General features: G+C 45.4%; 1 protein-coding gene across 1 annotated transcript; it reads left to right on the top strand.

Moving 5' to 3' along the window:
• The first annotated feature begins 5432 nt into the window (after window positions 1-5432).
• LOC119964677 (leptin receptor gene-related protein) lies at window positions 5433-47752 on the top strand. Its single transcript, XM_038794466.1, has 4 exons — window positions 5433-5560; window positions 36115-36190; window positions 37565-37751; window positions 45137-47752. Exons 1-4 carry the CDS (start codon window positions 5545-5547, stop codon window positions 45251-45253), a joined length of 396 nt encoding a protein of 131 aa, XP_038650394.1. The 5' UTR covers window positions 5433-5544; the 3' UTR covers window positions 45254-47752.
• Window positions 47753-60948: the final 13196 nt, after the last annotated feature.

The following is a 60948-nucleotide window of genomic DNA, read 5'->3' as shown; positions in this document are numbered from 1 at the left end:
TGCTTACTCCCTTCGATGTTCCTTCCTCCACCTGATGTGCATCCGATATTCTGTGGTGCTCACCAGATTGTGCCCCAGAACCCTGTTCACTAATGTCACTCACCAAGGTGTGTGGCTCTGCGCTGGTGGAAGGTGAGGGTGATAGCTCTCTGATGTTGTTCAGTTTATGCCAAAGTCTGACTCCTGTCTTTCTACTGCCAGTGTGCTCACACCCATCCTCTGAACAGGGTCTGCAGTGCATTGCTGGTGGTCTCCTCTGAATTATCCTCCGAGGTGGTCCTTCAGGTGGCTGGGAGGTTGACGCTGGATGGCGCGGCGCCTTCAGAATGCGAGTCTGGACATATGGTCAGTGAGAGAGAAGGATCGTTTTGTTGGACAGGAACAACTTAATTGATACAGGTGATCTGGGTGAAGGAGCAATGGATCCTAACCTCCTGTGGTGCAGGCCAACCTTACTGTCACTGTAGGTCAACAGCGCGATGCTCAGCTTATAAGAGAAGCTGCCTTTAAGCCCTCCCTCACCACTAACTCCAGTCAAAACGCAAGCATATGCTCACTTTGGCAAAGTGAACCTTGCTGCTTGCCCTCTGACCCACTCGGGAGAATCGGATAACCCATCGCGCATAAACTGAAAGCGTAGTGCATGCGCGATGGGTTATCCCATTCCCCCTGAGGCCAGCAGCAAGGTCACCAATACACCCTGGGAGGCAGTGGCAGCAACTGTCGGTTTGGGCAGTGTGACCGGGAGGACTGCCACTGAATGTCGGACCGGTAGCAGTTAACTGTTGATCAGCTGTAGGTGCCTGAATAGATACCAATTACTGTGTGCAGGAATCCGAATGAGCGCTTGTGACTTGGGTGTGGCTCAAGAATATGTATAAACAATATCTGCTGACGCATATGGTGGTTGCATATAGAGAGCAAAAGTAGAGAATACTGTATTATACATAATCTCGACCTTAGATACGACAAAGCCATTTGTGTGGATGTAGTGCTATATGAATACATAGAATCATAGAATTTACAGTGCAGAAGGAGACCATTCAGAAGGAGCACCCTACTTAAGCTCATGCCTCCACCCTATTCCAGTAACCGCACCTCACGTTTTTTGGACACGAAGGACAATTTAGCATGGCCAATCCACCTAACCTGCACATCTTTGGACTGCGGGAGGAAACCACCGGAGCACCCGGAGGAAACCCACGCAGACACAGGGAGAACGTGCAGACTCCACACAGTGACCCAAGCTGGGAATCGAACCTGGGACCCTGGTGCTGTGATGCAACTGTGTGAACCACTATGCTACCGTACTGCCTCTACGTCTGCAGTCCATGTATCTATCTGCTTCGGATCTGCAAAATCTGATGCATTCCAACAAAAAACGTATACTTACTACTTGTGAGGGTAAAAGATGAGTGGGAGGACAGCTGGAATATGGACCGGAGCACCTTGGGCGAGGGGGGATGGGGATGGGGGGGGGGGGGTGGGGGGGGGGGGGGGGGGGGTTTGCATTAGATCCATTGCATCAGAACTGAGACAGGAAGGAACAATGTCATATTAACCAGTGTCCTACCAGAGAAAGAGTGGTCCCAATACTGTAAGGGAGGGTTTGGGCAAACAGGTCATGCAAATACTATGTTGTAAAGAAAGGGAAGACAGTAGAGAAGTTGGATATTATGTTCAGGCAAAATAGATGAAGGGAAAACTAAATGATGTGAAGTGATTAAACCAGGAGATAAAACAACAGAAAATCAGTAAGAAATATTGAAAATTAATATTGAGTTGCACCAATCAATTTATTGAGCCGAGGAACATGCCAGATAAAAACAGCAATGGATGATAAAGCAGGCAAGATACAACATGAAAGGAAAAGCATTCAAAAGTAGCACAGATCCTGGCGATGGGAAAGAGCCAAAGAGCAGTACATGGTAATAAATGATATATGGAAAGAAAGTGAGAAGAAATTTGCAAGGAATATCAATATCGACACATTTCTCACAATGATCTTAGCAAAAGGAGGTGGCCAGGAGTGGTGTGGTAGCAGCGACATTTTCAGTGGAAATAAGGAAATGGTGGACATGCTGCATAATTACTTTGTCAGTGTTAACGGAGGAAGAGGTCAGCATTCCAGACAACAAGCATTCCAAGATAGTGAATATCGAATCAGGAACACACCAAAATTAAAAGCAGCAAAGCAACAATAATAATGATCAGATGGTTTCCAACAGGACTGTTAAAGGAAGTGGGTCAGTATATTGCAACACCCTAATTATAATCTTCCTAAATTCTCCTGATTTAGGAATCGTTCCTATAATTTGGAAAATCGTACCTGGCACTCCACTATTTACAAAAAGTGACAATGAGAAACAAGGGAATTACACAACTGTTAACAGACTATCTTTTGTTGGAAAATTGCTAAAATCTATACTGAAGGATGAACACCGTTAAAATTTAGTTGATAACAATCCAGCATGGATTCTTTAAAAGTAGGTTATGTCTGACATAACTGATTTAATGTTTTGAAGATGTTACTAAAGTAGCAGACAAGGGAATGTCAATGGATAACATTTGATAAAGTCCCTTGTGAGAATGTCAATGGATAGCATTTGTTTAAAAGTCTCATTAGCTAGAAATTGCAGCCGAAGGAATTGAAGGTAAATTATTGATCTGATTACGAAATTGTCTAATATAAAGAGACTGTTATAATCTCTATACAGACTGAACATTTAAAAAGAAATTTTAACATCCGTTGATGAACTGAAAGAAATACACCATAAGAACTCACAAATTATTGTCAATTAAATTAAACAAAGCAAGCACTACCAGCTCAATACTTGAACCATAGAATTCCTATGGTGCCGAAGGGGGTCATTCGGCCCATCGAGTCTGCACCGACAGACTATTCGTTTCTTCTTTTTTAAATTCCACCCAAGAGTTCACTTTACAAGAATCTTGAGGGCTGATGCACTCCTGTCTCTGGGATGAAGGCAAGTATACCATAGCTCTCAAATTCACTTTGATTTCTCCTCCGTGTTCCAGATATTCTCTGTGGTATTAGATTTCAAAGGGTATAGCTAGGGCTAATGTAGAGATCAACATCAAATTCCTACAGTTCAGAAGGAGGCCATTCATCCCATCAGGTTCAGACTGACCTTCTGAAAGAATACCCTACCTAGTCCCACTCCCCCGCCCTACCCCCATAACCCCACCTTCCCTATATACCTTTGGACATCTTTGGACTGTTGGAGGAAACCGGAGCACCTGAGGAAATCCACATTGGAAAACGTGCAAACTCCACACACAGTCACCCAAAATCGGAGTTGAACCTGGGTCCCCTGGCACTGTGAGGCAGCAGTGCTAACCACTGCTACCGTGCCACCCATGGCTAAGTGGCTCACTAACTTTCCAACTGGGGACTTCTCAGCTCAAGCTTGGACTTCACAGCATTTGTGTTCAGTGATCTAAAAGTCAGGACTACCTCTGGCTCCTAGTATCTTCTATGGCTTTGGACAGACACAGACTGCTTTTCCCCTGTTTGCTGTCTGCTCCCATAGCAAATTGCCATTTATCATTGGGGTTATTGCAGATTTATTCCTTTAGTTCCAAACTAAGCACAACTTCCATCCTCTTTTCCCCTCTCAAAATCTGTCTTCATGCTGAGCGAAAGCTCCCACCCACATTCTGTGTGATGAACGATAAAGTTAATTCTTTCTCTGCTAAAGGTACAGACCTGGCTAATGCCCATCTCTTTGCATCCCTTGATCTTTGTAAACTGGAACTAAGACCAAAAGCCAGAACTGCATCTGTGATATTCCTGGATTTATAGGAAAGCCTGTAATGTAATCCCAAAAATGGCTTCACTGACTCCATCGCTATGTTAATAAGAAACAGTTTATTGCTGTTTCCAAAAAGAAATGTTAATTTGTTATTCCTGACCATAACAACCTTTATCTTAGAAACAAAGAGACATATTTCAGCACAATTGTTTACAATCGTGATACTGATAGCATCCCCATGAGTTTCAAAAGACTTCAAGTCTTTTGGTTACAGACATAGCAACAGCAGTGATTGTCTTCAAATGTGATGATTGGTCATCTCATATTCAGGAACATATTTTGAGTCTCCTTTCCTTAATAATTACCACACAGCTTTAGTCAGGTACACTCCAACACAAATCACAGGATCCCTCTTAATTAGCCTAAATATAAAAATACCACCCCAAACTAGAACTCTCTTACAAATTCAAAGATACAGGACGTGAACTGCTGGCCATGCTGTGCCCGAAAAGCAGCACGCTGCGGCACAACGTGGCTGGTAAATGCTGGGACACCCGATTTCTAGGATCTAACGTGATCTCGCAAGACGTCGCAGTGTGAAGCCTGCTCATTGTAGGCAGGATCACCTGTTGGCAAATCTTCATATTAGAGCAAGACATCCAGTAACACTCTAATATGCTGTTCCCTGAGGTAACAAAGGTGTTGGGATCTATCCCCTTCGCCTTGGAATCCTTGGGCGAGCACTGTTCAGTGCTGATCTCCACAAACGGGTGCCAGACAGTTTCTTCGCGGTGCGTCATTCACTTGGGGTGGGATTCTCTTCTCCCGCTGCTTGTCAATGGGATTTCCCATTGAAGTATCCCCACAGTGGTGGGAAACCTGCAGGCGGGGGTGTGTTGCTGGCAGGATCAGAGAATCCTAACGACCAAAAGAGTACAAAAATAAATGAGTTATGTTAAATCTTTATAAAATACTGGTTAGGATTAAGCTATTGCAAAACCAGCCAAATCTGGATATCCTGTAATGGGAAAGCTCTGGTAAGGGAAAAGAAGATATGGTATCCGGGAGACTGAAATAGTTCAGACTGTTATCCTGAGAGCAGAGAAGATGTGTTGATAGATGTGTTCAAAATCATTGATGGTTTTGAATGAGTAAATTAAACTTTCCATAGTAAGAAGTCTTACACCATCAGGTTAAAGTCCAACAGGTTTGTTTGGAATCACTAGCTTTCAGAGTGCAACTCCCTCATCAGGTGAAACCTTCCATGGTGGCAGAACTAAGAATGGGTAAATTTATTTTTGTTTCGAAACTCTTTTCCCTATTCTTTTATTAAGAGAAGGAAACTGGTTGCTCATTTTTCAAGTATGGAAAACATTTTTAAAAATGTGCTTACAAATAATTTGCTTTGCATCCACCTCCTTTACTGTGGGAATGAAGGGCAGTGGATGGAGACTCTGATCCTCTGTTAGTCGGGCCGCCAATTGGTCAGAGGAAACAATGGAGAGGCTCTCCAGTCCTGGTGATTGGTCCAGCCGGCAGTCTGATCTTACAGATGATTGGTTGTCTGGCCGGAATGAAGTCATGGCAGAGCTGATTAGCTGCAGACCCAGCAGGATGTCTCTGTCTATTGGCTGAGGGATCCGCGGAGCGCCTGCACTGATTGGCTGGAAGCCAGGACAGTCGCTGCGCTTGGGAGAACGGCGCCGCTGATTGGCTGATGTGCGGTCGGTGCCGGAAGGGTTGAGAACAGAGTCGGAGCAGCGAGAAGATGGCGGGGGTTAAAGGTAAGATCGGGCTTCGCAGTTTGAGGATAGCGTAGGGCGCTGTCAACAGTAGAGTCACCGCGGCTCCATGGCTGAGTGCCGAGCTCGAGGCTTGGAAGAGGGCGATCTTTCTCCCTGTGTCAGGGCCAGTGGGGAACGGCGTAACTTCGGTGGAGCTAATCTTGGGGCAGGTGGCGGTAACTTGTTGGGGGGGGGGGGGGAGGAGAGGAACACTTGGGTAGTAACTAAGGTGTGGGCAACTTGGGTGAGGGGGGTGACTAGGGGGTGGAGGTGAGGGGGAAGGGAGTGGTGTTTGCGGTAACTTGGTGGAAAGGGGGTGTGGTTACTCGGGGGGGGGGTAACTTGCTGGTGGTAGCTTGGCAGGTAGGGGGCGTGTTAACTTTAGGGGGGGTGCAGACGTGGGTGTAGGGGGTTGGGGGGTTGGGGGGGTAGGGGGTTGGGGGGGTGCTGACGTGGGGGTTGGGGGGGGTGCTGATGTGGGGGTTGGGGGGGGGTGCTGACGTGGGGGTTGGGGGGGTGCTGACGTGGGGGTAGGGGGTTGGGGGGTGCTGATGTGGGGGTAGGGTTGGGGGGTGCTGATGTGGGGGTTGGGGGTTGCTGACATGGGGTAGGGTGTTGGGGTAAGGGGGATGTGGGGGGAGGGTGTTAGGGGATGCTGATGTGGGGGTAGAGGGCTGGGGGGTGCTGATGTGGGGGTAGGGGGCTGGGGGGTGCTGATGTGGGGGAAGGGTGTTAGGGGATGCTGATGTGGGGGTAGGGAGTGGGGGGTGCTGAAGTGTGGGAAGGGGGTGGGGCAGGTACTGATTTGGCTGGAATGGTGGTATTAATGTGAGGTGGGGGGCGTACATGAGTGTGGTAACTTGGGGTGATGGGGGTGGCGGGAACTTGGAGTGGAATGGGGGCCACTGGGGTGTAGGGTTGGTGTGGGATAGGGGTCTCTTGGGCATGTGGGAGAGTGTTGGGGGGTGGCTATCATGGGAGTGTGAACTATCTGGTGTGGGGCGAAGGCCATGCAGGGAGGGTACATTTTGGGTGGGGTCACGCAGGGTGGGAGAGACTTTGGAAAGGTGCGTGTAACATTGACGTGGAGGGTACCGTGTCCAGGGGGTCGGGGTGTGACATGTTTGGAGGTTGTGGGGCTGGGGGTTACTTGGGGAAGGTGGCTAACTTAATTGGGTGTGGGAGTAACTTGGCCAGGTAGCTTAGGAGCTGGAGCAGCCTGGGTTGGAACCTGACAATGGACAGGGTGGCTAGGTGGGACCTTGGCAATACATAGGTTAACTTAGGGGAGTAACCTACTGGGGTATTGAAAGTAACTTGGGTGTATCTTGGTGGAGGTAATTTGGGGAGAATAACTTGACAGGCAGTGGTGGTAACCTGGGGAGTGTGTGATTTGGGGTGAAGGCTGGGTTTTGTGGGGGGTTGAGGTGGCATTAGGAGCTTCTGAGAAAGTGCTCTCGGAGAGCCTGGGTTTGCCTGGTGGGTCGGGGCGGTTGTTGTCTCTGGAGTGGGGGATTTGTGGGTTGCTGTGGAAAGGCAGGAGAGAAGTAGGGCCTAAGAGGAAGGTGGAAGGAAGTAGTGGAGAGAAGCGGGGAGGGAAAAGAAAAGAGAGGAGAGAAATGTTTTAGTGTGTTAAAGGAGAGGTTTGGAGAGGGCGCTCCAGGACATAAGGTCTAGGCAGCTGAGGCATGACTGTCATTGGATTAATTAAAATTGGGAATGTGCAAGAGGTTTGATTTGGAGGTGTGGGGGAATGGTGGTTGACGGGCTGGAGGAGGTTATGGAGAAGGCAAGGACCAAAGCATACTGGGATTTGGAAACTAGGATGAGAATTTTAAAATGGAGTGATTGTGGGGCTGGGAGACAATGCATAGGGATGATGTGTGAATGGGGATACAGGCAGCCACTTGGGTGAGCACAAGCTTATGGAAGACTGGCCAGGAAACATTAGAGTTGTCCAGCATTGAGTTCCCAAGGCATGGATGAGGTTTTCAGCAGCAGTTCATTGAATCATTGTTACAGTGCAGAAGGTGGCCACTTAGTCTATCATGTCTGCAATGGATAAGCTGGGGCATAAGTGATGTTACAATGCTGGAAATGGGCAGTCATGATGGTGGAGGCTCATCACAAGTAGGGAGCTATGGTTGTGAACCGTCTGATTCAACCTCGGAGACAGTGATGAGGGAGAGGGTCAGAGTTGGTGGTAACAGAATTTATGGTGGGGCATGATGATTGGTCTTCCAGTGGAACAAAATGCTGAGCAGCTCTTACTAAATGTTGGATAAAGCCGCTTGATAAATTAGGCAGTGGAGTCTTGAGAAAGGTGATAATGAGGTAGAGCTGGATATCATCAGTGCATTGTGGAAGCTAGTGTTGGTGTTTTCTGGTGATTTCACCACGGAGACATCATTGCAGATGATAAATCTTGGGGAGCAAGGAAAAATCGTCGGGCCGCTTCAAAGGTGACCGTGTGGGAGCAGGAAGAAAAGCCATTGAAGTTGACACTCTAGTGATGACTGGATAGATCGGAATGGAACAGGTTAGGGCAGTCTCATCCGGCAGTCAATCTTAGAATCTTACAGCACAAAGGAAGCCATTCACCCTCATTCCTGTACAAGTTCCTTAAGTGAAGTATCCAATGATTCTCGCTCTCTTTCCCTATAGCCTACAAATGTTTTGTTTTAAGTATATATCCAATTTCCTTTTGAAAGTCACTTTTCAATTTGCTCCCCTTTCAGGCAGTGCATTCAGCATCATAACATCTATCAGTAAGATATTAGGTCAGACAACCAAAACTTGATCAAAGAGATACATTTTAAGGAGTCTTAAAGGAGGAAAGTGAGGTAGGTGTGAGGAGGATATTTATTATCTTCAGGCAACTGAAGGCACGGCTGTGAATGATGGAGCAACTACAGTTTGGTATTCACAAGCAACCAGAATTAACCAAACCATGCTGACTGTTGTTGATTAATCCCTGCTTCTCCAAATACAGGTCAATTACGTGTCTCAATTACTTTCAATAGTTTCCCCACCACTCGGGTTAAACTGACTGACCTGCAGTTTCCTGGTTTATCCCTTTCTCTCCTTAAATAATAGTACCACATTGGCTATTCTCCAGGCACTTCTACTGTGGCCAGAGAGGAATTGAAAATTATGGCCAGTGTCCCTGCTTTTTCCTTCATTGCCTCACTCAACAGCCTGGATACATTTCATCCTGCCCTGGAGATTGATCGGCATGCCAGCCGACTCAGAAGCTCCTTCCTGTCTGCATTAATTTATTTAATTTCATCACAGTCCTTCTCCCTGATTTCTATACCACATTGTCCCTCTTGCTAATGAAAACCAACAAAGTATTCATTTCGAACCCTACCTTCATCCTCTGGCTCCACACAAATTACTACAGTGGTCCCTAGTTATCCTTTTACCCTTAATGTACTTGTAACACTGTTATATTTCTTGGCTGCAAAGAGTAAAGGTATGGAGGTGCCCACATTCTGGATTCTTTCCAACACAACGCAAGATTTATTAAGAGGCGTTGCTCAGACAATCTAAAGTGGAGAACTACAAAGCCCAAGCAAACACTCTGCTGACGTCACTACCAATCACGTGACACTTTACCAGCAGGGATGTATTCTCTGATACATAACAGAAACAATTTGAGATTTTCCTTTATTTACCTGTCGGTAACTTTTCATATCCCTTTTTATTTTCATGTCCATTTTAAGTTCCCTTTTGCATATTCTATACTCTAAGGCTTCTGCAAGTTTGAGCCCTCGATATCTACATAAGCCTCCCTTTTTCTTTTTATCCAATTCTGTCTATCCATCTATCCAGGGTTCCCATGCTTTTTCTTTATTGGAACATGTTGACCTTGTACTCTCGATTTTTTTCTTGAACGTGTCGCCCTGTTTTGTCACAGATTTACCTAAAAGTGTCTGCTCCCAGTCCACTCTGACCAAATCCTATCTTATCTTATTAAAATTGGCCCCACAGTTTACAACTTTGATTACAGACCCATCCTTGTCCTTTTCCATAACAATCTTGAATTTAATGGAGTTATGATCGCTGCCGGCAAAATGCTCCCCCACTGATTCTTCAACCATTTGCCTCGTTTCGTTGCCAAGTCCAGGACCGTTTCCTCTTGTAGAAATTTCTGTGTACTGGCTTATGAGGTTCTCCTGTAAGCATTTGAAGAATTCCGCTCCTTCTAAATATTTCACACTATGACTGACTACTCCAGTAATGTTGGGGAAGTTGAAATCCCCACTATCACTACCCTATTACTTTTACAATTCTCTGAAATTTGCCTACATAATCTGCATAGATATAGTGAGGCTTGTAAAACTGGAGGAGCTGAGAGAAATAGGGAGGGGAAAGGGTATGGAGGGATTTGAAAACAGGTGGGAGAATTTTAAAATCAAGGCATTGCATGATGGGAGTCAATGTAAGTTAGTGATCATGCGTGTGATAGGGAATCGGGGCTTGCTGTGAATTAAGACACATGTGGCAGAGATTTGGATGACTTCAAGTTTGAAAAAGGTAGAATGTGAGAAACCAGCCAGGAGTGTTTTGGACGAGGTTAATTTAGAGGTAATGAAGGCATTGATCGAATTTCATAGAATTTACAGTGCAGAAGGAGGCCATTCGGCCCATCGAGTCTGCACAGGCCCTTACAAAGTGCACCCTACTGAAGCCCACGTATCTACTCTATCCCAGTAACCCCCACTTAACATGTTTTGGATACGAAGGGCAATTTAGCACGGCCAATCCACCTAACCCGCACATCTTTGGACTGTGGGAGGAAACCAAAGCACCCGGAGGAAACCCACGCAGACACGGGGGGAATGTGCAGAGTCCGCACAGACAGTGACCCAGCTGGGAATCAAACCTGGGACCCTGGAGCTGTGAAGCAACTGTGCTAACCACTATGATACCGTGCTGCCCACATGATGGTTTCAGCAGCAGATAAACTGTGAGAGTGATAGAGATTAAGTTGTGGCACTGGAAATGGGCACTCTTAGTAATGGCAGGGATTTGAAGTTAGAAGCTCATCTGTGGATCAGGTGTGACACCGAAATTATGAACAGATTGCCTTAATCTCAGACTGGTGCTTGGACGAGTCATGAAGTCTGGAGCTAGGGAATGAGGTTTCGAGTGAGGACCAAAAGCAATGGCTTCAATCTTCCCAATATTTAATTTGAAGAAATTTCTGCTCATCCAGTACTGGAGAAGTTGAGTGAGGTGGCGGTGAGGTTGAGCTGGGTGTCGTCGGCGTACATCTGAAAACTAATGCTGGGCTTTCAGATGATGGCACCAAGTGACAGGCAGCATGTAGATGATAAATAGGAGGGAGTCGTGAACAGATTCTTGAGGTCAGCAGAGGTAATAGAACATAGAACAGTACAGCACAGAACAGGCCCTTCGGCCCTCGATGTTGTGCCGAGCAATGATCACCCTACTCAAACCCACGTATCCACCCTATACCCGTAACCCAACAATTCCCCCCATTCACCTTACACTACGGGCAATTTAGCATGGCCAATCCACCTAACCCGCACATCTTTGGACTGTGGGAGGAAACCGGAGCACCCGGAGGAAACCCACGCACACACTGGGAGGACGTGCAGACTCCACACAGACAGTGACCCAGCCAGGAATCGAACCTGGGACCCTGGAGCTGTGAAGCATTTATGCTAACCACCATGCTACCGTGCTACCCCATGGTAATGGTGTGGGAGCAGGAAGTTCAGCCATTGCAAGTGATTCTCTGACCGATATTAGCAGGGCAACATGATAAGATGGTTAGACAATAATGAGTTACTTGCTTATAAACGTTGGCCTTGAATATAAAAGCAAAGAGATTGTGCTGGAATTTATCACTGGTTAGGCCTTGGCTGAAGTATTTGCACGTTTATGGACACCACACTTCAGGAAGGGTGTATAGGTGTAACAAAGGGGCTTACCAGATAATGTTACAACCTGTTCACAGCCCATAAATTGCCCATTTGGTTCAACATTTCCATGCAATATTTATGCTCCACACAAGCGTCACCCTCCTTTATCTAACCACATTAATTTGTCCTTCCTTTCCTTTCTCTCTCATGGGCTTATCTAGGTTTCCCTTAAGTACATCCATGCCTTTAGTCTCGGCTACTGCTGGTGATAAATGCTAACAGGATGAGTGACATCAGTTATTAAAGGGAGGTTGGAAAAGTTAGCACTTATTTTTGAAATCGGGCAAATTAGGAGTGAATGCGTACAGGTTTTCAAGATAAGAGGTTTGAAAAGCCTGGATGAAGCAAAATTATTTTTCTGGTTGAGTAGGTCAATAACTAGAGAACATCAAAGAAAAAGGAGCAGGAGTGGACCAGACGGTCCATCAAGCCCGCTCAGCCATTTAATACGATCATGGCTGATCTCAGACTTCAGCTTCCATAAGACATAGGAGCAGAATTAGGCCACTCGGCCCATCGAGCAAAATTAGGCCACTTGGCCCATCGTGTCTGCTCCGCCATTCAATTATGGCTGATATTTTCTCATCCCCATTCTCCTGCCTTCTCCCCATAACCCCTGATCCCCTTATTAATCAAGAACCTATCTATCTTGGTTTTAAAGACATTCAGTGATTTGGCCTCCACAGCCTTCTGTGGCAAAGAGTTCCACAGATTCACCATCCTCTGGCTGAAGAGATTCCTCCTCATCTCTGTTTTAAAGGATCGTCCCTTTAGTCTGAGATGGTGTCCCCATGTTCTAGTTTTTCCTACAAGTGAAAACATCCTCTCCACATCCACTCTATCCAGGCCTCGCAGTATCCTGTAAGTTTCAATAAGATTCCCCCCTCATCCTTCTAAACTCCGAGTACAGACCCAGAGCCCTCAACTGTTCCTCATACGATAAGTTCTTCATTCCAGGGATAATTCTTGTGAACCTCTTCTGGACCCTTTCCAAGGCCAGCACATCCTTCCTTAGATACGGGGCCCAAAACCGTTCACAATACTCCAAATGGGGTATTATACAGATCAGAGGTACATCCCTGGTCTTGTATTTAAGCGCTCTTGACATGAATGCTAACATTGCATTTGCCGCCTTAACTGCCGACTGAACCTGCACATTTAACCTTAAGAGAATCGTGAACAAGGATTCCCAAGTTCCTTTGTGCTTCTGATTTCCTGAGCATTTCCCCATTTAGAAAATAGTCTATGCCTAAATTCCTCCTTCAAAAGTGCATAACCTCACACTTTTCCACATTGTATTTCATTTGCCACTTCATTGCCCACTCTCCTAGCTTGTCCAAATCCTTCTGCAGCCCCCTTGCTTCCTCAATATTACCTGTCCCTCTATAGATCTTTGTATCATCTGCAAACTTAGCAACAGTGCCTCCAGTTCCTTCTTCCAGATCATTAATGTATATTGTGAAAAGTTGTGACCCCAGCACAGTCCCCTGAGGCACACCACTAGTCACCGGCTGCCATCCTGAAAAAGACTCCTTTATCCCTACTCTCTGCTTTCTGCCAGTCAGCCAATCCTCTATCCGTGCCAGGATCTTGCCCTTAACACCATGAGCTCTTGACTTATTGAATAGTCTCCTGTGTGGCACCTTGTGAAAGACCTTCTGGAAATGTCAATAAATCATGTCCACTAGTTTTCCTTTGTCTAACTTCCTTGTTACCTCCTCAAAGAACTCTTAACAGATTTGTTAGACACGACCTCCCTTTGATAAAGCCGTGCTGACTCAGTCCTATTTTATCATGCACTTCGAAGTACTCCACAATCTCATTTTTAATAACGGATTCTAAAATCTTACCAATGACCGAAGTCAGACTAATGGGCCTATAATTTCCCGTCTTCTGCCTTCCTCCCTTCTTAAACAGTATGTTACATTAGCCACTTTCCAGTCCTCTGGGACCCTTCCTGCCTCCAGTGATTCCTGAATGATCATCACTAATGCCTCCACTATTTCCTCAGCTATCTCTTTTAGAACCCTGGGGTGTAGTCCATCCGGTCCAGGTGAATTATCCACCTTCAGACCTTTCAGTTTCATTTTCCCTATCCATACGCTTGGTTTCCTGAAAGACCAAAAATATGTCCATACCAGCCTTTAAATATAATCATTGATAGAACGTCCACAACCCTCTGGGTAGATAATTCTGAAGATTCACAACATTTTGGAGTCTGCACATCGCTCTCTGAACTGATCGATCCCTTATGCTGAGACTTGTGTTCCCAGGTTCTAGATTTTCCAGCCAGCAAACAACTTTACACTGACCCCCGTCATGTCCCTTCACATTTCTGTATGTTTCATTGAGATACACCTCATTCTTCCATACTCCAGAGAATAATAAGTCAAATTTACTGCCTCTCGCATCATAGGACAGCCCTCTCCATCCCAGGGCCCAAACTAGTGACCCGTTGACGTACTTCCTCTGATGCAAATATATTCCTTCTTAAATATGGTGACCACATTTTCACATAGTATTCAAAGCTCTACAACAGTAGCAATAATACTTTATTCCTGTATTGCCTTGCAATGAAGGCCAACATGCCACTTGCCTTCCTAATTGCTTGCTGTATCTACATTCTCATTTCCTGTGTTCCTTGTACGAGCACACCCAAGTTTCTTTGAACATCAGCATTTACAAATGTCAGACTTTTTAGAAAATATTCTGTTTTTACATTTTTCTGACCAAAGTGAATAAGCTCACACTTACCCATATTATAGTCCATCTGCCCACTCTTATAATCAATCTATATCTCTTTGCAGCCTCCTGTCCTCCTAATAACTTGTATTTCCCCCGAGTGTTGTAGTGTCTGCAAACTTGGATGCATTACTGTATTTTTGTCAAAGCCATTAATATAGATTGTAAACAGATGAGGACCCCAACACTGGTCTTTGTGGCGCTCCACTCGGCACAGCCTGTCAGCTTGACAATACCCCATTTATGCCTAATGTTTGCTTCCTGTCTGCGAACCAATCCTCTATCCATGCTAATATATCACTCCGAACTCCCATGAGCCCTTATCTTGCCTGTTAAACTTTTGTGTCATCTTATTGAATGCCTTTGGAAATATAGATATACCACATCTCCTGGTTCCACTTTATCTACCTTCCAGTTACACCTTCAAAACATTATAATTTGCTGAACAAGATAACCGTTTCGTAAAACCATGTTGACTCTGCCTAATCATTCCTGGACTTTCTAAGTGCATTGTTAAGGCCCCGTTAATAGATTCCAGTACTCTCCAGATGACTGGTGTCGGCTAACTGGCCTTCAGTTCCTTGTTTTCTCTCCTACTGCTGTCAACTGCCCCACCAGCCCCGGACACACACCTACCCACTGTCACAGCTTCTGGAGTCAAATCTGCCTCCTTGAAAGTGAACCCTTGGAAGCCGGCGGGTCCTGACAGGGTCCCTGGTCATGCACTCAGATCCTGCATGGACCAGTTGGCATATGTGGCCGTGGTCATCTTCAACCTCTCCCTACTTTGTTCCGAGGTCCCCACCTGCTTCAAGAAAATTACCATCATATCGGTGCCAAAGAAAAACATACCTCATTGATTATCGTCCGATGGCCTTGGCATCGATCATACTGAAGTACTTCTAGCGGTTGGTCATGAGGCACATCAACTCCATATTCCCAGAATGCCTAGATCCACTGCAATTCACATACCGCCACAACCGGCCCACAGCAGATGCCATCTCCCTGGCCCTACACTCATCCCTGAAGCATATCGACAACAAGGACTCCTACATCAGACTTCTATTTATTGACTACAGCTCCGCCTTCAACACCATAATCCCTGCCAAGCTCGTATCAAAGCTTCAAAATCTAGGACTTGGTCCACTCTGCAACTAGATCCTCGACTTTCTGACCCACAGACCACAATCAGTAAGGATAAACAACACCTCCTTCACAATAGTCCTCAATACCGGGGCCCTGCAAGGCTTTATACATAGCCTCCCTATACACACATGGCTGCATGGCACAATTTGGCTCCAACTCCATCTATAAGTTTGCTGACGACATGACCGTAGTGGGTCAGATCTTGAACAACGATGAGTCAGAATAGAAGAGGGAGATAGAGAACCTAGGGGAGTGGTGTAACGCTAACAATCTCTCCCTCAATGTCAGCAAAACCAAAAAGCTGGTTATTTGACTTCAGGAAGCAAAGTATCGTGTGCACCTATGTCTGCATCAATGGGGCCGAGGTGGAGATGGTTGACAGCTTCAAATTAAGCGATCTTAATATATTCCGTCATTGGCAAATGGCTAAACGGGCAATGATTATCAGGGTTTGAAATGCTGTTAAGGTGTTGGAAACTAATTACATAAATAATTTAAAAACCAGGTTGGACAAGTTCTTGAGGATAAGTAATTTAAAGGGTTATGGACAAAAAGATATAAGACTGCTCTTCCAAAGAGCATGAGTCAAAAGGGCACTTCCTGTGCTTGTAGTTTCTGTTGTTTTTATGTGTGCCACCACACCCCCTCCAGGTGTTTTTTGTAATTAGCAGAAATCTGCGTCCTCTGGTCACTCCCTCCTTACTCAAGATTCTTCATAATTTCAAACATATCTATTAAATCCTCTTGCTCATTTATTCTCTTGCTCATGAATTTGCTTTGTTTGGCCCCTTGTTCCACACTGTAACCAATCACTCTTTGTCGATGTACCATTTGTCAATGTTCTCTGTTGATTATTCTCTTTGTCATCTATGTACGTACTGTGAATGTTACCTCAGCCGCAGAAAAATACTTTTAACTGTACTTCGGTACATGTGACAAAAAATCAAATCAAATCCCTCTATCTTCTCTGTCCTGAAGAGAATAATAGTCCCAATTTCCACACGTATAGTTCCCCCATTTTCTGTTATTTTAAGATTTCCAGTATTTGCAGATTTTTTCCCCCCCTTTGAGTTAAATTTCTACAATTTTGATACGAGCTGCTGAAATCACTCTGCCTTTTAGTTTGAAGAACACAATCTAATGCTTTAACATAAGACTCAAAAACTCATTTTATCTTTAGATGGGTGCACTGACCAACTTGTTTTTTTCGTTAATGGCACTGGAAGAGCGATGGGTGTAACATATCTGACTGAAAATTAAAAACCGTTGTGACATCAAAAATAATTTCTTTGTATCTTCATGATATTGCTTTCAATGCTTGGTGCCTTTCTAATATTTTTACCAGTTGATATTGACTTGTAACTTTTTGATGTCACCACTTTTGTAATGGAAAGATATATTGTGCTAAATGGGATAGACTGAGAACAAAGTTGAAGTTCAGGACTGGGCACCTATGAGGCATGTATGCCATCAGCAACAGCAGAGTTGTGTTCAACTATAATCTAAACTTCATGGCCTGGTATACCTGTTACTCTACCTTTACCATCAAACCATGGGATCGTCTCTGGAGGGCATGCCAGGAGCAGCACCAAGCATACCTAAAAATGAATTGTTAACCTGGTGAAGCTACAGCAAGGGATTGCACTTGCGCTGAACAGTGGAAGTAGCATGTAATAGACAGTGCTAACCAATCCCGCAACCAATGGATCAGATTGAAGGTCTGCGGTCCTGATGTATGCAGTCATAAATTATGGTATACAGATGAGCAACTAACATGGAGAGCCCAATAGATCAGTGCAAATGATGAGACTAAAGCACAAGTTCAGCCAGAAGCTCCTGGTGGATGATCCACCTCCACATCCTTCTAAGGATCCCAAGTATAAAGATGCTTGTCTTCGGACAATTCAGCTCACCTCTTGATATCAAGAAACAGTTGAATGTACTTGATTCAGCAAGGCTACGGTCCCTAGCAACATATTAGTTGTAGCAATGAAGTTAGATGTGACCCTAGGCAACCTGTTCCAGTACAGCTACAACACCAGCTTCTACCCGAAAATGTGGAAAGTTGACCAGGTATGTCCAGTCCATTAAATGCAGGACAAATTCAATCCAGCCAGTTGCCACGCCATCTCACTCATTAGTGAAGTATTGGAAGGAGTTATTAACAGTGCACCTACTCCAAAATAACTTGCTCACCAATGCTCAGTTTGGGTTCTACCAGCACATTGACCCCTGACCTCATAACAACCTTGGTCCAATCATGGACAAGAGAGCTGAATTCCAGTGGGTTGGTGGGAGTGACTGCCCTTGACATCAGGGCAGAATTTGACCAAACGTAGCACCAAGGAGCACAAGTAAAATTGAAGTCCTCACAAAGCAGTGGAATAACGCTCCACTGGATGAAGTCATACCAAGCAGAAAGAAAGATAATAGTGGTTGTTTGTGGCCAATAACCCTGGCTTCAGGGCATTGTTGCGAGATTCTGTCCTTGTCCGAATAATCTTTGACTGATTTATCAATGATTTCCTCTCCACCATGAGATCAGACATGCTATGTTCACTGAAGATTGCAATGTTCATTCCAACTCAACTCTTCAGATAAGTCTTTTTTTTAAATTTAGAGTACCCAATTAATTTTTTCCAATTAAGGGACAATTTATCGTGGCCAATCCACCTACCTTGCACATCTTCATGCCACACAAGCCAAACAATACTATATCCAACAAGAGAATCTAACCATCTTCCATTGACAACTTTGAACAACATTTCCATCACTGAATCCCCCATTATTAACAGGCTTACCATTGTTGGCAATTTAATGGAATACTATCCCACGAGCGTCACCAATAATGTTGCTCTTTAGAGTCGCCAATATGATACTGAGGCTCTTTTTATGATACGATGTTATGTCCCAACAGCGTCGCCAATAATGTGTATGTTTCTGTTTCTCTTGCTGAACCACAAGGCTTCCCGTATAACGGTCAAATGACCACACAACCAGTTAGTCATTTCAAGTTCAAAGATGGTTTATTTACACACAAGGGTTTCTTCAACATGCAAGCACAATATAATGCAAGTTAAAGTACACCTATCAACTACAATAACCTATGCTTAACTTCAGGCGACTGGCACTGTGCAAATGGATAAGGCCTTTATCTTGATCTCACGTGGCTGGTTTGAAGAAGTGGCTATGTCTGCTGGGCTCATCCATCAGGTCTTGAATTTGGCTGTCTGGTCGTTATGCTGCAGTTGGGATGGCACAGTCTGGATTCGAAGGAGGCTGGCACAGGCCTGGTCCAAAAGATACTGAACACATGGCTGTGTCCCCTTTTATCCCTCTAGGGTTTTGTGCTCTTTGGGCTGGTCCTTAATCTTGGACCCAATAATTCGATAGGTCTTCAAACACTGCCTTCGATTTCGGCCAATAAAGGGGCAGGTGCCTTGGTGGCTGGGTGGGTCCTTAGCGGTCATTGACCTTGGCAGTTGGGCTCTGAGTAAAGGGAGTGGCGCCTATCAGTTTGTCTGTATGAGTTTCTTCATCGGAGTCCCATTGTTCTGGGGAACGGGCCATTAAAATACAAATGAGCGGGGATTTCGATCATGTCCAGCTACCTGCGTTTCAAATACACAGAAGCTCTGTATCTGTCTGAGTCCTGGGTTGGCCATAATTCCCATGGTCCTTTGCAGGTGGCCATCTCAGATGGCGACATCATTTACTGGAAACAACTGAACCGGCCATCGATATACAGTGACGACAAAAATATGTCAAGAGCCTGGGAATTCTGTGGCCTGTCCAACATCTCCAATACCCACGTCAGGAGTTTAATGTAATATTCTCCAGTTTCTGGATGAGTACAGCTCCAATAACACACACAAAGCTTAACACCATCAAGACAAAGCAACCTGCTTGATTGGCACCCCATCCACCACCTTCCGTAGTTACTGCCTTCATCACAAGCCTCTGCAAGGCGCACCGCAGCAACTTTCCATGATTCCATTGGCAGCACTTTTCAAATCCTGGCTTTCTACCACCTCAAAAGACAGACTGCAGGCCCATGGGAAAACCACCACCTGCAAGTTTGCTTCCAAGTCTGACATCATCCTGACTTGGGACTATGTTCCATGTTGCTGGGTTAAAGTTCTGGAACTCTGTCCCTGATTGCACTGTGGATATATATAGGCCATAAGGCCTGCAGTGATTCAATAAGGTGGATCACTACCTTCAAAGGCAGTGAGAAATGGACAACAAATACTGGTCTCCCCAGTGATACTCCCATCCAATGAAAATATTTAAGGAAGTAGAATGCAAGGACAGTATTTTGCCACCTCCAGTTACCTTGATCCCTGGCGAGGCTATCGTCAACCATTTGTGTCCCTCACCACCTATATTACCTTATGTTCCCACCTTGTAAAAAGATTTTCAGTCCCTTAAAACTGCATTTCCCAGCATCTGAAGTCGGTCTTCCATTCTCCATACATCGGTGCTGATTTGCCTGATGCATCCCTACGGTTGTGATCATCAGTGAAACTTACAACAGCCATTCTCCTGGTATGACCGTTATCTTGCTATGTCAGTGCAAATGGAACAGCCTTTAGCATACCTGGTGTCCGCTGACTTTACCATCCCTACCAGATTTGACTGGACAATGTAATGTTCTCATAGGCCTCGCTATTCTCCTCAAAGTTTGCACTACTGTTAAATCATTCTTGGGAGCAAAGATATTCCCTTCCCTGCCAGATTCTTTTCTACACCAGCTGTTTCCTACCAATCCTGCTACAGCAGTTGTGAGGGGTTTATGGATTACTTAATCGCTGCATCTTTACTCTTCCCTAACCACCTTCCTTTGTTCAGCAATATGAATCTCGCCCCAGATTACCATCATAGTCGAGATCCCTGTTTGTCTCTATTTCTCTCTGAAATCATCTTGCCCATAAGATCCACTTCCTGCTCCTTGGACCATATGGCCACCTAACTTAACTTCCTAACCCACATATTAGCTGGCATTCGATTATGATGGGGCATTATTTCTCCTTCCCACATGGATTTGAATGATGGATTATACCAGGGGTGGGCAAACTTTTCCGTGCAAGGGCCACATTCAGAAATTCACAAAGGGCCGCATAGTATATTAAGTAAAATAATTACTTCACCCGGTTATGATTCTGGGCGCCTCATATAGAACATAGAACAGTACAGCACAGAACAGGCCCTTCGGCCCTCGACGTTGTGCCGAGCAATGATCACCCTACTCAAGTCAACGTATCCACCCTATACCAGTAAGTAACCCAACAGCCCCCCGCCCCATTAACCTTAAAAAAAAAATTTGTTTTTTTTTTAAATGACTTGGTGGGCCGCAGAAATACCTTTGGCGGGCCGTAGTTTGCCCACCCCTGGATTATACCATCCTCCATCAGTGTTCCTCCATTGTGCACCGTGATGCTAAGTTGATCTATCCTTGTTTGATTTGCTCCTTCCCTGTCCAATTGTAGCCAATGCATCTCTAATAATAGCTCCGCTTCCCATCTTGCGCTATCACTGTAAGAATTCATCCTTGCTCCCTTCCTCTTCTACCTTTTTACATGCTGCCTGTTGTACACTGCATATGTACATAAAATAATTGACTCTTCTATCTCCCTTGACTGCTCCACTATGTTCTCAGGTTGACAGTATATCCTCTAGTTTTGGATAGCTCACAGTTTCATTCAGCTAAACCCTGGGATGATGGTTGTTGTTTTGTTTTTTTTGTACATTTTGTATTTTGTCACATTCTGTATCCTCACTATTGACTCCATCCCCATGCTCTCTTTCTGAATCTGTCGTAAGGTTTTAATCAGTCCTATTCAGCGATCACGTGTTAGTTGATACAGTTCTAACTGATCCTCTACATTCTGAAGCCGTATGTAACCAAGTGTCCCATTAGCTTTTTGTCTTGGTCTGTTTTTTTTCCTCTTTTACTCCTGTAAACATTCTGCCCATTCTGGATTGGATTGAATTTTTTTATTGTCACGTGCACCGAGGTACAGTGAAAAGTATTTTTCTGCGAACAGCTCAACAGATCATTAAGTACATGGAAAAAAAGGAAATAAAAGAAAATACATAATAGGGCAACACAAGGTATACAATGTAACTACATAAGCACCGGCATCAGGTGAAGCTGACAGGGGTGTAGTGTTAATGAGGTCAGTCCATAAGGGGGTCATTTAGGAGTCTGGTAACAGCGGGGAAGAAGCTGTTTTTGAGTCTGTTCGTGTGTGTTCCCAAACTTTTGTATCTCCTGCCTGATGGAAGAAGTTGGAAGAGTGAGTAAGCCGTCTGATGAGCAAGTTTGCAGATGATACTAAGATTGGTGGAGTTGCAGATAGCGAGGCGGACTGTCAGAGAATACAGCAAAATATAAATAAATTGGAGAGTTGGGCAGAGAAATGGCAGATGGAGTTCAATCCAGGCAAATGCGAGGTGATGCATTTTGGAAGATCTAACTTAAGAGCAGACTATATGGTCAATGGAAGAGTCCTGGGGAAAATTGATGTACAGAGAGATCTGGGAGTTCAGGTCCATTGTACCCTGAAGATGGCAACGCAGGTCGATAGAGTGGTCAAGAAGGCATACAGCATGCTTGCCTTCATCGGACGGGGTATTGAGTACAAGAGTCGGCAGGTCATGTTACAGTTGTATCGGACTTCGGTTAGGCCACATTTGGAATACTGCGTGCAGTTCTGGTCGCCGCATTACCAGAAGGATGTGGATGCTTTAGAGAGGGTGCAGAGGAGGTTCACCAGGATGTTGCCTGGTATGGAGGGTGCCAGCTATGAAGAAAGGTTGAGTAGATTAGGATTGTTTTCATTGGAAAGACGGAGGTTGAGGGGAGACCTGATTGAGGTCTACAAAATTATGAGAGGTATGGACAGGGTGGATAGCAACAAGCTTTTTCCAAGGGGGTCACAAGGGTTTACAAGGGGGTCACAATTTCAAGGTGAGAGGGGAAAAGTTTAAGGGAGATGTGCGTGGAAAGTTTTTTACGCAGAGGGTGGTGGGTGCCTGGAATGCTTTGCCAGCGGAGGTGGTAGAGGCGGGTACGATAGCATCATTTAAGATGCATCTGGACAGATATATGAATGGGTGGGGAACAGAGAGAAGTAGACCTTGGAAAATAGGCAACAGGTTTAGCTAAAGGATCTGGATCGGCGCAGGCTGGGAGGGCCGAAGGGCCTGTTCCTGTGCTGTAATTTTCTTTGTTCTTTGTGTGGGAGGGGTCTTTGATTATGCTGCCCGCTCTCCCCAGGCAGAGGGAGGTGTAGATGGAGTCAATGGATGGGAGGCAGGGTCGTGTGATGGACTGGGTGTTCACGACTCTCTGAAGTTTCTTGAGGTCTTGGGCCGAGCAGTTGCCGTACCAGACTGTGACGCAACCATTTTGGATGCTTTCTATGGTGCGGCTGTAAAAGTTGGTTAATGTGGACATGCCGAATTGCCTTAGTTTCCTGAGGAAATATAGACACTGTTGTGCTTTCTTGGTGGTAGCAGCGACATGGGTGGACCAGGACAGATTTTTGGAGATATGAACCCCGAGGAATTTGAAATTGCTAACCATCTCCACCTCGGCCCTGTTGATGCTGACAGGGATGTGTACAGTACTTTGCTTCCTGAAGTCAATGACCAGCTCTTTAGTTTTGCTGGCATTGACGGATAAATTGTTGTCTCAGTCCACTCCACTAGGTTCTCTATCTCCCTCTTGTATTCTGACTCGTCGTTATTCGACATCCGGCCCACTATCATCGTATTGTCAGCAAACTTGTAGCTGGAGTTGGAACCAAATTTGGCCACGCAGTTGTGTGTGTACAGAGAGTATAGTAGGGGGCTAAGTGCACAGCCTTGCGGGGCACCGGTATTGAGGACTATTGTGGAGGTGGTGTTGTTGTTTATTCTTAATTATTGTGGTCTGTGGGTCAGCAAGTCGAGGATCCAGTTACAGAGTGAGGAGCCAAGTCCTAGGTTTTGGACCTTTTGATATGAACTTGGCTGGGATTATGGTGTTGAAGGCGGAGCTGTAGTCAATAAATAGGAGTCTGATGTAGGAGTCCTTGTTGTCGAGATGCTCTAGGGATGAGTGTAGGGCCAGGGAGATGCTGTTTGCTAATTCTGTATTATCATTTTATGTGTGTTCATATGCAGTTGCATTTGCCAATTGTCTGCACACTCCTTGTTGTGGCTTGGTGCCATCCCAAACCATATTAAACACTCCTATTATTATGGTATGCTTTGAAAACTGTACATGAGGCTTTACTTACCTTTTTCCGTTCATTGATCACAGAATTGGTGAACTGTTACAACGTAGAAGGAAGCCATTCAGCCCATCATATTTACACCAGCTCTATTCCATGGCCTTCTCCCAGTAGCCCTACACATTCCTCCTTTTTTGGATAACTAATTCCCTTTTAAAAGCCTTAATTGAATCTGTCTCCACAACACACTCAGGCAGTGCATTCTTGACGCTAACCACTCGCTGTGTGAAAATGTTTTTTCTCATATCGCCATTGCTTCTTTGCCAGTTACCTTAAGCCTGTATACTCTCATTCTTTTTTTTATAAATTTAGATTACCCAATTATTTTTTCCAATTAAGGGGCAATTTAGCGTGGCCAATCCACCTAGTCTGCACATTTTTGGGTTGTGGGAGCGAAACCCACGCAGACACAGGGAGAATGTGCAAACTCCGTATCCTCTCATTCTTGATCCTTTCACGGGTGAGAAGAATCTTTCCAGTCTGCTCTGTCCAGACCCCTCATGATTTTGCAAACCTCTATCAAATCTCCTCTCAGCCATCTCTTCTCAAAGGAAAATGGTCCCAACTCTCAAATCTATCTTCGTAACATAATTTCCTCATCCCTGGAGCTATTCTCGTGAGTCCCTTCTGCGCATTCTCTAATGTCTTCACATCTTTCTTAAAGTACAGTGCCCAGAACTAGACATAGTTTAGGTCAAACTAGTGTTTTATACAAGTTCAACATAACCTCGTTGATCATGTACTCTATGCCGCTATTAATAAAGCCTGGGGTACTATTTGTTTTATTATCTGCTCTCTCAACCTGTCATTCCACCTCCATTATCTTATGCACACCATACACCCTGTGCCGTCTTCTACTGCACTCCCTGTTTAGAATTGTACCTTTCATTTTATACTGGTGCTCCATGTTTTTTTCTACCAAAATCAATCCATTCACACTTCTCAGCATTGGACTTCATCTGTCACTTGTCCACCCATTCCACCAACTTGTCTATATCCTTTTTGAAGTTTTACACTATCCTCGTCGCTGTTCACAATGCTTCCAACGTTTGTATCATAGCAAATTTAGAAATTGTGCCTTGTACACCAAGTGCTAGGTCATTCGTACACATCAGCAAGATGGAGATATATGCACTGGCCCCTGGGGACCTCCACTACAAAGCTTACTCCAGTTTGAAAAACATCCGTTAGCCACTGCTACTCAGCCAATTTCATATTCATATTGCTTCTTTCCCTTTTATTCCATGAGCTATAACTTTGCTGACACGCCTGTTGTGCAGCATTTATCAAATGCTCTTTGGAATGTACATCAATAGCATTACCCTCATCAACTCTGTTACTTTCTCGAAAAACTCCAAGTTAGTTAAACATGATTTTCTCTTAACATGCCTTTAACTGACCCGCATTTGTCCAAGTGACTATTAATTTTGTCTCAAATAATTATTTCTAGAAAACTTGCCACCACCAAAGATGTGCAGGTTAGGTGGATTGTCCGTGATCGATGAACGGGGTTACGGGATAGAGTGGGAAGTGGGCCTAGGTACTCGTTCGGAAGCTCGGTGCAGACTCAATGAGCTGAATGGCCTCCTGCACTATAGGAATTCTATGGATTTAAAGTTAACCTGGAGACCTGTCGTTGCTGGGCCTATCGTTACACCCCTTTTTGATAAAGGGTGTAACATAGGTAATTCTCCAGTACTCTGGCACTATCCCTGGGCCTAAGAAAACTTGAAAATTATGGCCAGTGCCTCTGCAATTTCCACCCACTTCTCTCAATATCCTTGGATGAATCTTATCCGGTCCTAATGGCTTATCCATTTTAAGTATGAATAACCTGTCTAATACCACCACTGTATCAATTTTAAATTCTTCTAGTGTATTAATTACCTTTTTCACCATGACCTGAGTAGCATCTTCCTTGGTAAAGACAGATGCAAAGTATTCATTTAATACCTCGGCAATGCTCCCGTTTTTGGTCTTCACTTCTCCGTGTACCACCAATTTGTTATTTATATGAAATAGAAGACTTTGGGATTCCCTTTTATGTCAGCTTCCGTACTCTCTTCATACTCTCTCTGCTTCTCTTGATTTTTCACTTCCCCTCTGAACCTATATTCAGCTTGGCTCTGTTTTATTATCCTTTTGATATCTGTTGTAAGTACACTTTTTCTTCTTCTTCTTAATCACCATCTCTTTTGTCAGCCCAGGGAGCTCTTGATTTGTTTGTTCTACCCTTCCCTTTCATGGGAATATACCTTGACTGCACCTGAACTGTCTCATCTTTGGAGGTAGCCCATTGTTCAGTTACTCCTGCCAACTGATTAAATGTTTCTAGCCCAGATAATCTTTTCCTTATTGAAGTTTACTTTCTACCAGTTTCTTTTTTTTTAGTGAAAATGCTGCCCTTCTGACCTTAACACTAAGACATGCAAGACTTCACTCGCCACACCCTTCATCCAGAATGCTTCAAATTTGCACCCGTCCTGTTTCCTACAGCTAAGTCACAATCCATCTATCTCAGTACCCTGCTACCAGTAACATGACGACTAGTTTTCAGAATTAGTTTTCTGAAATATTGTGATACAATCTTTACTAAAGTCACAAATGGATTTAATTATCTCCCTTATTTACACATTTAACTTCACTAAAGAATTCTATTTACTTATTCTCGCATGACTTCTCTTCTGAACATCCATGTTGATCCATCTTGCCAATTGGTTACACCTTTTGAAAGCTTCTAAAGTTTATCCTGTTCCTGACACCAAACTGACTGACTTGGTGTTAGCTGAATCTCAGTTTCCACTACTTCTCCACCCACCACTTTTTAAATGAAGGTTCCACATGTTTTATTTTCTGGTCTCCTCCCCCCACCCGCCACGCTTATTTTAATCAATCTCTATTTTTGTATTTACACATCTAATTCCAGGTGAGAGCTAACACAAACCAAATGGTCCTAATTGTTCCCTATTGCTTTAATTTCTATGATTCTCTGTTTTGGCCTATGCTTTGGTAAGTATTGGTAACAACCATATTGCCTACTAATGAAGTGTAATGGTAGACCTTTAAATATTTTCAGATATGTTCAATTTAACAACACAAAAACTTTAAAAGGTGCAGTTGCAGATTATAACCTTCCAAATTTTGGTTACATCATATGCCATTCTATATTAATGTTTGTGCTCATAATTCAGGAAATCAGACAGTTTCCACCATTTTCCACATAAGACCTGTAAAGAATAGGATCTTATTGTATTATGTGTCAGAGTGAAGTTTTGAAGAACAACAGCATTTACAATTGTACTTTTGGGTCTTGAAACCGCCGAAGTTATATGCACTTTCTTTCCACAAAATTTCCCTTCCTGTTCCACACTTTTAGGTCATGCCCTCGTCAGCATTTTCTATTATAAATTTATGTCTGCATATATCCTTCCAACGACTCCTAAAAACAGACTATCTGGTCAATTATTTAACCACTGTTTGTGGAACCTCGTATACAAATTAGCTGCTACATGTTCTACCTTTTAGAACAGTGAGTAAATGTCAAAAAATATTTTATTGGATCACTTTGGGATGTCTTAGAGTTGTGAAAGGCACTATATAAATGCAAGTTCATTCTTTTATTTCCTTTGCTATTTTTTCTGACTGAAGATCTAAAATGCAAAATAAGGTATAACCAAAAAAAAACAAGCACGTGGGTAAATTCATGCACTAAATTCCCCTTTTTGCCTTTTAATGTGAGGGAAGAAACACTACTGATTACAAGCTTGTAGGTTTTACTTTGTTCAGAAAGAGCATTCAAATGAAAATGCACTCGAAAAAAAATAGAATTTTGAAAGCAGTTAGAAAGTCTCTGTCACCCGTGTTTTGTTGACTGAAATGAAAATGTTAGCAAGCTAATTAATACAGTGTTACGCTACAAAAATACCAGGAACATTAAATATAACGCATGTGGACGTTCTAGACTGGTTATTCAAGTGCTGTTGTTTATTGCTGCCAGACCATAAAAATGTGTTTGGCATTTAGTTTGCTTGAGATCGCCATCTCTTCAGTGGTCCTGAGGTTTGGGCACAAATATGACATTCCATTGCCAAGACTTGGCTCAACCCTTTTTCTCCTCTCGCCACCACAATGCCATATGTTACCATGTTGCAATATTTATTTCATTAAAATAAATTGCTAATAAGGTACACTTTTTAAACAGTTCAAGGAATCTTTCCCCAGTATTTCTTTAAACTCAATAATGTAAAATTCTTAAGCACGAAAGGCGTTTGGAAAAACTTGGGCTTTTTCCCTGCGCATGGTTATGCTTCCACTTCACTTTCCCTACTGCTTGGCCGACTCTTGATTATGTTATAAAAGCACAAAACACCGGAAATACTCGGCGTGTCTGGCAGCACCTGCAGACAGGTAAATCAAGTTAACGTGACCAGTCCCTGATCTTTCATTGGAGCAGGGAAAAGTTAAAGATGTGATCAGTTTTAAACAAGTGAAAGATGGGGAAGGTGGGAAAAAGAACAAAAGAAATGGTCTGTGATAAGTCGGAGGACAGGAAAAATTAAATGGCAAAAGGTTTCATGGTACAGGGTGTGGAACAATATAGGAGCAAAAGATCTATCCAGAGAAGGTGTAAATGACAGGGTCGTGAATTGTTGCTGAATATCTTGATTCCTTACTTGGACACTAGATGGTACTGTAGTGCAATTTTATTTTCCTTTTTTTCTCAAACACATAGCTCTTAAAAAAAAAACAAATTTCTTCTTACTTAGTTCAGTAGATATTTGTTATTTTAAAAAAGCATTCCAGGAAATCTGACATTATCTTTGATGTTAAGTGCAATTGCTTTTCTGTTCCTTGTCTAGTTTGCATTTAATTCCAATCATTGCTTCTTTCCCTCTCTCTTACCACCAGTGATTATTTTGTTTGTATGTGAGCTACTGGCATGATAACATCTATACTTGTATTGTAGAATACAATAATTCTTGAAGGGAAATGTTTAACAGGTGCAGGCAGCGAAAGTGGCATTTTTTGATGTTTCTCCCTTATCCACTGATGCCTGGTAGTGGTGTAGTGGTATTATCACTGGACTTGTATTCCAGGGTCAAAGATAATGATCTCTGGGCGCACGGGTTCAAATTCCACCATTGCAGATGGTGGAATTTGAATTCAATAAAAATCTGAATATAAAAGTCTAATAATGGTCATGAAATTATTGGGTTTTTTAAAATAATTTTTATTGAAATTTTTTACAGAAAATATAACAACAAACAATAGCAAGCAACAATAAAACAACATAATAAGTATAACCCCCCCAAGACCGTAGCAACGCATGTATCACCCCCCCCCCCCCCACCCCAAACCCAGTAAACAACAAGATAACTTAAAAATAAATTAAAATTAAATAGACATAGTCAATCTCCCCCCCGGGTTGCTGCTGCTGCTGACCCAGTACCCTATCGCTGAGCCAGAAAGTCGAGGAAAGGTTGCCACTGCCTAAAGAACCCTTGTACCGACCCTCTCAGGGTGAATTTGACCTTCTCCAGCTTAATGAATCCCGCCATGTCATTGATCCAGGTCTCCACACTTGGGGGTCTCGCATCCTTCCACTGTAGCAAGATCCTCCGCCGGGCTACTAGGGACGCAAAGGCCAAAACACCGGCCTCTCTCGCCTCCTGCACTCCCGGCTCCACCGCAACCCCAAAAGTCGCGAGTCCCCAGCCAGGCTTGACCCTGGATCCTACCACCCTCGACACCGTCCTCGCCACCCCCTTCCAGAACTCCTCCAGTGCCGGGCATGCCCAGAACATATGGGCATGGTTCGCTGGACTTCCCGAACACCTGACACACCTGTCTTCGCCCCCAAAGAACCTACTCATCCTAGACACGGTCATGTGGGCCCGGTGCAGCACCTTGAATTGGATGAGGCTAAGCCGCGCACGTGAGGAGGAAGAATTAACCCTTTCCAGGGCATCAGCCCATGTCCCATCTTCGATCTGTTCCCCCAGTTCCCCCTCCCACTTAGCCTTTCGCTCCTCTACTGACGCCTCCTCCACCTCCTGCATTACCTTGTAGATATCAGATATCTTCCCGACCCAGACCCCCGAAAGCACCCTATCACTCACCCCCCTCGCGGGAAGCAAAGGGAATCCCTCCACCTGCCGCCTGGCAAACGCCTTTACCTGCAGGTACCTGAACATGTTCCCCGAGGGGAGCTCAAATTTCTCCTCCAACTCCCCCAGGCTCGCAAACCTCCCATCAATGAAAAGGTCCCTCAGCTGTCTGATGCCCGCTCTGTGCCAACCCTGGAACCCTCCATCAATGTTCCCCGGGACGAACCGATGGTTCCCCCTTAGCGGAGCCTCCATCGAGCCCCCCACTTCCCCTCTATGTCGCCTCCACTGCCCCCAAATCTTGAGGGTAGCCGCCACCACCGGACTCGTGGTATACCTCGTAGGAGGGAGCGGCAACAGCGCCGTTACCAGGGCCCCCAGGCATGTGCCACCACAGGACACCATCTCCAACCGTTTCCATGCTGCCCCCTCCTCCTCCACCACCCACTTGTGCACCATCGACACATTGGCCGCCCAATAATACCCCGAGAGATTGGGTAGCGCCAGCCCCCTCCATCTCTACCCCGCTCCAAGAAGACCCTCTTCACCCTCAGGGTCCCATGCGCCCAAACAAAGCTCATGATACTGCTAGTTACCCTCCTAAAAAAGGCCCTAGGGATAAAGATGGGCAAACACTGAAAAAGGAACAAGAACCTCGGGAGAACCGTCATTTTGACGGACTGCACTCTACCCGCCAGCGATAGCGGCACCATGTCCCACCTTTTAAATTCCTCCTCCATCTGCTCTACAAGCCTTGTAAAATTAAGCTTATGGAGAGTCCCCCAACTCCTGGCCACCTGCACCCCCAGGTACCTAAAACTCTTCACTGCCCTCTTAAACGGGAGCCTCCCAATTCCCTCCTCCTGATCACCCGGGTGCACTACAAATACCTCGCTCTTGCTCAGATTCAGCTTATAGCCCGAAAAGCTCCCAAACTCAGCCAACAGCTCCATCACCCGCGGCATTCCCCCCTCTGGGTCCGCCACATACAGCAGCAGGTTGTCCGCATACAGCGATACCCGATGCTCCTCCCCACCCCGCACCAGACCCCTCCACCTCCCCGACTCCCTCAACGCCAAAGCCAGAGGTTCAATCGCCAGTGCAAAAAGCAAGGGGGACAGGGGGCACCCCTGCCTGGTCCCACGGTAGAGCCTGAAGTACTCTGATCTCCTTCTATTAGTTACTACACTTGCCATCGGGGCCTCATACAGCAACCTCACCAATTTGATGAACCCCTCCCCAAATTCAAACCGCTCCAGCACCTCCCACAGGTACCCCCACTCAACTCTATCAAACGCCTTCTCTGCATCTAGCGCCACCACTATCTCCGCCTCCCCCTCCACCGTCGGCATCATAATAACATTTAACAATCTCTGCACATTCGTGTTAAGCTGTCTTCCCTTGACAAATCCTGTCTGATCCTCGTGTATCACCCCTGGCACACAGTCCTCTATCCTGGTGGCCAGGATCTTCGCCAGCAACTTAGCTTCCACATTGAGGAGCGAGATTGGCCTGTATGATCCACACTGCAAGGGGTCCTTATTCCGCTTCAGGATCAAAGAAATCAGTGCCCGTGACATCGTCGGGGGCAAAGCCCCCCCCCTCGTCGGGAGCAAAGCCCCCCCCTCCCATGCCTCATTGAAGGCTCGCACCAACAGGGGGCCCACCAGGTCCGCATAATTTTTATAAAATTCCACCGGGAACCCATCCGGCCCCGGCACCTTTCCTGACTGCATTTGACCAATCCCCTTGACTAGCTCCTCCAACTCAATCGGCGCCCCCAGCCCCTCCACCAGCTCCTCCTGCACCTTTGGGAACCATAGCCTGTTCATGAAGCTCTCCACCCCCCCCCCCCCCCCCCCCCCCCCCACCCCACCGGTGGCTCCGACCGGTACAGTTCCTCGTAAAAGTCCCTAAAGACCCCGTTCACCTCTGCCCCCTTCCGCACCACATTCCCACCCTTATCCATCACTCCACCAATTTCCCTAGCCGCATCTCACCTGCGGAGCTGATGCGCCAGCATCCTGCTCGCCTTCTCCCCATACTCATAAACCGGGCCTTGCGCCTTCCTCCACTGTGTATCCGCCTTTCTGGTGGTCAGCAAGTCGAACTTGGCCTGTACGCTACGCCGTTCCCCCAGCAATCCCTCCTCCGGGGCCTCCGCGTACCTCCTATCCACATCCAAGAGCTCCCCCACTAGTCTCTCCCTCTCCCTCCTCTCCCTCCGGGCCCGGATGGAAATCAGCTCCCCCCGGATCACTGCCTTCAGAGCCTCCCAAACCATCCCCACCCGGACCTCCCCTGTGTCGTTGGTCTCAAGATACCCCTCCATTCTTCCCCGGACCCTCCTACACACCACCTCATCAGCCAGCAACCCCACGTCCAGACGCTGGTCCCGCGCCTCCCCCATCTCCAGATCGACCCAGTGCGGAGCATGGTCTGAAATTGCTATGGCCGAATACTCGGCATCCTGCACCCTCGGGATCAATCCCCTGCTCAGGACGAAAAAATCTATTCTGGAGTAAACTCTATGCACATGGGAGAAAAAGGAATACTCCCGCACCCTCGGCCTCCCAAACCTCCAGGGATCCACCCCTCCCATCTGGTCCATAAACCCCCTCAGCACCTTGGCCGCCGCCGGCCTCCTACCCGTCCTTGAAGTGGACCGGTCTAGTGGGGGATCAAGCACCGTGTTAAAGTCTCCCCCCATGATCAGGCCCCCTGCCTCCAAGTCCGGAATGCGGCAACATACGCCTCATAAAGCCGGCATCATCCCAATTCGGGGCATACACATTTACCAGCACCACCTTCTCTCCCTGCAGCCTACCCTTCACCATAACAAATCTGCTCTTCTTGTCCGCCACCACCTCAGACGCCTCGAACGCCACCCTCTTCCCCACCAGAATCGCCACCCCCCGGTTCTTCACATCTAATCCTGAGTGGAAAACCTGCCCCACCCACCCCTTCCTCAGACGAACCTGGTCCGCCACCTTCAAGTGGGTCTCCTGGAGCATAGCCACATCCGCCTTCAGCCCCTTCAGATGAAAAAATACCCTAGCCTGCTTAACCAGCCCATTCAGCCCCCTCACGTTCCAGGTGATCAGCCGGATCAGAGGGCACCCCGCCCCCCTCCCCCGCCGGCTAGCCATAGCTTATCGACTGCTCGCCCCAGCCAGCACACCCCGCCCGACCCGTTCCCTATGACGATACCGCCTCTCCTCTACCCCCCCGGCCCACACCAGCTCCTTCCTGGTCATTCCAGCAGCAACCCAGTATCCCCCCCCCCACCCCAAGGCTAGGACCCCTCCTAGCCGCGACGCACCCTCCATGGTACTTCCGTGAGTCAGCTGACTTCTGCTGACCCCGGCAACTCCCGCCAAAACCCGGCCCCTCCCGACATGGGGTCATCCCCCCTCCTTCCACACCTCCTTGGCGCCGCTTCAGCGCGGGAAAAAACCAGTAGAGGCCACGCCCCCACCGCCAGCTCCACCCCTCCTGCCCTGCAGCGCGGGAAACCAGAGGAAAGCCCGCGCTTTCATGCTGCCCCACCCCACCTTTCTGACGCAGCTCCCAAACTCCAGCTCCACCCCCATCCCCCAGCCCCGTACAGAAGGAAAAACAAACCCCCAACATTCCCCACATAACACAAAGCCATACCCAACAGAACCACCCGGAAACAGAGCAAAAAACCAGCATAAAAAACACATGTCAAAGTTACAAAAACAGCAACAGCAAAAACAGCAACGACCGTAGTACACAGGACCCCGCAGCCCCCAGACCCTAGTTCGAGTCCAGCTTCTCCGCCTGTACAAAGGCCCACGCCTCCTCTGGGGACTCGAAGTAGTAGTGCCGGTCCTTATATGTTACCCACAGACGTGCAAGCTGCAGCATTCCAAATTTGACCTGCTTGGCATGCAGCACCGCCTTCGTCCGGTTAAACCTGGCCCGCCGCTTAGCCACCTCCGCACTCCAGTCCTGGTAGATTCGCACTACCGAGTTCTCCCACTTGCTGCTCCTCTCCTTCTTGGCCTAACGCAGCACACACTCCCAGTCACTGAACCGATGGAACCGCACCAGCACCGCCCGCGGGGGTTCATTCGTCTTGGGCCTCCTGGCCAGCACTCTGTGGGCTCCCTCAAGCTCCAGGGGCAAATGGAAGGACCCTGCCCCCATCAACTAATTCAGCATCGTGGCCACATAGGATGGAAGATCCGACCCCTCCAGCCCCTCCACCAGGCCCAGGATCCTCAAATTCTTTCGCCTCGTGCAAAAGTCCAGCTCCTCCAAGCGGTCTTGCCACTTTTTCTGAAGTGCCTCGTGCAACTCCACCTTCCCCACGAGGACCACGGCCTTCTCCTCCCGATCAGCGGCCTGATGCTGCAACTCCTGAATAGCCGCCCCCTGGGCTGTCTGGGTCTCAAGCAGCTTGTTGGTAGTCACATTCAAGGAGTCCAGCAACTCAGCCTTCAGCTCCGCAAAACAGCGCTGAAGAGCAGCTTGCTGCTCCTGCGCCCACTTTCACCAATCCTCGGATGCTCCGCTGGCCGCCATTTTGTCTGTCTTCCCCCACTTTTTCTGGGGAGCTGCTGCAGCCTTTTCCTTTGCCCCACTCCGGGTGCGCACCATAGATTTCGGGGAATGTTCCTCCAAACACCTTCCCCCACCGGGAATCGTCGAAACAGCGCTGTTTGGGGCCCTAAAACAGGCCCGAAAGTCCTTTGATAGCGGGAGTTGCCGAACGTGCGGCTTAGCTCCGCATCACCGCAACCGGAAGTCCCATGAAATTATTGTTGATTGTCGTAAAAGAAAAACTCACCTGGCAATGAAATCTGCTGTCCTTATCTGGTCTGGCCTATATGTGACTTCAGACCCACAGCAATGTGGCTGTCCCTTAACTGCTCTGTGAAATGTCTAGCAAGCCATTCAGTTCAAGGGCAGATAGGGATGGGCAACAAATGCTGCCCTTGCCAGTGAAACCCATGCCCCATGAAAGAAAGAAAGAAATCCTGAGATGTGGTTCCACTATAGTAGGCCCTCCTGCATTTCGTCCAAATGACCAAGTGTAATTTGTCCAAAATTGGTGAAATACAAAACATTGGATGTAATTTGAGTTTAGAATTCCACAGTACAGCTCTATTTCTGCAACCCTTTGCACTGTTTTAAAAATAAATTGACCTAGAAGTAGACCCTATCAATAGAATTGACCATAGCTCCAGATAATGCATCATACATGCCATCATTAAGGTCTCTATTTCCACCTCTATTAATGTTGCCTTACTCTACCTCTGCCAGGTTTCTGTGATCCTTATCCCATGGCCTTTGTTGCCTTTAGACTTGACTATTCCAGTATGCGCCTGGCTCTTGCATCCTGTATAAACTCCAAGATGTTCAAAACTCAATTGTTCGAATCCCAACTCTCTCCACCCGAACAGGCGCCGGAATGTGGCGATTAGGGGCTTTTCACAGTAACTTCATTGAAGCCTACTTGTGACAATAAGCGATTATTATTATATTATTGTATCCTGTTTGCCTATTGCCTTTGAGCTCACTCATCTCAAATGGCTCCCAATCAACAATGCCTCAATTTTAAAATTACATCATTCTTCTTTTCAAGTCCCTCCATTTCATTTCTCCCTGTCTCTAATCATCAGTCCAATTTCACCTTCCCATTCTCGCCTCTTGTGCCACTTAAGTTATCAATATTTGTATATCAAGGATTTGCAAAAAAGACTTCTTAGACCATTGGCCATTGTTGTGGTTCATGGCAGATTTTACATTTGGTAATATGCAAATAGGTGAGCAGAAACCTGAGAGGGGTTTAAAAAAAAAACACTTCTCAAAACTGGTGCCATTTGTGCCCAGATTGCAGTTGCACCTAAAGTCTCTACCCTAAGTGTTTCATCCTAAAGAAAAGTGGGTACAACTGTGGGAAGTGAAGTTTGATGTGGGGGAGTATGAGGCAATCAACTTGGGATTCAAAAAAGAATTGGAATATTTTCCTGATGGCAAGTGACTAGAAACTGTGGAGGGACTATAGAGATTGAACTGTGGATGATGGTAATCTGAAATATAAAAACGTTGGACAAACTCAGCAGCTCTGGCAGTTAGAGTGGCAAGTCATGTTAGACTTGAAACATTAACCCTGTTTCTCTCTCCACAGATGTTGCTAATCCTGCCGAGTTTTTCCAGCATTCTCTTGTAACAATTTCTGCATCCTGTCGAGGGCAAGGAACAAAATAGCCAAATATCCCCATTATTATGTAAATAATTTCTGATGTAAAACCTATAGATATATAACTCTTATTTTTTCGCTTTTGTTGCAGCTCTGGTTGGCCTATCTTTCAGTGGTGCCATAGGCCTGACCTTCCTCATGTTAGGCTGTGCACTCGAACAATATGGGTAAGGTTCTGACTTCCACTTTTCATTGATAAAGACCACAGTTATTCTGCAGGAAAATATCTCTCTTTATATGTTGATTGGATATGTCTTTAAATGTAGTTCAGTGATCCTTTTACAAGAATGTTTTTAACCTATCATATTGCTTGATCAATTATCGCTCTGGTGCTGATGCACTTCTGCCCTCAAAATTCCCAGACTTAGTTTGGGAAAGCTAAACAATTAAGCTTAGTGTTTATTTTCTGAACATTAAAAACACTCAAATAACAAATGTAGTTTGCCAGTTAGATCAATATGATGCTGAAGGTTCATGGTTTATTTCCTAAAACAGCCAGAGGTACTGTTTGCTATTTACGAGCGATGTTAAGTAGTTGTTGTGGGGAGGCTGATTTTTCCTTGTTGATGGAGCCATGAAGGCCTCGGTTTTGGAAACACTGGAAATGAGTCCTGGATTCAGGTAGTACTGAGATAGCTTCTTTGGGCCAGGCAATGCCTTGAGGGGAGATCCAAGGTCTTGAATCCCAGAAAGTGGGGGGCGGGTGGAGGAATTCTTGGAACAGGTCAGTAGTTGGGATAATGCATAGGTGTATTGGACCTGTGGGGAGTGGGACAGGGGGTGTAGTCAAGGTTGTAAGGGCCCTTCCTGTTTCTCTTAGTTCCTAAACTGCCACAGCTTCACCGCCTTCTGAAACATCAAATTCTTCCATGACCAGTCCATGCTGCTTTCCCCATTGTCAGTTCCTGTTGTGCTCTCTCTCATTCCTTTTAGTTTGTACTCTCTTCCGTTCTCTCACTCTTGCATCCTCGCCATTGCCCTGCTTGAGTTCAGAATTTCATGGCATCCCTTTTGAGTCTAAAAGAAAAATAATTCACAGGTTGTCAGTGCATTAGAAGCTGCATTACACTAGAAAATTTTATCATAGAATTAAAATTCCAGAGGGTTGTAGAGGAAACTATTCTTAAACAAACCCTAGGAAACCACCAATTAGAAAGTGAAGCACAGAAATGAGTCCCAATGTTTCTTATCACTTTTTTGAATCCTCACAAAATGGAAATTTATTTCCGTCTTCCATCTTCCGGACTATGTCCTTTTTCCTACCACCTATAAGTTTTAAATCCCAAACTTTGCCTAAATGCATTATCATTTTTGCTATTCCTCTCAACTTTATTTGCATAATGGCTATAACTTGGGTTACTCTGTTAAGGGCTTTGGAGTTTGTTATGCTAACGGTTTTATGAAATGGCAGTTCGGCAATATCAAACCCTGCTTTCATCAGAGGCCTACAAATGTTTGCTCCAGTGGAGTTTGTTACAGGTTTTTAAACGATCATCTTACCATTTTGATTAATTTGTTCTTTCATTTTTAATCCACTACAGTGTTTACTGGCCATTGTTTGTGCTGATATTTTACTTCCTGTCACCTATTCCGAGCTTTATTGCACGAAGATTGGGGGATGACACTGATGCAGCAAGTAGTGCCTGTCGTGAACTTGCATATTTCTTCACCACAGGGATCGTTGTTTCTGCCTTTGGGCTCCCCATAATACTTGCTCGAGTTTCAGTGGTAAGTATCAGTTCAAACACCTACCAACAAATGCCGCCTTATTCTGTTTAATCATCTCCTGGTGCTTTCCTGGATGTCAAAAGTGGACTACTTGGTGTTAAATTATTATTTTTTCAAATGTGGAATTAGAAGAGCCTGTAAAGGCTTGAATTTATATCAGTAATGCCAGAAGACCAAAAAGAAATAATAATTGATGTGACATTGAGAGAGTTGGAGGATGCTCCAATAACTACCATGCCTATTACATTCTCATATCCCAGATGGTTAACTGTTTCTCCAGCCAAGAAAGAGAAAACAGATTAATTATTCATAAGTCTTTGCTAATTCATGAGCACGGAGTTGAGCTGCAGATGCAAATAGTCATAGGGGAATTTGATGTTGTGGTGGTAATGAAGATCTGGCTCAGAAAAGGGTAGGATTAGATACAAAGTATGTCTGGATACAAACTGTTCAAGATAAGAACATAACTAGGAGCAGGATTAGGTAATTTAGCCCCTCCAAGCCTGCTCCGCCATTCAGTATGACCTCAGCCTCAACTCCTGCCTGTTCTTCAATATCCATCTGTATAAACCTCAAATTTATTCCATGTCCAGCACATTGAGGTAGTGAACTCCACAGATTCACAAATTCCTTTACGAGACGTAATATATCCTCATCTCTGTTTTAAATATGCTATCCGTTATCCTAAAACTATGACCTCTCATTCTAAATTGCCCATGAGGAAGCATCCGTTCTACGTCTATTTTGTCTCTACCTTATATCATCTTATATACCTCCATTGGATCTCCTCTCATTCTTCTAAACCCAAGAGATTATAGGCCTAAACTGCTCAATCTCTCTTCACAAAACAAACCCCTCATCTCTGGAATCAATCTAGTGAACCTCCTCTGAACTGCCTCCAATGCAACTACATCCCTCATCAAGGGGACCAAACTATTCACAGTACATAGATTGGAAAGGAAAGAAAAGAGGAGGAGTGACTCAGCAGCACAGTGATTAACACTGCTGCGTTGGAGCGCCAGGGACCCGGGTTCAATTCTGGCCCTGGGTGACTGTGGAGTTTGCACTTTCTCCCTGTGTCTGCTTGGGTTTCCTCCAGGTACTCCAGTTTCCTCCCATAATCCAAAGATGTGCAAACTAGGTGGATTGGCTATGCTAAATTGCCCCTTAGTGTCCAAAAGCTTAGGTGGGCTTACTGGGTTACGGGGATAGGGCTCAAGTAGAATGCTCTTTCGAAGGGACGGTGCAGACTCAATGAGCTGAATGGCCTCCTGCACTGACGGGGTTCATGACTATAATGATTCCGAAGAGTAATAGTGCTGGAGAGGGACGATATCCTGATAGGTCAAGAAATTAATCTATTTAGTATTAGGCTAGCAGTACGAAGCAGTTTGAAAGAATAAAATAGTAGATTTTCAGAATTATAGAGAGGTGAAGAATTATAGAACACTTATAATATCCTAATAGAGACTTGGATAGTAAGTGTGAAGAACAAGAAAGGGGAAGAGTTTCTGACGTGTGTTCAGGAGAATTTTCTTGATCAGTATGTATCCAATCCAATGGGGACGGAAAAGGCATTGCTGGATTTGACCCTGGGAATGAGGAAGATTGAGTTGATTAAGTGGATCAAGTGTCAGTTGGGAGACTTTTGGGGAAAGGTGATCATAGCATTATAAAGTTTAAGTTCGTTATGGAAAAGGATGAGGAGCAATCTGAAGAAAAGATACTGAATTGGGGGAGGGCCAATTTCAGTGGGGTGAGAACAGATCTGTCCTAGGTACATTTTTAAGCAAAGATTTGCAGGTAAAATTGTAACAGAACAATGGGCTGCCTTTAAAGAGGAGGTGGTTTGGTTATCGTTGAGGTTCGTTCCTACAGGGGGGAAAGGGAGGGCAACCAAAAACTGATCTTCCTGGATGGTAAAAGATGGAGATTGAGATGATGCAGAAAAAAGTTGCAAATGAAATGGGCTGATAATACAAGCAGGAGCCAAGATATACAAAGAAAGTTCAGAAAAGTAAAAGAAGGTAAAGAGAGCATGAGAAAAGACTGACCGCAGTTGGATCCAATGCTTTCAATAGGCATAGAAATAGTAAAAGGAAGGGATGCATCTGAGAATGAATTGTTCTGTTTCTTTGAAATTTGGCATTATTTTATCTGTCTTGATGCGTGCAAGAAGAAACATTTTGGCAACATGTCTCTCTTTTCAACAATACTGAGGAAAGTAAGGGTGGAAATTGCAGAGCTACTGGCCATAATCTTCCAGCCCTCCTTCAAAATGGGGAGTACGCCAGAGGACTGGAGAATTGCAAATGTTACTACCTTGTTCAAAAAAGGATGAATCTATCAACTATAGGCCAGTCAGTTTAACCTCGATAATGGGAAGATGTGTAGAAGTGATAACCTGGGACAAAATTAACACTCACTTGGACAAGGCAATTCATGTTTAACTAACCTGACTTGAGTTTCTTGATGAGGTAACAGAAAAAGTTGATATGGTGTACATAGATCCAAAATGTGTTTGATAAAGTGCCATGCAACAGGCTTGTCAGCAAGGTTGAAGCCCATGGAATAAAAGGGGCAGTAGCAGAATGGATTTAAGATTGGCTAAGTGGTAGGGAAGAGACAGCAGTGGTGAATAGTTGTTTTTCCAACTGGAAGAAGGTACACAGTGGTGTTCCCAAGGGACCGGGACGAGGAGTACTGTTTTTTTTAAATAGTGACTTGTACAGGGCACAATTTCAACATTGGCAGAGGATACAAACTAAGGAGGTATTGTGAACATTTAGGAGGATAGTGATAATCTTCATGGGGACATGGGCAGGCTAATGGAATGGATAGTCACATGACAGATTGACCTTAATGCAAATGTTCGGAAAATAAAGGTAGTTTTAAGAGTTTGATATTGGTATTGATAAACATTAGAAATAAGGTATAGTTTTAGGTGTGTTTAATTTAATGTTTATGTGCCAGAAAAGATGGGGTTGGTTAAGTTCCAACTGGGTTTCTATTGTGCTTGGAGAGGTTCATGGTGTGAAAAATAAAAGGCATAAGCATGTGGCCGTTGCTTAGCAACTGAAGGTCCTTGTAAGGTAAAAAGTTTTTAAGTTTTAGTTCAGGTACTTTGAGAGCAGTTGGTGGCAGGATTTTAGGGAGTAAACATCTCTCAACTCTGCCAGAAGAAAGACTGGAGTTGCAAAGAAGCAGACTTCCTAAAGTATAATTTGCACTCCTGCTAACCTGGGAATTGGGACGGAAACTGTGTCTGGAGTTAAATGAACAGAGACCAATGTGTTGTTCAGAAGAATTCAAGGATGAGTAAACTGTGTTCTGAGTTAAAGTCACCCGCACCTATGGATGACGCCACAGCACTTAGGGATGACACCGCAGCACCTGATTTAAATATGAAGATGCATAATAATAACACTCTGTAGTAGGAGTCAATCTAACTCTGCCTTAAAAATATTCATTGACCCTGTCTCCACCACTCTCTAGGGAAGAGATTTCCAAAGATTCATAATGGTCTCCAAGAAAAAAATATTTCTCTGTCTTAAATACAAGACCCCTTATTTTCAAACTGTGACCCCTTATTCTAGTTCTTTGAACAATCGCCCTGTCAAAACCCCTCAGGATCTTGGAAGTTTCAATAAGATCACCTCTCATTCTTCAAAACTCTAGTGAATGCAGACCCAACCTTTCCTGATAAGATAACCCACCCTTCCCCATCCAAGTGAACCTTACCTGAACTAACACATTTAAAGCCCCCCCCTCCCTAATAACCTGAGTTATATTGGTCACTAGAACACTCTTCCCATCACAGTTCAGGTGAACATCATGCCAACAGTACAATTCCCCCTTTCCCCAGTTTGATGCCAGTGCCCCATGAATTGAAACCCATTGCTCCCAGACCAATCTTTGAACCAGACGTTTAAAGGGCCCGTACTGCGCTGTAATGTTCTATGTTCTATAATACTCTAATCTGATTTGGCCTATGCCAATTTGTTTGTGATTCAGGTCGTAATCCAGAGTTTATTACCTTTTTGAGGTTCTGCTTTTTAGTTTAGGCTCTAGCTCCTCATACTCTCTCAACAGAATCCCTTTCCTTGTTCACCTATGTTATTAGTAACAATGTGACCCACCATTACAGGATCCGCCCCCTCCCACTCCAAACTTTTCTCCAGCTCTGAGCACATGTCCCAAAGCTTGGCATCAGGCTGGCAACACAGCACTTGGACTCCTGCTCTCAGCTGCAGAGAACTGTCTGTCCCCCTGACTATACTGTCCCTTACTATCACTACATTCTATTAGCTCCCTCTACTTCAACAGCACCATGGTCAGTTTTCTCATGCACCTTGCAGCCTCTACTTTCATCCATACCAGTTACGTTGAACCTGTTGGAAGATTATAAAGGCTGAGGTTCCTCCACTTCTACCTTTTGGGTCCCCATTCTTGCATCACTCTCAGTCACCCCCTGCTATCTTTCCCTGCCCACTGACCAAATCAGGTGACTCTTTCTTAAGGGATGTGTCTGCTTCCTTGTTCAGGTAACTTTGCCTCTCCCTGATGCATCGCAGTGTCTGCAGCTCAGCCTCCAGCTCAATGGCTCTGAGCCGAAGTTCCTCAAGCCGCAGACACTTTGTGCACATACTTGCCCTGGATTACACCAGTATCCAGGAGCACGCACATTCTGCAGTTGCAAAGCATCATCTGCCGTGTCAAGCTTATTATGTGCAAATAAGTTGATTTACAGAATATTAATTTTCCAAACACAATTTGTAAATCTTTTGAACCTAAACCTATCATCAGGAAATGCATGGCATCTTCAAAGTATTCCTATGTTACAACAGTGTCTACATTTTAAAAGTATTTCATTGGCTGTAAAGTACTTTGGGGCATCCTGAGAAGATGCTGTATATGCAAGTTCATTTGCTCTTTCGACATCGCAAGAGAAAGAGTGGTTAACTTTTTGGGATGGCATGCTTGATGAGAACTCACTCAAAACATAATCTTTCATTTAGGATTCTCACCAAAATTGTCATCGTTTTCTACTGACTTTATTCCTGATCCGTATTATTCATAATTTCTTCTTTACCTATTCAAAATCATGCTTAAAACAACTTTTGTTTACATAGCACATTTAATGTAATAAAAAAGCCCAAGATGCTTCCCAGGACCATTATCAAAAATAATCTGACACCGAGCAGCATAAGGAGATATTAGGAGGATTGAAGTAGGTTTAAGGAATGTTTTAAAGGGAGAGGGTGGGACAGAGAGGTTTAGGAAGGGATTTGCAGAGCTTAGGTGCTTAGCAGCTGACGGTATGGCTGCTAGTAACAAAAGAGAAAATGCTGGAAAATCTCAGCAAGTCTGGCACCATCTGTAGGGAGAGAAAAGAGCTAACGTTTCGAGCCCGATGACTCTTTGTCAAAGCTAACAGACGGAGAAAGTGGGAAAAAGTATGGCTGCCAGTGTTGGAGCGATTAACCATGTGCAAGTTGCCAGAATTGGAGGAGTGCAAACCTTGGAAGAGACGAGGGTAAAAACAATAGCAAGATTTAAAAACAAAGATGAGAATTTGAATATTGAGGTATTGCTCAATCGGGGAGCAATGTGAGTCAGCAAGCACAGGAGTGATAGGTGGACAGGTCTTGATGTGAGTTTGAATGCGGTAGCAGAATTTTGGATGCTCTTAAGTTTATGATGGGTGGAAAATGAGAGTCTGACCAGAAGTGCATTGCAACAGTCAAGTGCAGAGGAGTCAAAAGCACGGATGAAGATTTCAGCAGCAGATGAACTGAAGCAGGTATGGAATCATACAAAGTTACGGAGTGGAATAGATGTTGGTGATTGCATGGAACGTGGTTGAAAGTTCATCTTGGAATTAAATAGAAAACTAAGATTGGCAGCAGTCTGGCTCAGCCTTGGGTAGAGAGATGATGTCGGTGGATAAGGGATAGGGTTTATGGGAGGCATTGAAGGCAATGGCTTTGGTTTTCCCAACAGTTAGTTGGAGGAAATTTCTGCTTATCTAATGCTGGACACTGAACAAGCAGTCTTACAATTTAGAAACAGTGAATAGATGGAGAGAGGTAATGGTGATACAGCACGAGGTATTGTCAATATTCATGTGAAACCTGATGTGTTTTCAAATGGTGCCACCAAGAGACGGCATGCCGGGTGCCACGGGTAGATGCATGAGGTACATCAGAGATAATAGCACCATGACGTGTAATCATTTCTGCAAAGCATTTTTAAAACATTTGTTTTTAAAAAATTTAGAGTAGCCAATATATTTATTGAAAATCCGTTTTAATTTTGTAATATCTATTATATATTTTGCAATTTATTGTTCAATTATTTTTAATTGAAATAGTTTCTAATGCAGTTGAGGGCAGACCAATAAATCAATACACGTACAAAAATGATTTTGTGTCAACAAAACAAATGTAGGTGCCAGTTGGCTGGACTACCATGAAAGCATGATGGAAGCCTGATACAGAATTCTATTTGTTTTAATCTTCCATCATGCCTTCGAATTGTACCATACCGTGGCAGTGTTGTTGAAAACGGAGAATTCTGAAGAGTGATTTATTAAGTACACAACCCATATTTCATGGGTTATGCAGTCCCAACATGAACTCTATTTCTTTTGCTCGTGTCTTGCATACTTCTGTTTTGCCACTATGGCTAAAGTCTCACTTGCAAAAGACAATAGGGGACAAAAAATGAAGGGTTAGGAGGATTAAGGAGAAAAATCAAACATGTACATAACCAGTTGTTTGGACCACTGCACACCATAATTCATATATGAATGCAAACTATTTCTATCCAGCAACATTCTTCCCTTCTTTCGATCCAGAGATTATCATCTGGGTAACATATTCCATCTGGGCTGCCCTTTCTGATTGCCTTAAAAATTACTTGTTTCAGTGATGATGCTTCATCTGAATTGTTTCCTTCATTATGGAGAGTCACACGGAGTGTGAGGACAGACCTCAGCCAGAATATAACTGCCATGTGAGCTGCATATAAAATACGTCAATCTAAGGAAAGCATGGTGGCACAGTGGGTTAGCCCTCTTGCCTCACGGCGTTGAGGTCCCAGGTTCGATCCCGGCTCTGGGTCACTGTCCGTGTGGAGTTTGCACAGTCTCCCCGTGCTTGCGTGGGTTTTGCCCCTACAACCCAAAAGATAAGCAGGCTAGGTGGATTGGCCACGCTAAATTGCCCCTGAATTGGAAAAAATGAAATTGGGCACTCTAAATTTTAAAATTTAAAATAAAATTTTAAAAATACCTCAATCTAATTGATTGTGCTCATTGTTCAATGTTATACTATTTGTAAGACTACTATATTGAGATTTCTATCCTGTGTTTCATATTTCAGATCCAGTGGGGAGCCTGTGGACTCGTGCTGGCAGGCAATGCAGTAATCTTCCTCACCATTTTGGGCTTTTTCTTAGTATTTGGTAGAGGTGATGACTTTAGCTGGGAACAGTGGTAGTGTTGTGATGGAACTTGGATATGACGACCCTTTGATTGGCATTGAAACTGAATTGTATTACAAAACTCCAAGCTTAGAAGTGCAGTATACAACACACTTTTATAATGCTGCATTTGCAATTAACTGTAGACATTTAGAACCAAGGATCATTATTGTATTTTAATTATTTCTTTATCTACGTCTGAACTAAACAGTCACATCTCCAGATTGGCAATTTTACTTGAACTGAAATGGTGATATGCAAATAGTTTCTTGCATAGACCCGTGGACAAAATTATTTACTTGGTGCATGATGCCATCAACTCCACAAAATTTTATTTTTTGTATTTTGTGGCGATAATGTTAGATTCGGGAGGAGAAAGTAGATCCTGGGGCATCTTCTAAATCTCTGTCTCATATCAAATCCCTTTTTAAAATTAAAATTTATTTCAAGCATTTTAAAAATAAAAAGCCTAATGATAAGACCTGATGTGATCTCTATTGCACTCATGTTATTATAACTGACTTACTGGCCCACTTTGGAAGTATAGAGATAAATAACTCCTATGGGACAATTGCTTGTGCTGCCTCTATTTAAAAATGAACATACATCAAATAGCATTGACATGATAACGAACTTTGCACAGATACCCTTTTTAACCTTAATAAGTATCTTGGTGCCAAAGCCGTTTCAATGCATCTTGTGTGGCCATGCCCATCATTTCGAATGGATAGAATGCTAATGTTCACTCCTTTAAAAAGTGCAGTCTCTACCGTTTTGACATGCTTGTGTAAAGATTCATAATGCTTTTTAAGAGCCAGATTGTATTAGTAAATGAAACGCAGTGCATCTTCGATCCCCAAATCTTTTCTCTTTAGCAGTTACACACTAGTCAAAGGGTTTGAAATGTTATAAAATGGTAACATTACTCTTTTTGTTTAAAACAAAATCATCTGGACACTTTCAGCATCGTATTAACAGAATGTTCTACCCTTTCTGAAACTGACTTATATTTTGATGGGGGATTATTTGACTAAGTGCAGACCTTTATCATTTCATCAGTGTATTTACATTAAATTTTGTGAGTAGGATCTCTGCATTAGTAAGGTGCTATGTTCAGCCCGTGCACATTTGAGCATCTGAAATTTGTTAAGGAATTATGAAAAATGGAAACATTGTATTATGTACTGCTTGCAAACAATGATAATTTGGCAATTGTGGGTAGCAGTTGTCTCAGCATTTGGTTAATGTGTCCCCTTGACAAATGGTTTGATTCCAGCATTAAGCCAAGCCCAAAGAGCTAAGGATAAATGTGACTTTGAATGCCATGCTTGTAGAATTGCATATTTGTTCAAAGCATTGCTACCATGCTTTGCCATTTGCTGTGTTTATTTCAACTTTGTCTTTTAAAATGGAACAAAAGGAAAAAAAAGTTAAATGTAAATCATGTGGGCATCTTGACAATTACTGCTTTGCTTTCTCAATTTCCTGAATGACGTGGTAACTTGCAACCAAGGCCATGTAATGTGTTCTTTAAGAGGAAGCTTTACCACACAGTTGTACAATACAGTATGATATGCATCTAATTAAATTATCGAAGGCTAAGTTTGATAACATTAGATGAATGTCTAATACTGTACATTTTGATTTAGCTCCTCTGTTTTTTTTAATGGGAGCATTAATTTAGTGCCTCCATTAAATAACAATGGTGATCAAAGTATATTCTTTGTTCATGTATTAATATTGTCAACTGTGATTTCTGGCCTTGCATTTAAAATTCAACCAATATCTAATAGGGTTAAAATATTCTGACATGTATTATATTTACTTTTATGCCATTACTTTGTGTATTTAATGTCTTAAATCAGTTCTTTTTTCTTTGTTAAATTTTCAGCCAAACTTTTATCAGCTATTAATGTCAATTGTACAGTAACATTTAGAAATGATGCATATCTTAAATAATGTTAGTCATTGCTTATATAAAAACTAAACCCAAAATATCGTGTGCGAAGTAACCAGCATTATTATTTTGTATGCTGATAACATCTCTACTCAATTTCTTGCCTTTGGATTCTTTCAATTAAATATTGCACTAAGTTGGAAACAAAACTGTTTCAGTAACTTTCTCTATTGTGCAGTTGGTATAAATAAAGCATTCCAGAATGGCATATTGATTATTGATCTTTTCAAACTTATTGAATAAATTAAGTTTTTCTCTACAAGTTGGAAATTTTTTTTGGAGGGAAGGCGATTTAAAAAAAAAAATAGTGCCCCTTTGGTTGAAGTTTATTATAACTGTGGGAACATTATAAGTTTTGAATGTCACAAACTACTTTTAAACTTTTATATGTGAAATGTTTACTGAATGTTATTGTCAATACGTTTTCAATACTTTTTCACTGTATACAATGTAAATTAACAATCTTAATGTAAAACAATGAAATAGGTTTGTGTCTGTAGTTTATTTCTAAATAGTTTCCTGTTTGAATTTCATTATGTGAATAAAATGCAAACATAGACTTTTTTGTTATTTGTTGAATTGTTTGTATATCTATGTAAAGGATGTTAATGGTGGGAAATAAAATGTCTTCCCATTTGAAGACTGATACCAAGCACTCCAAAGTCAGATATGTCATTGGATGCAGATGAAATCTTATGTACCTGAACCTCACCTCCCCCGTCACCAGTATGATATTTCTCATTGCTGCATCATTTGCTCTTTTATCAATTTATTGCTAGTTCCATGCTGTGGGTTTCTGCTCGGAGGTGGATTGGCACTGACCCAAGCTCAGTGCATGCTTGGGCCTTTTATAGCAACAGAGGTGATGTTTGCATACATCAGCCTGGATTATCTTTAAACCCAGATTCTCATGCTTGCCCAGTCTAAATATCCCTGACTCATCAGGCAAAAGGAATGGCAGGAGTACAATGAGCCTGGCCTCGGTAGAAACATGAATGGATCATTTAGAAAAGAAGTGACCAAAGTAGTATCAATTTTTTTTTTTAAAGACGTGAAAGTACTGTAGAGAGGGTTTTGAGGGTGAAAAAGGTCACTTGTATTGTCACTTTTACTTGGAGCAGATTAAGTCTTTCTACTGCTGGCAATCTTCAAAGTTAAATAATTTTGACTATTCTGGTATATCATTGTTTGCCAAATGATAAAGTGCGTAAGAGAAAAATCCGTGTCTGGATGGGTTTTCTCCGGGTGCTCTGGTTTCCTTCCCCAAGTCCTGAAGACGTGCTGGTTAGGTGAATTGGACATTCCGAATTCTCCCTCGGTGTACCCGAATAGGAAGGACAGCAGGATGGAGCAGTGGTTAGCACTGCTGCCTCATGGGGCAAGGTTTGATCCTGGCTCGGGTCACTGTCCATGTGGAGTTTACACATTCTCCCCGTGTTTGCGTGGGTTTCGCCCTCACAACCCAAAGATGTGCAAGGTAGGTGGATTGGCCACACTAAAATTGCCCCTTAATTGGAAAAAATGAATTGGGTACTCTAAATTTATTTTTAAAAGTGTACCCAAACAGGTGCCGGAGTGTGGCGACGAGGGGATTTTCACAGTAACTTCATTGCAGTGTTAATGTAAGCCTACTTGTGACACTGATAAATATTATCATTATCATTGCACCCAATTTTCGACAAACTCGGAAAAGTGTGGGCAAAAATAGTAGGAGACAGATGATAAAGAAAAATATTTACACAGCGGTCTCTCAGGGAGGAGGGGGGGGAGGGAGGGGTTGGGGGGGGGGGAGGGAGGGGTTGGGGGGAGGGAGGAGTGGGGGGGTGGGAGAAGTTGCACAAAAGTCAGATCCTACGAGTAAGGCTTTCAAGCAGCGACGCCAACACCGACATGGAGTTGGCGCCACAACCAGAACCCCCCTCCGTGTACTGAGCAGCGGCCCATATGCCTGAAACCCAGGACACCCACTGGATTCCAATGCGGACACGGATTTTCTGTCACAGTTGACTTCAACACCCACCACCATCCCAGAGACATTCACCTCGGTTGGGTACTTTAGTGAAGAGATTCCTGGGACACCCTCTGGTGCGCACCATACGAATGCTCCATCAGGTGGAGGTAGGAACTCCCGAGGGGGTCAGAGGGCGGGCCATCCCCAGGGACTAGCTGCCTTCCACATGAGCTTCGGGCTCCTGGAATAGATAATCCAATCGATCATGGAGGTGGTCGCAGAGGCAGGGACTACATAAAGGGTTGTCGGCGAGCATCCAGTACTTGCAGGAGTAGGTTGAGGAGTCCAAATGCCTGCAAGAGCAGGAGGCGGTGCCACCTCGTGTTCCTCCCAGGCCAACGCAGTACATAGTGGTGTCCACGGTGAAGGCACTGGGAGCGAGGGTTTTGTCCAATGTCTAGGGCATCTGCGCTGGCCAAGGTCCAGGACAGAGCTGCCCTCTTACAGGCAGCCATGTGTCAGAGCCACCTGGACATTGCAGGGGCGCTCCTGAGTGTGGCCCAGTCACAGCAGGCCATGTCTGAGAGCACCGGCGGCAATGCTGGCCAACATGATGCAGACGCTGAGGGAGGTGGTCCCATCCCGAAGGAGATGGCGCAGTCACTGGCTGATGAGGCACAGGCCCAGAAGACATTGGCACAGTCACAGCGTGATGTGGCTCAGTCCCAGATGGAGGTGGTCCACTCCCTGTCTTCCATGGCCACGAGCATGCAGATCCTGGCCGAGACGAGAATGGACCTCCAGGACAAGCGGCAGGAATGCCTCAGGGGATAGCTCCACTCACACACCCGTCCCATGGAGTAGCCCATGGGACATCGGGCATCCCGAGGGAGGAGAAGGTGATGGGCTCCCAAAGGGGAGCAGCCGGAACACCACAGCACTTCAGACTCTTTCTTCCCCCCCCACCCCTTTGGTGTCCCTGATGCATCTGGTGGGCAGCGGGCAGAACAGGGTGGCACCACACCATTTGAGACCATAAGCTGCAGCCGCGCGCATCCAGGCTCGGTCGCCCCAGAAGACAGTCGCCAACAGGATCCCAGGTCGCAGGGTGGGAATCGCAGTAGGCCACCTCTTCTCCTGCAGTGCCATCTGGGGATACACTTAGATTTCGTGTTAGGGCCAGTAAGATCAGAAAGTTAGACACCAATTAAGTTGGCACAGGTACAGGGCACAGTTTAGTGATAGGGGCTAGAGCACGTATTTGTATATATTTGTTCACATTGAAGACCACTGTTACAACCTGCCTCGGTGCTCTGTCAGATGGTTGTGAGTGGTGGGCTGGTCTGGTCTGGCCAGAGAGGGGGCACGGGGGGTGGGTGTGGAATGGGCGGATGTTGTGGGTGGGCTGGCCCCACCCGCCCTCCGGACCGTCCCCACCTCTGCCACCCCAGGGATTCAATGGCGCCATGTGATGGAATGACCAGCTTGCATGCAGGAATCACCCAGGTGGATGGTAGGAAGTGCTACTGTGGGCACCTATGCAAGGAGTCAGAGGAGGAGAAAATAAGGACAAAAACAAAAGACAGAAAGGGAAATAAGAAAAGTGATAGGCAGAGATTCCCATCTCCCTGCCATATTAGTTTAAATCACTCTAGCAAATACCCCACCTTGGACATCAGTCCCAGCCCTGCCCAGGTGTTACCCATCCAGTTTGTACAGGTTCCACCTCCCCCAGAACCGGTACCTTGATTTGATCAAGTCCAACTGGGGTGCGCTATTGATTTTTGGAAAACGTTATAAATAGTGTGTTTTATCAGTGTTAGGCAGGTTGATCTTGGCATTTATCTAAATCTCTCTCCACGTACACACAACCAAGCTTGGAATAATAAAGCCGTCTTAACCAGTTTGATGTATCTGTTGTTCTGCTTATTAAGCTAAGCAATAACTATGAGGGAGGAACCCCATGTAAAGGCTAGCTCAATATTCAGGCGTTGGAAACGCTCCTACAAAGACAGAGAGTAAAGTAGTTGATTCTGAGACTAGGGTCCTGAATCTTACCAAAGGAAATTACGATGAAATGAGGCGTGGGTTGGCTATAATTGATTGGGGAATGTTACTTAAAGGGATGCCAGTGGGTAGACAATGGCAAACATTCAAAGAGCGCATGGACGAACTGCAGCAATTGTTTATTCCTGTCTGGCACAAATGTAAAACGGGAAGGTGGCCAATCCATGGCTTACAAGGGAAATTAGGGATAGTATTCGATCCAAGGAAGTAGCATACAAATTGGCCAGGAAAAACAATAGGTCTGAGGATTCACCAAAGAAGGACCAAAGGATTGATTAAGAAGGGGTAAATAGAGTACAAAGGTAAGCTTGCAATGAACATAAAACCTGACTGTAAAAGTTTCTCTAGGTAGGTGAAGAGAAAAAAATTGGTGAAGACAAATGTAGATCCCTTAGTGTCAGGAACAAGGGGATGTATAATAGGGGACAAAGAAATGGCTGAGCAACTAAATACATATTTTGGTTCTGTCTTCACAAAGAAGGACTTAAGTAAGACACCAGAAATGTTGGGGAATGTTAGGGTTTAGTGACAGGGTGGAACTGAAGGTAACCAATATCAATAGAGAAATATCAATAGAGAATGGGGAAATTGATGGGATTTAAGGCTTATGAATCCCCAGGGCCGGATAATCTACACCCCAGAGTATTGAAGGAAGTGGCTCTAGAAATAGTGGGTACAGTGGTGGTCATCTTCCAGGATTCTATGGAACAGTTCCTGCAGATTGGAGGGTGGCTATTGTAACTCCACTATTTAAAAAGGGAGGTAAAAAGGGATGTGCTGTTAGGTGAATTGGACATTCTGAATTCTCCCTCTGTTTACCCGAACAGGTGCCAGAGCATGGCGACTAGAGGCTTTTCACAGTAATTTTATTGCAGTGTTAATGTAAGCCTACTTGTGACAATAAAGATTATTATATTATTAATTATTAGAGAGAAAACGGGGACTTATAGACCAGTAAGCCTGACGTCAGTCGTGGGGAAAATTCTACAATCCATTATCAAAGATTTTATAGCACAGCACTTCGAAAACAGCGGCAGAATCGGAGGGAGTCAGCATGGATTTATGAAAGGGAAATGCTTGACAAATCTAAGGAACCCTTCAAGGATGTAACTAAGCACCGGAATGTGGCGACTGGGGCTTTTCACAGTAACTTCATTGAACCTACTTGTGACAATAAGTGATTATTATTAATAGTAGTAGTAGCGTTGATGAAGGGGAGCCAGTGGATGTGGTGTATTTGGACTTTTAAAATGCTTTTGACAAAGTTGCACATGAAAGATTAACGTGTAAAATTAAAGCGCATGGGATTGGGGGTAGTGTATTAAAATGATTAGAAAACTGGTTGGCAGACAGGAAACAAAGAGTAGGAATTAACGGGTCTTTTTCAAATTGGCAGGCAGTGACTAGTGGGGAACCGCAGAGATCGGTGCTCGGACACCAGCTAGTCACAATATATATTAATGATTTAGATGAGGGACCAAAATGTCATATCTCCAAATTTGCAGATGACACCAGGTTGGGTCGGAGGGTGAGCTGTGAGGAAGATGCCGAGATCCTTCAGTGTGATATGGACAAGTTGAGTGAGTGGGCAAATGGATGGTAGATGCAGCATAATTTGGATAAATGCAAGGTTATCCACTTTGGTGGCAAAAGCAAGAAGGCAGACTGAATGGCCATAAATTAGGAGGGGGGAATATGCAATGAGACCTGGGTGTCCTCATACACCAGTCACTAAAGGTAAGCATGCAGGTACAGCCGGCAGTAAAGAGGCAAATGATATACCGGCCTCCATTGCGAGAGGATTACAGTACAAGCAGGGATGTCTTGCAACAATTATACAGGGCCTTGGTGAGGCCACACCTGGAATATTGTGTGCAGTTTTGGTCACCTTATCTTAGGAAGGATGTTCTTGCTCTAGTGGGAGTGCAGAAAAGATTTACTAGACTAATTCCAGGGAAGGCAGGACTGTCGTACGAGGAGAGATTGACTAGGTTAGGATTGTATTCGCTGGAGTTCAGAAGAATGAGGGGGGATCTCATAGAAACCTATAAAATTCTAACAGGACCGGACAGGGGAGATGCAGGAAGGATGTTCCCAATGGTGGATGTGTCCAGAATCAGCGGTCACAGTCTGAGGATATGGGTAGACCATTTAGAACAGAGAGTGGCGAACCTGTGGAATTTGTTACCACAGGAAGTAGTTGAGTCCTCAACATTGTATTGTTTCAAGAAGCAGTTCGATATAGCACTTAGGGCGAAGGGGATCAAAGGAAATTGGGGAAAGCAGGATTAGGCTATTGAGTTAAATGATCAGCCATGATCATAATGAATGGTGGAGCGGGCTTGAAGGGCCGAATGGCCTCCTGCTCCTGGTTTTTCTTTTTTGTCAAACGATGCAGAGCACCAGAGCTCATCACAGAGCGGGTTGTCATCTCCCTCCATCCCATGAACCTGACCCATTGTTATTGGCAACCCAGGGCCCACACCCCATAGGGCAGCAGATAGGCATCACAGTTGCAGGTGGCGGGGGGGTGGGGGGGGGGGCGGGTTGGCCGTTGAGGGAGTGGGGGGTGGGATACTGTGTCTTTGCCCCTGACCAGGGCTCCACCCCCCCCCCCCCCCCAAGTCGGTAAACCTGGAGACAATAAGAGCATCTCATGCGCGTTGGCCATGGCATACACGTTGTGCGGACTCCCCCATGCCTGCCTGGGCCCCATGTCCTGCTCATCCTCCCCCTCCCCTCGCATCCTCTTCATTGGACATGGACTAGCCTTCATCCTCCCCTTCCAACATGTCGCCCCTGTGCTGCGCAATGTTGTGGAGAATGCAGCAGGTCACCACGATGGGGACGAACCACTCGGCGCCATACTGGAGGGCCCCGCCAGAGCGGTCCAAGTACTTGAATCTCATCTTCAGTATGTCGAAGCACCACTCGATCACGCCCCTGGTCGCGGCCTGGGCGTTGTTGCAGCATGTCTCCGTGTCAGTCTGTGGCCTCTGGATAGGCATCATCAGCCACGACTGCAGTGGATAACCCCTATCACCCAGCCGGGGGGGGGGAGTGTCTTGAAGAGGCTGGGAATCATCGAGTGTGCCAGGATGAAGATGTCGTGAACACTGCCCGGGTACTGGGCACAGATGTGTATGATGTGCAGCTGATGGTCACATATCAGCTGCACATTCATCGAGTGGAACCCTTTTAGGTTTGTGAAGAGCAGCCTGTCATCTGCAGGTGCTTGTAGAGGGACATGCATCCTGTCGATCACCCCCTGGACCCCAGGCATATTGGTGATGGCGGCGAACCCCACTGCCCAGGCATCCTGGTGTGCTGGGTCCGCATTGAAATGGACGTATTATGCCGACTGAGCATATCGGGTCTCTGTGATGTCGCAGATGTCGCAGAGGCACCTGTGCAGCAAACTCTGTGAGATTCCGGACAGGACCCCTTGGTGCCTGGAAGGCGCCCGTGGCATAAAGGTCCAGGGCAACTGTCACCGTGATGACCACCGGGAGCAGGTGACCTCCCCCATTCCCCACGGAGCCAGGTGCGCCATGATTTGGAAGATATATCGTACTGTCCCCCTGCTCAGCCGGAGTCTTCGATGGCATGCCCAGTCTGGCAGGTCCTCGAATGATAGGTGCTACCGGTACATACAAAGCCTCAGGCGGCACCTCCTTTGCTGCTGCAGCTTCCTCCTCCTCGAGCAGCGCCAGCTCGTACAGCTCCAGGTCATCCCCCAGGGTTGCGGCAACGAGCAGGAAGGCTGCCATTGCTGGTTGAATTCCAATATCCATTGTCTGCAGGGGGTGAAAGGCTGACATATTAGCATGGTGTGTACCACCATGCCCACTTAGGACTAACAGGTTATATGGTGCCCCCGATTGTCACTGCAGACCCTGCTCCGATATGTCCCCCCCCCCCCCCCCCCCCCCCCCCCCATCTCCATCCCGCACCGCACTCCTAGCTCCGTCAGTGCCCGGCCCCATGGGGGCCTCTGACCTTGGCACCCGTCCCAGCTGCCATGGGCACTGTGTGCTGGCGCTGCCCTTGACAGTGGTATGCTTCGCAGTACCCGTCTGATGGCTCCTGTAGGGACTACAATGGGCATTGCCCTAAGTGGGCCGCCTGATGTTGGGGTGCGAGTGTGGTGGGGTAGGGGCATCCATATGGCCGGTGTCACTCTGCAGAACCAGGGCCACGGTGGGAAGGTCAGTGGCGTGCGCAGCAAGATGCCTGCCTTGCAGGCTGCGGCAATGGTGGCCCGCGCCTGGACACTGCCCCAGTCCCGTGGGGGTTCACCCCAGCCACGCGGCCCGTTCCTCCGTGGCCCTGGTTCTGCACCTCAGCCAGCCCAGCCAATGTCCGGTCCATCAGCCCATGGCCGCACCTCTCCGTGTCCTACCTCTTCTCTCTCTCCCACATCCATCTCGGCACCAGTTTTATGATTTTTAAAAGCACAAGCGGACCTCACTGTCAGGAATTTGCCCCGGTGGAGTCAGAGAATCGCGAAGGCCCCGGAGTATACCGGGTCAGGCCCAATAATTATATGCTGATGCCGTTTACTGTCCGGAATACATTGACACCGCTGTCAATGTTGCGGGAGGGTGGGGGGAGCCAGTGAACGCCCCCTATACTGCCGTAATGGGGGTTAGGGCGACATTAGGCTGCAGTGGGGCACCCTTTAATGATGGCGTCCCGATCTCTGTGGAGCCAGTTTCAGGCTCTATGACACCCCATCCGACCAGAATGATGGCATAAACCATGGCCACTCAATTCATTTTCTCTAAGAGGCTCAATATTTGAAGAGAAAACTGGTCTGTGCAACTGGAGAATTGTGATTTGGTGTGAAACCAGCGGCGGCCATGATTTCGGTGTCGGAACCGATTCTTTGCCTCATTGCATTTCGTGATTCTGGCGTCGGCTGATGGAAAATCCCACTCAAAACCTTTGAACTGACCTATTGATTCCGTTTTTAAGTGCACTGCCTCGTGCACAGCTGAACCATACATGCTAGGAAGGTAAAAACAGTGTTGGAAATATTTGGCAGGTCAGAGTGATAATGTTTGGGTCTACAACCATCAGACCTGATACATTCCACCGAATTATCTGGTCTGAGCATTTCCAGCATTCTTGTTTTTCTTTCAGAATTGCAACATCTGCAGTATTTAACTTTTGTGTCAGGCTAGAAACAGTCCAGGTTTGACACCTTGGGCAGGATTTACCCATGGGCTTCAGGACCAATTGGGGGTGTCCAAGCCTGCATTTGCTAACAGTGAAATGGCACCCCCAGTTGCCACCTCTAGTTTGGGGTCCAATTAAGGATGACAGGCGGGCTCCCAATACAAGCTTTAAATCCTCGGCAGCCCCACTGGGAGAGGTGAGTATTGCTGAGGCAGATCAGGGATCAAGAGGTTTCTTCAGTATGGAGGTGCCCTCAAGGGGTGTGTTACCACAGAATTTCAGAGGTCACAAGCAGGCAAGCCCGTCTGAGCAGAGGAGAAATCCTATCGCATACTGCAGGTGCTGTTTCCAGCCTGTGTCCCCCTCTTTGGAGGATGGGACCTCTGGTTCTGATGAACTTCGCACCCCAGCCTGCCACAGAGAGGCGGCCTCCACACACTGGAGAGGGGATACTCTGCCAACAAAATGTTGTTACTTTCCAAGGGCTGGTGCAGACTCAATGGGTTGTATGGCCTTTCTGCACTGTAAATTCTATGCTCTATGATTAACCGTATGTCCCTAGTTTGGGACTTAAGCATGTAAACCGGTTGCTAGCCTCCATTCACTGGGCAGCTGATAGGCCTCCTTTCCTGCTGCTGTGAACTTTCCTGGTGCTGGCAGTGAATTGATGAGTTATCCGGCTGCAGTTCCCAGCTATTTTCCCAAACCACTTTCCTCAAAAACACTGTTCCAGAACCAGGAAAGTTCTGCATCTGGTCTGCTGAGGTAGCTTGTCCCAGCTGGGTTGATGGCAATGGGGCTAAAATCGGTCTCTCTATCCCTAGACGATGAGAAGGGAATCAGACAGAATTTCCGAAAATAATAACAGAAAATGCTGGAAAAATAACAGCAGGGCTGGCAGCATCTGTGAAGAGTGAAACAGTGTTTCAAGTCCAACATGACTCCAGAACACGTCAGAATTTCTGTTCTTGGTCACTTCATTGAATTCTGCTGACACGTTGCGTACGTTGAGGAGTTTTTTTTCATAGAATTTACAGTGCAGAAGGAGGCCATTCGGCCCATCGAGTCTGCACCGCCTCTTGGAAAGAGCACCCTACCCAAGCCCATACCTCCACCCTATCCCCATAACCCAGTAACCCCACCTAACACTAAGGGCAATTTGGACCCTAAGGGCAATTTATCACGGCCAATCCACCTAACCTGCACATCTTTGGACTGTGGGAGGAAACCGGAGCACCCGGAGGAAACCCACGCACACACGGGGAGAACGCGCAGACTCCACACAGACAGTGACCCAAGCTGGGATTCGAACCTGGCACCCTGGAGCTGTGAAGCATTTGTGCTATCCACAATGCTACCATGCTGCCCCAGTTGAGTTCTGAATTCAAGTTACTCATCGTGCTTCTGAGAAGAATAGTCACTGGTACACCCACACGTGTGAAACGTTTACCTCAGAATGGATCAGTGTTATCGGGAACGAATATAGAGGTACACGGATCAGCATACACTTGTCATGCTGTGGATGGTGATTCCTTACATGTGTTCTTGATTGTGCTTGAACTCAGTTGGAGGACCACTTATTTACTTTCTTTTTCAGAGGATGTGAGTTGTGCCTGTAAGATATTCCAGGTACCATTTTGGCACCTCAAACTATGGTTTTAAAAGTTGAAAGATTGCTAATAGCCTTGTCACACTGAGACCGTAGGATACATTCTCCATTGTTATTACCTCTGAAAGAAACCTTTCAAGCGCGTGAAGGACATTCTACACCTAGTCTGTGAGCATCCCTGCTTTATATCCCAGCTTTAATTTCATCAACCAAAAATGTTTATTACAAACATTGATGACTATTTGGCAGATTTGTGCTGGCAGATAAAGCCCCAATTCCATTGAGTCATTTCTATTCTCTTCGACCTTCAGTATTAGTCAGTCTTCAGTGATGTGCAGAAGATGCTGAATAAAAAATAATTGCCATTCTTCAAAAACTTTACAGCTAACAGATTGAATAAAGCTTTATCTGATCAGTTTAGTTTGGACTTGAACCAAGAGCTCAGATGAAAGTGTCAAACCCACTACACCGGCCAGCTTTTAACCCCACCTACTGCCAGTGTCACCGGAGATGTGCAGAGGATACCTTTGTTTTATCTTCATCCTTCCACAGCACAGCCATGAACTGAGTGGCCTGCAAGGCTACTTCAGAGGGCAGTTAAGAGTCGACCTTGGAGCTCGGAGTCACATGTAAGCCAGAGCAGGTGAGGATGGCAGAATTCCTTCCCGCAAGGGGATTAATGAATCAGATGGGTTTTTACTTCAATTGATGATAGTTACATGGTCACCATTACTAAGACTGGCTTTTCAATTCCAGATTTGAAAAAGATTCCACTAGATACTGTGGTGGGAATTGAACCTGTGTCTCCAGAGTATTAACCTGGGCCTCTGGATCACTAATCCAGTGAAATTGCACCATCATCTCCTCACAATTAAAATGATTTTACACAGTGAACAATGTTTCTTTGGACATATATGGGCCTGAAATATCTATGGGAGTTCTCCTCATCACCATCATTTTACAAAGGTGATTGGCGGGAACCCAGTAAAATGATGTCAATTGTCATTCTAATTTGCCACCAAAGTTATGACAAGATTAGGCAAAAGATCCTTGATATTTTCCAAGCAATTGTGGTAAATGGCTATAATTTGGATCAAAACTCCCACTGGTTGGATGTGACTCACTATACCTCGTAACTGACCATTCGAATTGAACTCTTTTACATACCTATACAATTCCTGTCCCTCAAAATGTTATAATCACTGAAAGCTGAGGTTTTCAGACCAGCTTATTACTTCTAGAAAAGTCTAGCAAAGGTTATGTGAACTAGATAGCAAGTGTTGACTATTCAACTATGAAGGCCTGGGGCAGCAAAGTCTGAAATTGGCATTTCCTGATGGATAGTTTCTGATTAGGTGCAGAAATTCAGCTAGATGTTTCTGACCCCACCCCTCCCTCACGAACCCTCCCTGAGGTGGGAAGGAGGCAATGCATTATTAAGCTTTGTGTGTACCTCAGGCGCCAATTATAGTGCCCTTACTGCTGCCCTGACTGAGACAAACTAACTCAGTCGAGATTTGAATGCAATCTGGCTCCCAAACCAGTGAGCCATCAAAACTCTTGGGCGGGATTCTCTGGTCTCCGATGGCAAAATCATGTTCGGCAATCGGCTGGTGAATTCCCGTTTCCGATGCTCTGCTCCCTCCAAAGCAGCGTACTCTAGGAATACGTTGCACCCCGTATCGACGGCCTCAGGACGTTGCCTGAGGCCCATCCCCCCGATGCGCCGCCTCCGACCGGCCAAGTTCCCAACGGCATGGGTCTCTCATGGTATTAGAACATAGAACATACAATGCAGAAGGAGGCCATTCAGCCCATCGAGTCTGCACCGACCCACCTAAGCCCTCACTTCCATTCGATCCCCGTCACCCAATAACCCCTCCTAACCTTTTTTGGGCAATTTAGCATGGCCAATCTACCTAACCTGTGGGAGGAAACCGGAGCACCAGGAGGAAACCCACGCAGACACAGGGAGAATATGCAGACTCCTCACAGACAGTGACCCAGCGGGAATCAAACCTGGGACCCTGGCGCTGTGAAGTCACAGTTCTAGCCACTTGTGCTACCGTGCTACCGTATTACCTGTCGGGAACTCGAAGTGGCGGCTGCGGACTCAGTCCAGTGCTGCCACAGTCAGGGGAGGGCTGATCAGCAGGCAGGGTGACTTTGGCAGGGGTTGGGGGCACTGTTGGGGGGTGGTCCTGGGCTTGTGCGCCGGCCAAAGGGGAGGCACTATTTTGCAGGCTGGGTCCACGCGCGGCCGGCGCCATATTGCACGGCGCAGCCGCTGCAGGCCGCTGCCGTGCGCATGCACGGCCATGGACCCGGCAATTCTCTGGTCCGTATCGACAGCTAGAGCCGGGTGCTCTACGCTGCCTTCCTACAAACCCCCAGCCAAATGGAGGACTGTTTTGCGCCGAATTTCCGTTCATAAAAGGCTACCGTTCCCACGCCGGCATCAGGACACAGCCTGAGAATCGGCCCCTTATTTTTTAATATGCTATATCCAAAGCATTAGAATGATAAATATTTGCTAAAGTAATCAATACAATTATAGGAAATAGATTAGAATGTTAAACATGGGGATTTACTTGGATATCAACAATAAAAACAATTGAGGAAGACTGTAATTATTATTTCATCAGTTGTTATTATTTCAACAGGTGTTGCAATCAGTATGGCCCAATTCTGGTCTCAGCTGTAGTAAAGAGTGTGGGTGGGATTCTCTGTCCAGTGATGCCGGAATAGCAAGGGCCGATCACGCGGAGAATTGCGCGTCAGACGAAAATCGAGGCTGAGGTTGGGCGCCTGTGAGAATGCAATGCTCCGGTGCCTCGAAAGCGGCGTACATGCATTCTATGTCGCTCGTACAGTAAACCCCATTGGGATATCGACCCGGTTTTCTCTAGGGGTCCCACGATGCTCCGCCTCCGCCAAGAAGGATTAC

Source organism: Scyliorhinus canicula, chromosome 4 (assembly GCF_902713615.1).
Source record: "Scyliorhinus canicula chromosome 4, sScyCan1.1, whole genome shotgun sequence".
NCBI lineage: Eukaryota > Metazoa > Chordata > Chondrichthyes > Carcharhiniformes > Scyliorhinidae > Scyliorhinus > Scyliorhinus canicula.
Note: the sequence above shows the minus strand (reverse complement) of the source record. Positions and strands in the feature narration are given on the sequence as shown.

Coding starts and splice junctions, on each gene's coding strand:
- LOC119964677 (XM_038794466.1), top strand. Junction 36,191..37,564: donor TGTGCACTCGAACAATATGG/GTAAGGTTCTGA, acceptor AATCCACTACAG/TGTTTACTGGCCATTGTTTG. Junction 37,752..45,136: donor TACTTGCTCGAGTTTCAGTG/GTAAGTATCAGT, acceptor TTCATATTTCAG/ATCCAGTGGGGAGCCTGTGG.